General features: G+C 55.1%; 4 protein-coding genes, 3 long non-coding RNA genes and 2 pseudogenes across 7 annotated transcripts; 7 read left to right on the top strand and 2 right to left on the bottom strand.

Annotated features, from left to right (window-relative positions):
* The first annotated feature begins 6,665 nt into the window (after nucleotides 1–6,665).
* On the top strand, nucleotides 6,666–8,299 carry LOC132340586 (uncharacterized). The gene has a single exon (XM_059871660.1). The coding sequence runs from the start codon at nucleotides 6,700–6,702 to the stop codon at nucleotides 7,423–7,425; it is 726 nt and encodes a 241-aa protein (XP_059727643.1). The 5' UTR covers nucleotides 6,666–6,699; the 3' UTR covers nucleotides 7,426–8,299.
* A 161-nt stretch (nucleotides 8,300–8,460) lies between these two features.
* Nucleotides 8,461–9,273, top strand: LOC132340653 (uncharacterized). The gene is made up of 2 exons (XR_009489970.1): nucleotides 8,461–8,880; nucleotides 9,041–9,273. It is a non-coding gene; the product is annotated as an uncharacterized LOC132340653 (long non-coding RNA).
* Nucleotides 9,274–12,509: 3,236 nt separating this feature from the next.
* On the top strand, nucleotides 12,510–16,960 carry LOC132340475 (uncharacterized). Its single transcript, XM_059871501.1, has 6 exons — nucleotides 12,510–12,645; nucleotides 12,890–13,867; nucleotides 14,318–15,325; nucleotides 15,972–16,148; nucleotides 16,191–16,541; nucleotides 16,778–16,960. Exons 1-6 carry the CDS (start codon nucleotides 12,631–12,633, stop codon nucleotides 16,958–16,960), a joined length of 2,712 nt encoding a protein of 903 aa, XP_059727484.1. The 5' UTR covers nucleotides 12,510–12,630.
* Nucleotides 16,961–19,760: 2,800 nt separating this feature from the next.
* On the bottom strand, nucleotides 19,761–26,114 carry LOC132340476 (serine/threonine-protein kinase PAK 3-like). The gene is made up of 9 exons (XM_059871502.1): nucleotides 26,066–26,114; nucleotides 25,513–25,576; nucleotides 24,633–24,681; nucleotides 23,506–23,615; nucleotides 22,633–22,750; nucleotides 22,141–22,240; nucleotides 21,527–21,723; nucleotides 20,479–20,616; nucleotides 19,761–20,028 (listed from the first exon to the last, which is right to left on the bottom strand). Exons 1-9 carry the CDS (start codon nucleotides 26,112–26,114, stop codon nucleotides 19,939–19,941), a joined length of 915 nt encoding a protein of 304 aa, XP_059727485.1. The 3' UTR covers nucleotides 19,761–19,938.
* A 5,726-nt stretch (nucleotides 26,115–31,840) lies between these two features.
* Nucleotides 31,841–32,764, top strand: LOC132340652 (uncharacterized). The gene is made up of 2 exons (XR_009489969.1): nucleotides 31,841–32,381; nucleotides 32,542–32,764. It is a non-coding gene; the product is annotated as an uncharacterized LOC132340652 (long non-coding RNA).
* A 3,149-nt stretch (nucleotides 32,765–35,913) lies between these two features.
* On the top strand, nucleotides 35,914–37,864 carry LOC132340571 (uncharacterized). The gene is made up of 3 exons (XM_059871642.1): nucleotides 35,914–36,051; nucleotides 36,297–37,274; nucleotides 37,727–37,864. Exons 1-2 carry the CDS (start codon nucleotides 36,037–36,039, stop codon nucleotides 37,200–37,202), a joined length of 921 nt encoding a protein of 306 aa, XP_059727625.1. The 5' UTR covers nucleotides 35,914–36,036; the 3' UTR covers nucleotides 37,203–37,274; nucleotides 37,727–37,864.
* Nucleotides 37,865–43,463: 5,599 nt separating this feature from the next.
* On the bottom strand, nucleotides 43,464–52,685 carry LOC132340478 (serine/threonine-protein kinase PAK 3-like; annotated as a pseudogene).
* Nucleotides 52,686–53,267: 582 nt separating this feature from the next.
* On the top strand, nucleotides 53,268–55,340 carry LOC132340479 (class II histocompatibility antigen, B-L beta chain-like; annotated as a pseudogene).
* A 100-nt stretch (nucleotides 55,341–55,440) lies between these two features.
* LOC132340645 (uncharacterized) lies at nucleotides 55,441–56,322 on the top strand. The gene is made up of 2 exons (XR_009489962.1): nucleotides 55,441–55,937; nucleotides 56,098–56,322. It is a non-coding gene; the product is annotated as an uncharacterized LOC132340645 (long non-coding RNA).
* The last annotated feature ends 12,185 nt before the right edge of the window (nucleotides 56,323–68,507 follow it).

The following is a 68,507-nucleotide window of genomic DNA, read 5'->3' on the forward strand; positions in this document are numbered from 1 at the left end:
GGACACAAGATCCCTGCTGACTTCTAGAGATGGAATTGGGCAGGAGGAGCCTCTACCCCAAGGTGCTCCCACCTTGGTTTCCCCCAAACCAGGATCTGTCATTGCTAAGCTGTGGCCTGATGGAGGAGGAGGAAAAGCCCCAGAGATCCCTCATGAGGAGGGGCTGCAAACCCAGCCCAGGGAGCTGCAGGAAGGAAAGAGCCCCCCTGAGCCAGGAAGATATCTGGAGATCCAGCCGGAGCTCAGTGGAGAAGCCTCATGGCAGGGAGAAGCCCCACAAGTGCTTGGAATGTGGGAAGGGTTTCAGCTACAACTCCAGCCTGATGGAACACCAGAACATCCACACTGGGGAGAGGCCCTGTGAGTGTGGGGAACGTGGGAAGAGCTTCAGTGGAACCTCCGACCTCACCAAGGACCACAAGATCCACACTGGGGAACGGCTCCATGAGTGCTTGGAATGTCAGAAGAGCTTCAGGTGGAATTCAGGGATCGTCACTCACCAGCACTTCCACACCAGGGAGAGGCCCTGCGAGTGTCCCGAGTGTGGGAAGAGCTTCATGCGCTGCTCCAGCTCAATCCCCCATGGGAGGATCCGCGCTGGATGATCCCCAGTGATCCCCGTTGGGCAGAGCCCTGGTGACCCCCGATCCGGGTGATCCCTGTTGGGTGGGGGAAGGTGTTGGAGAAATTTCTTTGCCCTCTCCTTGTGTTGCTGTGATTTGGTTGGTAATAAATTCCCTCCGTGTTCCCAGGCCGGGTCTGTTGTGCCCGTACCGGATTTGCCGAGGGATCTCTCCCGGTCCTTGTCCCCACGGAGGAACCCTCGGTTCCATTTTCTGTCGCTGTGCGGCTGCGGGGGGCAGGGACAGAGCGGCTCTGCATCGGGCCAGCGTCACCACTTGCCACGGGCACCCTTGAGATCCCGCGCACCTGGGCACGCATTTCTGGGCTCACCTGAGCTCCCACCTGCCCAGCGCCCCAAGGTTCCCCCTCCCCAAAAAATCCCCCAGCCCGGGGCTGCAGCCTCCCGGAATAGCCTCAGCCAATCCCAGCGCAGGCAGAAGGCGGCGCAGCCAATGAAAGCGCGGGGCGTTGGATTGCCTCATCGGTTGCTGGGCAGAGCCCGTGGCCAATCGCTCCCCAGCAGTGGCGGGAGCCAATGAGAGCGCGCGGCGCTGCCGAGCCCGCCCCGCTCCGGACTGGTGCTCCCAGCGCAGCGCGGCTGCTTCGGGGCTGCGGCCCCTGCCCGGCGCTGGCCGTGGGGCGAGGGGCGGCAGCCGGGGCCGGACTGGTGGCACTGGTGGTGCTGGGAGCCCCCCCGGCTGCGGGCGCGGGGCTCTCGGGTGAGCGGGGGGTGGCGGGAGGCGGTGGGACGGTGGGGGGGAGAAGGGGGAAAAGGGGGCGAAGGGGGGAGCCCGGAATGGACAGGAGGAGGAGGGGACCCCCCCAAAAGGGAGAGCGGGAGGGGCAGAGGGGTGGGCGAATGTCGGAGAAGGGAGACGCGGACACCAGGTGGTCATCAGCAAGTCTCAATTTATTATCATTATTCTCATGATTAAATATACTAGTTAATCAGCTCATACATATTGCAAAATCATAGCTCCTTATTGGTTAGGCTGCATTTTTCGTCATTGCGAGTTATCACTAACAACTTCTACATTCCTGTAGTTAAGTAACAATTTCTGTTCCGCGTTCGCATCTCTTTTTGCACATTCTTATAAAGCTTCTTTGTTCTCAAGGGAAACTTTGCCCTTGGAGCTACCCTTGGCCTAAATATCTCTCAGCACTATCAAGTCAGCCTGACCATGGCCCTTCTCTTCAAGCCAGCCCTGCACAAAACTCTCCACACTTCCCCCGTTTTCTTTTTGGGCAAGAAGGGTTGCATGTTTTTCAAAAAGGCTGTCTGCGAGTGTTCTTATTCGTGCTGATATGCATTGCAATATACAAGGCCCAAAAAGCAAAACACATATTATAATAAGCAAAGGTCCTGCAAACATCATAACTAAACTCTTAAGCCAGCCAACAATTCCTAAAGAGCTCAGCCAAGCGTCAAAAGGATTTGAATTAACAGTAAGTTTCTTCATGTTATCACGCAACAGTTGCAACTTCTTATGAATTGACTCTGAATGGCTGGATAAGTTAAGGCAACACATACCCTCGAAGTCCTCACACCCATGTCCATGGGCCAAAAGCAAAAAATCTATTGCGGCACGATTTTGTAGTAGCTGATGTCTCACATTGTCGACATCAGTCACCAGTTCACCCAATATTTCAGAAGTAATATTAATTTGTTTTCCTGTCCAACAGGCCAATTTTTTCAATTGTGTGATTGCATGTGCTGCAGTTACCCCTGGTGTCAATAATGAGGCAATGATAGTTGTTGGTCTGTTCCACAGTTCTACCCTGTCATCACATTCCGGCCCCAGTTGGTGTACAGCACGCCTAGCTCGTCTGCCCCCCTGTGTCTTATTCTGAACTATTGTGATACTGGGAGCAAAAAGTGTTAGTTTGCCAAGGTAACAGGGACCTCCTGTTTTATTGGCAAATAAATGGTAGCAGGTTCTACTCCAGTAACTTCCACTATTCTAGTGCACCCCTTCTTAAGCAATGTTGCTATTTGCTCAATTTTTGTACTAATCGTCCTTTTGGCTTGTAGGGGCGGGGACAACCACTCCAATACCCTTAGCTCCCCCGTTTTCTTTTGAAGTTGAGTAAGTGCCCCAAGTAAATGATCAGGTGTGGTCCATATCGTAAGATCAATGTTCAAGGTGGGCTCACGACGAGACACAAAACCACTCTCAACACATCGCAAGATATCCCGTAAGGCGGCACCCTGCAACGGAGTAACAGTCACTGGGGTAGCTGGATCAGTACCCTTTAGTAATGGCCGCAAAGAGTCCAACAATGAATTAGGGATTCCAACAATAGGTTTTAACCATTGAAGGTCCCCTAAAAGGCGTTGAGCCTCATTAAGGGTTGAAAGTTTCGTTGCTAGCTGCAGCTTTTGTGGACGTACTGCTTGATTCGTAATAGACCAGCCCAGGTATTTCCAAGGGGATGACTGTTGCATTTTCTCTTGAGCAATTACGAGAGATGATTCCGCCAAAGTGGTTTGAATCTGGTGTAGCTGCTGTGTGGTAAAAGGTGTTGCTTGCGCGAACAAAATATCATCCATATAGTGGTAAATAATGGTATCAGGCCATCTCGCCCGCAAGGGCTGGAGTGCTGCATCAACATATAATTGGCACAGCGTAGGTGAGTTCCGCATTCCCTGGGGCAAAACTCGCCATTCAAACCGCTGGTCTGGCCCACCCCTATTAATGGCTGGCAGGGTAAATGCAAATCTCTTAGTATCTTGGGGGTGCAATTCGATGGTAAAAAAGCAATCCTTTAAGTCAATAATTAATAATGGCCAATCTTGCGGAAGCATGGCGGGATTGGGAAGTCCAGGTTGTAGCGCCCCCATGGCCTCCATCTGTTCATTAACCGCTCGAAGGTCATGTAGTAGGCGATATTTCCCTGACTTCTTTTTAATCACAAAAATAGGAGTGTTCCATGGACTAGTGGATAGTTGTAAATGTCCTTGTTGAAATTGCTCCTCCACTAGTTTATGTGCTTGTAGTAAACTTTCCCTTTTTAAAGGCCATTGCTTAACCATTACAGGGGTATTTGTAGTCCATGTAAGTGGAATTGGGAAAGTCCAAGCAATGGCAATTACCCCAAAGGGTGCTCATTTGATAATACAACCCCAAATTGTGCTAACACGTCTCTCCCTATTAAACAGTGTACTGTGGGTGGCAAGGTGACTATTGACAAAACTGTGACCAATTGTTGGTCCTCTATCGTCACCGTCAATGGAGGTGTTTTTCGGGCTAGTGTAAATCCTCCTATTCCTGTAACTGTATCCGTTGTATCCTTAGTGGGCCAATCCTTAGGCCATTTATCGGGAGAGATAATGCTGGTGTCCGCTCCTGTATCTAACAGACCCCAAAGTTCAATTGTATTTCCTGCATAAGTTATTTTCACCTTCTTTTTGGGTCTGCTGTGCAAGTCCATTGTGAGCATTGCTAAACCAGAGGATCCAAAACCTTGGTTACCGCGAGGGGTCTGTTGCAATGGTTGCACTCCCCTATTAAGCTGTGGAAGTGGTATAAATTGTGCAATGCGTTGTCCTGCCTCAATCGTTAGCGGTGGAAAAGGAGTGTAAGCCATAATTTGTATTTGTCCTTGATAATCCGCATCAATCACACCGGGTAACACAAACAGTCCCATTATAGAAACCGAAGATCGTCCCAGCAACAGTCCTCCATAAGGTTGTCCTTCAATTTTTATAGGGCCATATATTCCAGTGGGGATTTTAGTGGGCCGTGTCGTCATCAGGGTGACTTTTACTGCTGCTGCCAAGTCGAGTCCCAAGCTCCCTGTTGTTGCTGGTTGAAGACAGGAGGTGGCGCTGATGTCACGGCAGCGACTTGTGTCTGGGCGCGGCTGCCATTCGGATGTTGCTGGAGCCACGGTGGAAGCACGGAGAGGAGCAAGAGCTGCAAGCACTTGTGATTGTGTGGATTCTGCCTGTTTCTGCAACCCTAGTCCTAGTTCCTTAATAGCACTAACTAAAAATACCTGCGAGCCCGTCGGTTGCAAAGCCATCCTCTCTAAAGCTTCCTCTATGGTCCAGTTGGCACCCAAGGTCGCTAACACCTTTTTAGTGGACTCATTGCTATTTTGCAAAGCACACTGTTTAAGTAATGCCCCGCGCATATACTCTGGCACCCCTGCTCTCTCAATAGCTGCAGCAGCTTTGTCTATAAAACTTCCAAATGATTCCTCGCGTCCCTGCTTAATTCCCATATACATAGGTATTCCTGAGCTATCTTTCACTTGTTCCATAGCGAGCCGCACCAACCTCATCGCTTCTCTAACCTTATCTGGACCCATTATCATTTGGGCTTTGGTCCTTCGATAGTGCCCAACCCCCATTAATTCTTCCAGCGTAACTCCCTGTAACGGGTCTCCTGGTCCCCTCTGTACCGCTAAGGCTTCATTAACACGTCCGTGCCAGTGTGCATTAAATAACAGCTGCTGATGTTGTGTAAATATCAATTTCACAATGCTCCGCAAGTCATTGGGAAGCAGCAACTGTGTATCAAACAAATAGTCGAGCATTTGCTTAGCGGGCTCACTCTTAAATCCAAACTGACTAACTGTCTGCCGCAACTGAGCCAACAATTTCCAATCCAAGGGTGAGTACGTTCCCAATTGCACCGGCTGTCCCTGTTGGTCCACCCCCTGAGTGTACACCACGGGAAATGCCCAGTCTCTTGCTGCATCTACCTCCGCCTCCTCTCCCGTTTCCAGCCCGTGCTTAGCCAGGGTATTCCATGCCTCCCTCCGCTGCCGAGCCATCTCCCCCCACAGGTCGCTGAGCGCCCCAGGGACAGGTTCTGGCTCCGAGGGGGTTGCTTTTGGAATGTCGCGCCCTGAGGTATTTATGGGCTGTAACAAAGTATCCGGAATCTCACTCGCGGGAGGCGCAGAGGGCTGCAAGCCGCTCAAATCCGGACATTTCTCGGGCCCCCCAGGGAGGGGTATCACGACTTGCGAAATGCCAGGTGCTCGAGGTTCACTGTCTGACCCATACTGAGCATTCCGTTTATGTGCCTCAACTGCCTCCCTAGCCGCCCTCTTTTCTGATTCTTGCTTCAACAGCGTATTATGCACTACTCTCCAGACCTTCCCTAGCTTTTTTGCCGTCTTATCGTCCTCCAAAACTGCGTCCCACAATACATCTCCTAACTTACGCCATTCTGTAAGCTCATGCACCGTGTGCGGATTTAAAAAACAACCTTTCGCATATCCCCAAGCTAACAGCCCCGGGAGTTCCTTTTTTAAATCTATTTCTTTTACCCCCCTCCTATCTAAGTGGTGAATAAATAAATCATATGCTGCTTGCCTGTCCATTGTATCGTCAGCGCTGTTGCAACTCTCCGGCTTCGGCAGCACGTATGGCCCAGGACCACCGCTGTAGCTCCTGAGGGTGTCTTCCCTACGTCGTTTGACACCGACCCGGTTGCGTCGGGTCCCAACGCTACTTCACCGACCGTGGCACGTTCTCCCCTGTTTTCTTTTTAAAAGCGACAGAGGCACGTCGGGGTCAACCATTTGTCGGAGAAGGGAGACTCGGACACCAGGTGGTCATCAGCAAGTCTCAATTTATTATCATTATTCTCATGATTAAATATACTAGTTAATCAGCTCATACATATTGCAAAATCATAGCTCCTTATTGGTTAGGCTGCATTTTTCGTCATTGCGAGTTATCACTAACAACTTCTACATTCCTGTAGTTAAGTAACAATTTCTGTTCCGCGTTCGCATCTCTTTTTGCACATTCTTATAAAGCTTCTTTGTTCTCAAGGGAAACTTTGCCCTTGGAGCTACCCTTGGCCTAAATATCTCTCAGCACTATCAAGTCAGCCTGACCATGGCCCTTCTCTTCAAGCCAGCCCTGCACAAAACTCTCCACAGGCGAAGGTGAAGGAGAGTTGGGAGAGGGTGGGGAAAAGGGGAGGGGGACCCCGAAACTGAGCCCGAGAGTGGCTGGAGATTGGGGGATTTGTAGGAAAATGGGGAAACGGGACCCTTAAAGTAATTTTGGGAGCGGCCAGAGATGGGAGGGGAAAAGATGTGGAAGGGGAAATGGGGGAAGGATGGCACAGAGGAAGCGGCAGCGCGGGCAGGAGGGTCCCATGGCGGCCGTGGGGCACAGGGAGTGCGCAGTGGGGATCCGGGTTGGCCCCCGGTGCTCTGGGGGTGCTGGGGGGGCACCCCGGAGCTGTGTCCTGCACTCACAGGGGTGTTCCAGGGGATGAGATTGAAGAGTGTCACTTGTTGAACGGCACGGAGAAGGTGAGGTTCGTGGAGAGGTTCATCTACAACCGGGAGCAGTTCCTGATATTGGACAGCGACGTCGGGGTGTACGTGGGGTTCATCGCCTATGGGGAGATGAATGCCAAGCGCTCTAACAGGCACCCGGTTCACATGGAGTACTACCGGGCTTTGGTGGACACGCAGTGCTGGCGAAACTACGAGCTTTATGCCCCGTTCACAACGGTGGAGCGCCGAGGGGAGCGCGGGGCAGAGCGCGTCCCCTCGGACCCTGCCCTGCCAATGACCCTGGAACTCCTGAAATTCCCAGTATCCCTCGAGTCTGGGAATCGCCTCAGAGGCGGCAGCCCTCCTTGTGTCCATCACTGGGACACCCTCTCCCACCCAGTGAACCCCCCGTGGCTCCTCCAGCCCATCTCAGTCCATCCCGGTCACTCCCAGTGCTCCGCGGCGCGTGCATCTCGGTCGAGCGTGGAGATAACGCCTCTCAGCCAATCACAGCTCGTCCCTCCGATGACCCATCTGTTGCTAGGATGATCCGCAGATCCGAGTGCCCCGAGCTGGACTCGGCCTCGCAGCGCCGCGCACGTCATTGCCAGTTCCATCCCAGTCCATTCCCAGATGCCTCCCAGTGCCACCGCAGTCCCTCCAACTCCCTCCCAGACCCTTCCAGTCTATTCCCAGTCCACTCTCCGACTTTCACGCTCTCTCATAGTGCCGAGTGCCCCTCCCACCTTTCTCAGTGCCACTCCAGTCCCTCCCAGTTCATTCCCAGACCATCCCAGTTCCAACCAGCCCCTCCAAGTCAATTACCAGTCTATTCCCAGTCCATTCCCAGTTCACGACAAGACTTCCACCGTCTCTCCCAGTACCCCCCATCCTCTCCCACCTCTCTCGGTGCCACTCAACTCCCTCCCAGTCCATTCCCTGTCCCTCTCCACCCCACTAAAGCCCTCCCCTCTCCCAGTGCTCCCCAGCTGATTCCAGTGTGTCCCCACTCTCTCCCTCTCACAGTGCCCCCAGTGTGTCCATCTTGCTGGTACCCTCGAGTTCCCAGCCTGGCCCCAGCCGCCTGCTCTGCTCCGTCATGGATTTCTACCCTGCCCACATCCAGGCGAGGTGGTTCCAGGGCCAGCAGGAGTTCTCAGACCACATGGTGGCCACCGACATGGTCCCCAACAGGGACTGGACTACCAGCTCCTGGAGCTGCTGGAAACCCCCACCCCCAGGGCAGGCTCACCTACACCAGCCAGGTGGAGCACGTCAGCCTGGAGCACCCCCTGAGCTGCACTGGGATACGGGGGAGCCCCCGGGGGCACTGGGAGAGCCACTGGGCTGTGCTGGGAGCCACTGGGAAGGAGCTGAAGGGAGCTGTCTTGGAACTGGAAGAGGGGCTGGGGGCTTGGCAATGGCTGGGAAGGGGTTTGGGGGATGCTGGGGAGGGTGAGATGGGGTTGGGGGGGTCCTGGTGGGCACTGGGAGGGGTTTGGGGGTGCTGGGTGTGACTGGGAGGGAGTTTGGGAGCACTGCCATCCTCTCGCCGCCCTGTGTCCTCCTTCACCCCATGTCTTTGCACATCCCCCGTTCCCTACCTGGAATGGTGATTGCTGTGTAAGAGACGGTTGGAAGTTTCCCTCATTTGCGTCATGACCATCGCAAGGACAGACCCTGAGGGCCCTGGCTGGAGTTCTGGCCTGGTTGAAGTGGATGCTCACCAAGTGATTGTGTGCAGGTGTGCTTGCTGTGCCTCCACGGTCTCACACCTGCTTCACCATCCCACAACAGCCCATGAATTTCCCCATCTCTTGGCCAAATGAACTTTCTGAGCTAACTCTGGTGATCCCCCCACGGAAGATCCCTCATCTGCCTCATGATCACCATCAAGGACGGAGACTGAAGCCCCCTCCCAAGGAATGAGACAGAGACCCTTATAATTCTAACACAGGATGCTGGCCTGACGGAAGTGGGATGTCTGCCAAGTGGTGCCTGCAGGTGTGTTCGCTGGACCAAGACTGGTTTCCCACAGAACCAATCCTGAAACAATGGGTCCCGCTCACTGCTGAGATTGCTTTGTCCTGTTTTGGAACATGGACTGTCCATACCTGTTTTCAATACACTTATTCTCTGTTGTCTTAACCCATTCTCCCCTCAGCAGAGGACTATAAGAGACCCCTGAGTTAACCCAAGAATTTGAGATTCTCCTCGATGTGACAAGACGGATCTACTGGCCGGACCACAGGGATTTCATCTCTCCATTGGCAGCTATTCCCCCCAGCCCTTCTTTTTTCCTCTCTCTCTCTCTCTCCTTTATCTCCTTTCTAATCCTTCTATCGCATTTGCTGTGGGCACTCAGTAAAGGTGCATTTGTTTTGATGAATACTGAAATCCCCTCTGTGTTGTTTTGCACTCTGAGATCAGTTAATGAACCATCACGACCCCACTTGTACAAGTGGATCATGGCAGGCCGCGCCGTCCTGGGCCCTCCTTCTGAAAACGGCACTGACCACGCTGTTTAAGATTCCCCTTTTTCCCACCAATTCCTTCTCCTCTGGTCCCAAACCTCCCCTTCCCCCCTACCTACCTACCTCTCCCCCTTCCTGCTGTGCCTCTGCAGCTGGCCCTGCCCCGGGCCCGCGTGGCGCGGCTGCGAGCCCCGTGCAGGAGTCAGCCGGCCTCACCACCACCCTGTGAAAAACCAATCACTCGTTTTAAAAATTTAAATGTTTAATAGTAATAAAATAGTTACAAAAACAGGAATAAAAAATAGGGCAGTAAGAACTTGGACAATCAGAGTTAGGACAATAAAGGACAATAAAAAAGCAAAGAATTATGAACATTTGGATGCTTTCCTCATAAAAGCATGTCAGCTAACAAAGGGTTAACCCTTAAAAGCAATAGCCTGCTGCATATTCATAAATCTCATACATGATGCAAACATTCCTTTCAAAGTAGAGATTTTTCTGGTTATTGTCACCTTACCCCCCCATATCTCGTAAATCCTGGTTTGGCTCCGTGGAGTCTGAAAGAAGGAGGTGAAAGGAGTCTGGTTCTTCATGATAAGGAGGCAATAATTCTTCTCTTTGGGATTTTAGTGTCGTCTTGCTGTTATCTCTGTGAAAAGAATTTCTTGAACATCTCATCCCTTTCTTGAGCTAGTTAGAAAAGTATCTTACATCGCATAGTTTCTATTTTAATATTATGCCATAGCCTAAAACTCTATTTACCACACTACTTAAGAGGATTAACACAGCATTAATTAAGTAAAACAGATTAACTTTCTAACATAACACACATAATATTCCTTTTATTATTTGCAAAAAGCCAACCATATAATACTCATTTTTCACAATAACAACACCCACAATACCAGCGCCAAGGCTGAGACCAAACACTAAAGTCTGTGCCCCTCATGAAGAGGGGATCAAAGAACTGCACCCCTCCTGGTGAGGAGATCAAAAGCCTGAGGAGATTGAGCTGTTAACTCATGAAGTAAAAATGTATTCATTTAATCAAGTATCATCATTTCTGTTACTTTATCCTTTGTGATTAAGACTCAAATGCTTTTCTATTCCTTGTTAATCATAACTAAAAATTATTAATTATTAATATTAATTTGCGGAATAATATTCATTTTGGTTTTTTAAACTATTCAGTCATATTCCCGAGAATCCCCTTATTTTAAGTTATTCAGCATGCATTGATCAATTTAAAAACGGGGAGTTGTGGAGTGCCCCTGTTCCTAAGAGACAGGAATTTGATCTCACCCTCCTTGTGCTGCTAAGAACTCCTCTCTTGCCTCCAATGCCAACTCCCTCCTGGGATCCCCTGTAAAAACCCCCGGCCCTGCCTTTGCCTGGTCCTTCGTCCCCATCCCGCCCCTCCTGCCCAGGGGTAAGGAATAGATTCTGGAGCTTTCTGGAACCAGGACCCATCTCGTTTGTTCCCCTGTCCAGCGCCGGCAGCTGCGCCCTCCGTGGGCACGATGAACCCAGCTGCAATACACAGCAACAGCAGGGAGCCCAGAATTACCCCAAATTCCCCAAAACTCCGGTCAGGGACCATGAAATTACCCCAAAATTACCCCAAAACACCCCGAAATTACCCCAAATCCCCCAAACTCTGCTCAGGGACCAGGAAATTGCCCCAAATTCCCCAAAACTCTGATCAGGGACCACAAAATTACCTCAAAATACCCCAAAAACCCCTAAACTCCGGTCAGGGACCATGAAATTACCCCAAAAACACCCCAAAAAATGTCCCAAAATTCCAGTCAGGGACCACAAAATTACTCCAAAATACTCCAAAAATACCCCACAAAAAACTTAAATTTCGGTCAGAGACTCCAAAATTACCCCAAAATACTCCAAAAAAACCCAAACTCCAGTCAGAGAGCACTAAATTACCCCAAAATGTCCCAAAAAAACCCCAAACTCTGGTCAGAGACCATGAAATTATCCCAAAATATCCCAAAAATACCCCCAAAAGCCCAAAATCTGGTCAGGGACCCCAAAATGACACCAAATCCCTCCAAAATTGCAAAACATCCCTTCAGAGACCCTCAAATCCCCACAGAACCCGCAAACTCCCCCCACATTACCTCGGGATGCACAAAACCCAGTTGGGACCCCCCCCCAAATCCCCTCAGAACCCTTCAAGATCCCCCCTAAATTCCTGCAAGACCTCCCAAATCCCCTCAGGACCCCCCAGAATTCCCCTCAAATGCTGTCACAACCCAAATCCTCTCTCACGACACCCCAAAATCCCCCCCAACCCCTTCAGGACCCTCAATTCTCCTTCAGAACCCCCTAAAATCCACCCTAAACCCCTTCACGACCCCCCAGTTCTCCCTTTAGGACCCCCCAAAGTCCCTCACATCATCTCAGCCCCTTCACATCCCCTTAAAACCACCCAAAACCCCCTCAGGACCCTCAGTTCTCCCTCAGAACCTCCCAAAATCCACCCCAAAACCCCTCAGGATCCCCGATTCTCCCTCAGATCCCCCAAATCCCTTCACATCCCCTCAGCTCCCCCACATTCCCTCACAACCCACCCAAACCCCCTCAGGACCCTCCACATCCCCTGAGGACCCCCCAAACCCCCTCAGGACCCCCAATGCTCCCTCACGGCCCCCCAAACCCCTTCAGGAACCTCCACATCCCCTCAGGACCCCTAATTCCCCTCAAGACCCCCAGCCCTCCCTCAGATTCTCCCAAACCCCATCAGGACCCCTCAAACCCCCTCAGGACCCCCCACATCTCCTCACGACTCCTCACACCCACTCAGAACCACCAATAGCCTTCAGGACCCCTCAAACCCCCTCAGGACCCCCAATTCTCCCTCACGACACGCCCAAATCCCCTCAGGACCCCCAGTTCTCCCTCTCACCCCCCCAAACCCACTCAGGACCCCCCAAACCCCCTCACACTCCCCAAACCCGCTCAGCTCCCCCCAATTCCCTCCTCACCCGCCCCCACCCCCCCCGCTCCCGGTGCTGACCGCGGTCGCTGTCGCCCATCCCGCGCTGCCGGGGGGGTTCCGGGGGCTCCCTCGGCGCCCCCAGATTCCCGCCCCGCCCCCGCTCTCCGTTCCCCGTGACGTCACCTCGCCCCGCCCTTCCCGGAGTTGGCCTGAGGCGGCTCCGCCGGTTCCGCGCGCCGCTACTTGGGGCCGGATCTGCGCCGGGACCGGCTCGTTCGACCCCCGGACCGTCCCCAGAGCGTCCCCGCCGGGCCCGCAGTGACTATGGAGCCCCGCGAGGTGCGACGGGGAGGGGAGAGGGGGACAGAGGGGACCGGGGGGAAGGGGGCAGTGGGGGATAGGGGGACACGGGGGGTGGCGGGGGGTGGCAGGGGCTACGAGTGTGGTGGCAGGGGGTGGCAGAGGGAACAAGAGGCTGACAAAGGGACGGAGGGGACAAAGGGAACCCCTCGGGTGCATGGGGCCACCCCAGGAGGCTGCAAGTGCCACCAGGTCCCTGACACCTCCCCTGTCCCCTCCCCAGCTGTCCCTGGCCCTGCTGCAGCCACAGCTCACCGTGGTGGCCATCCTGGGCGAGCTGCTGGCCACCCTGCCCAAGCAGGACGAGATGATGCTGCTCGTGTCCACAAGGTGCCTGTACAGGGATCTGGAGAAATTCACCAAGGAGCTCCGAGCCACCCTGTACCGCATTGATTTCACCTGGAGGCGCTGCAATGTCACCTCCGATGATGATGATGACCCTGTCACCTCCCTGAGTGAGGCCCTGGCTGCCTACAAGTACACCCCATGGACCGCCTGGGATGATGTGACAAGGGCTAGCAGCAAGTGGCAGGGGGCTGTGGATGTGCTTGTGACCAGCTGGGTCCAGCTGGCCTGGGCAGCCACCAGGCTCTGCAACATCTGCAGGAGGGCGGCCGACATGGCCACCACTGCCACTGCCCGGGCCAGGGAGCTGCAGGACGAGGCTGCCCGTGATGGGACAGCTCAGGAAAACATGGTGGAGCTGGGTCAGGCCCTGGGTGGGGAGGAGGGGGCCGAGGTGGTGGCCAGGCATGAAGCCCAGGTGAGGATTGATGCCAGGGTGACTGCCAGCGAGGCAAGAAGGGCCACCAAGGTGAAACAGTGGGTGGATGTGGCCCTGGGGCTGCTGGAGCGCTTGGTGGCCGCGTGTGACGAAGCCACCGCGTTCCCCCGGGAGCTGCAGCACAGGGTTGGGGACATTGAGGCCACCCTGAAGGGGACAAATGAGGTGTCTCCTGATGTCCCCAATGACTTGGTGAACAAGGTGGCCGTGGCCGAGGACCTGTGGGAGGCCAACGCCCGGCTGGTCATGCGTCACCTGCTGGGGCCACTTGACGACATCATGAAGTTCTATTTCACTGGTGCTCCCACCAGCCCCAGTGTCTGTGAGGTGGCCGAGCGGTGCCAAAGAGCCATTGAGGACATCCCAAGGCTCCTTCGAACCCCGGAGTGTCCCCAGACCATCCCCGCCGAGTCTCCAGTGAGCATGGAGCTCCAAGAGATGTGACGGGGAGGGGGATGGGGGGACAGAGGGGACACTGGGAGAGGAGGGGACATGGTGGGGGGAGGGGGCAATGGGGGATGGTGGGGACACGGGGTGGTAGGAGGGGACAGGGGGTCGCAAAGGTGACAGGAGGGAGTGGCAGGAAGGGGGGAGGTGACAGAGAGGGGTAGGGGAAATGGAGGTGAAGGGAGCAGTGGGGGATTTGGATGACTTGGGGATTGGGAGGGGACATGGTGGCTGCAGGTGGTGGTAGAGAGGACAGCAGGGGTGACAGGGGCTATGAGGGGAGGGTCAGGGGGTGGCAGAGAGAACAAGATGCTGACAAAGGGATGGAGGGAACAAAGGGGACCCCTCGGGGGCAGAGGGACACCCCAGGAGGCCATAAGGGCCACCAGGTCCCTGACCCCTTCCCTGCCTCCTCCCCAGCTGTCCCCAGCACTGCTGCACCCCCAGGCCACTGTGGTGGCCATCCTGGGTGAGCTGCTGGTCACCCTGCCCAGTCGGGACGAGATGATGCTGCTCGTGTCCGCAAGGTGCCTGTACAGGGGCCTGAAAGACTTCACCTGGGAGCTCTGGGACACCCTGTACTGCACTGGTGACACCTGGTGGCACTGCAGTGTCACCTCCTATGATGATGACTCTACCACCTCTGATGATGATGATGACCCTGTCACCTCCCTGAGTGAGGCCCTGGCTGCCTATGAGTACACCCCATGGACCACCTGGGATGATGTGACAAGGGTGGCCAGCAAGTGGCAGGGGGCTGTGGATGTGCTTGTGGATAGGTGGGCTGAGCTGGCCAAGAAAGCCACCGAGCACCACAACACCTGCAGGGAGATGGTCACCGCTGCCCGGGCCAGGGAGCTGCAGGCCGAGGCTGCCCGTTTTGAGACAGCTCTGGAAAACACAGTGGAACTGGGTCAGGCCCTGGGTGGGGAGGAGGGGGCTGAGGTGGTGGCTGAATACAAAGCCCAGGTGAGGAGAGATGCCAGCTTGGCTGCCAGCAAGGCAACCAGGGCCACCATGGTGAAACAGTGGGTGGATGTGGCCCTGGGGCTGCTGGAGCGCTTGGTGGCCGCGTGTGACGAAGCCACCGCCTTCCCCCGGGAGCTGCAGCGCAGGGTTGGGGACATTGAGGCCACCCTGAAGGGGGCAAATGAGGCATCCCCTGATGTCCCTGAGGACCTGGAGGCCAAGGTGGCCGTGGCTGAGCGGTTGTGGGAGGCCAACACCTCCCTGGCCAAGGATCACCTGCTTGGGACAGTTGACGACATCATGAAGTTCTATTTCGATGGTGCTCCCGCCAGCCCCAGTGCCTGTGAGGTGGCCGAGCGGTGCCAAAGAGCCATCGAGGACATCCCAAGGCTCCTTCGAACCCCGGAGTGTCCCCAGAGCATCCCTGCTGGGTCCCCAGTGAGCATGGAGCTCCAAGAGGTGTGATGGGGGGGGGGGGGGCGTGGGGGGTGAGAGGGGGACATGGGGCACTGAGGTTGGTGGGAGGGGACGGGGTCACAAAGGGGACAGCAGAGGGTGGCAGGGGCTACTAGTGTGGTGATACGGGGTGGCAGAGGGGACAGCAGGTAGGGTAGCAAGGGGTGGCAGAGGGGACAAGGGGTGACAAAGTGACAGAGGGGACAGCAGAGCCCTCTAAGGAGGGGACTATTCCCGGAGTGTCCCCAGAGCATCCCTGCTGGGTCCCCAGTGAGCATGGAGCTCCAAGAGGTGTGATGGGGGGGGGTGGGGGAGTGGGGGGTGAGAGGGGGACATGGGGCACTGAGGGGGAGGGGAAGGGGCAGTGGCAGATTGGGGGGACACGGGAGGTTGGTGGGAGGGGACAGGGGGTCACAAAGGGGACAGCAAAGGGAGGCAGGGGCTACTAGTGTGGTGATACGGGGTGGCAGAGGGGACAGCAGGTAGGGTGGCAAGGGGTGGCAGAGGGGACAAGGGGTGACAAAGTGACAGAGGGGACAGCAGAACCCTCTAAGGAGGGGACAAATGGTACCCCAGGAGGGCACAGGGGCCACACCAGGAGGCCACAGGTGCCACCAGGTCCCTGACACCTCCCCTGTCCCCTCCCTAGCGATCCTTTTCCCCACTGCTGGAGGCTCTGGTGTCCGTGGTGGTCACCCTGGGCAAGGTGGCGGCCACCGTGACCGGGCCACACCGGGGCGTGCGGCGCTGTGTGCCCCCGAAGTCCCTGCACGCAGCCCTGAGGAACTTCACCTGGAGCCTCCGTAAGACCCTGGACCACCCTGGTGTCACCTCCCTGGGCGACCCTGCTGTCACCTCCCTGGGCCAGGCCCTGGCCACCCTCAGGGCCACCCCTGGGGCCACCTGGGCCGATGTGAGAGCCGCGGCCAGCGCCTGGCGGGAGTTGGTGGCCGCGCATGAGCAGAGATGGGACCAGCTGAAAGAGGAGGCCACCAAGCTCCGTGATGCCTGCGAGGATGTGGCCCCTGCCCGGGCAGGGGACCTGCAGGACGAGGCCACCCACAGAGGGACAGCTGGGGACAGCCTGGTGGCCACAGCCCAGCAGCTGATGGTGGCCCTGGACAGGGATGAGGAGGCCTCGGCGGGGCCCACACGCAATGCCCAGGTGTCAGTGGCCACCAACGAGGCCGTGGGAGAAGCTGTGGTGGCCACCAAGCGGGCAAGGGTGGCCATCAGGAGGAGACACTGGGCAGAGGTGGCCCTGGGGCCACTGCAGCGCTTGGTGGCCGCGTGTGACAGAGCCACTGAGTTTATCAGTTACACAGAGTGCCAGCTCAGGGACATCGAGGCTGCCCGGAGGGGACAAAGGAAGCGTCCCCCAATGTCCCCGAGGCCTTGGTGGCCAAAGTGGCTGAGGCTGAGCAGCTGTGGGAGGCCAGCGCCCGCCTGTTCAAGCATTACCTGCTGGGGACACTTGGGGACATCCACAGCCTTCTCTTGAGTCCCTATGGTGGCCGTGGGGGCCCCGATGGCCCCGGCAGCCGCACGGTGGCCAAGCAATGCCAAAGAGCCATCAAGGACATCCCGAGGCTGCTTCAGGACAGTGACGTCACTGCTGTGACGTCATCGCGGCAGTGACATCATCGGGGACATCGCTGCAGTCACCTGTCCCCTCCCTGTGCGGTATTTGAGACAAGTCTGGGGAATTTTTGGGGAATTTTCATTGAAATTGCCCCAAATTCTGATGGAAATTCCTGGGGTGATGTCACTGGGGACACTCTGGGGGCACTCAGGGACATGCAGGGATACTCAGGGACACTCAGGGACAGGGGACAGGGGTGAATGAGTCCCCTGAGCAGCTTCCAGCTTTCCACTGTGCCTGCAGCAGAGCCAGGTCATAAATTGCAATTTTACAATTGGCTTTTGCAATTCTGCATTGCCTTTTGCACTTTTGTATTGCCTTTTGCACTTTTGTATTGCCTTTTGTACTTTTGTATTGCCTTGGACACTTTGTTATTGATCACCCACAATCTGATATGGTGTTTGATACGGATATTGATTATCAGTGACTCCTTGTGGCTGCTGGTTGGTGCAATATAATCTGTCTGTTCATGTGTGCACCGTACAGCCAATAAATAAAAAACTTAATATTTATTTTATTAATATCCTCTATATAAATCAGACCGGTCTGATCTGAGCCCTGTGTCAGACACATCCCTTGAGCCCACTGAGGGACGAGTGGTCAATAAAGCCATCCCAACGTTCCTTGAGGGGAGCACAGCCAGGGAGCTGCTTCAAGGCGCTGTCACTGAGAGATTTCCCCTTGGAAACCCGGGGTGGGATGGAAATACACCCGAGCAGATGGCAAAATTAAACTGATATCAAAGCCTCGTGGAATGTGGGTTGAAACATGGGGTCTCTAAAGCTGTAAATTGGTCAGAGCTTCAGCAAGTGAGGCAAAATGATGATGAATCACCCCCTGGTTTTTTAAACAGGAAACAAGAGAAACTGCCATCAAATATACTGATGTAGATCCTGAATCAGCTGAGGGTAAAGCACATCTGGTTTTGTTTTGTGTGGGTCAGACTTCAAATGATAAAAGAAGAAAAGATAAAGGGAGTTGAAGACAGAGATAAACTGCTGGAGGGTGCCTGGAAGGTGTTTTGAGACAGGGGCCCAAGGGAAAGAGTTCATCCCAACCCAGCAAGAAGGCAGCTCAGGAAAAGTCACCCAAGAAAGCTTCCCCTGCGGAGAAGGAGCAGAGTGCATCCTGTAAGAAATGGGGGCACTGGAACAAGGACTGTCCAGTGCTGAAAGAAAAATCATCAGTCCCCAGCTGCCAGCAGAACAAACCTCAAGCAGCTCAGGCTCTGAGTGATGGGGGCCGAGGGCTGTCGTGGCATTAATTAGCATTGACTCCATGACTGCAGGAGGCTGATCAATCACCTTATCCTACCATACTGTATTGTTCTGTACTAATTAATAAACTCACCCCCTCACAGACAGTCCAATACAGACAGATCCAATTGGTCAACCAATCCAAACTCCATCACCAATTAAGATAATGGCCAATTAAGAAAACAGCCTTTGGTAAACCAATCTGCATAACACATTGTGCACGTGCACAACAACAGGTGCAGCAAGGAAGCAGATAAGTGAGAGTTAAGGCCCCTGGGCCTCCACACCAGTGCATCTTCCTTTTCTTCACAGCCTCCTTCTCTTCCACACAGACAAAGTTTAGGATTGACAGATCCTGGCTTGGGAGAACAACAAGGGGTGAGCCACTGGGGTTGTGTGAGAAAAGAGCCTCACTCTTTAGAATTTTTAAAAGTTTAATAAGGGATAATTAGAGACAAATCAGTAACAGCACTGGGTGCTTGGCAATGGCCAGAGGCACAATGGTTAACCACAGCAACTCTTCTTGTCTAGTTTTTCCATTGTATTGTTCAAAATATACACATTCAAACATTTCTTTGAACTCCTTTACATGTTCCAGGAATTCTTTAGGTTGGTTTGACCCCCAAATCACCTTTTTAGAGTACGTGCAGGAATCGTGGGTTGTTGTTTTGAGGGTTGTGTGTCACTCCCTCACAAGGGCCCCCTGTTCTGTGGTTGCAGCAGGTGACAGTTACTGACAGTGGAAGGGTCAGTGGCAGGGACCCTCATCACATCCCTTCCTTAAGTGTTATCTGACCATGCAGACGGTTTTAGCTACTTCCACAAGTCCTTTAAACCAGCATTAACTATTTCACAAATATCTCTGAGTCATTCTCATTATTGTCAGTTAGATACAAAAATAAAAGCATTAGTTATTATTTCACAACTACAGCCACTTCTGCAAAAGTTAACATTACAATGCACAACACATGGCATCCACTTTAATAGTTTATGAAAGCCAAAACTATAATGTGTGTTTTTCACACTGTCCACAAACTAAAATATCATCCATAAATGATGTTCTGAGGATACGAGCTACACGGGGGCCAGGGCATTGGCCACAAGAACCTGACAAATTATACTATAGCAAAAGCAGTGAAAGGTGATTACAAACTGTACCATATCAAACTCGTTGTGATTAAGAATAATTTGCACAAGTCCATACATAATAGCAAAAGCCAACACTGCCTAGTTATTTACACCAAAGCCAGGGCAGGTTTTTCCCTTGCACGGAGCACTTGGGCCTTCCTCGGGCCCCTTCTGCCCTCCTGCAGAGCCGCTGGCATTTTCCAGCACACACAGTTTGTAACCCAGAGCCGGGTGCAGCCCCGAAGGCTCCAAGCGCCTCCTTCCAGGCTGACTCTGCAGGTGCCGAGGCTGCTCTGGGCTCTGCCAGGGCTCTACTGGGGCTCAGCTCTGGGCCGGGCTGGGCCCGCTCTCCCCTCACATGGCTCCGGGCAGCTGAGGCACAGCGGGAGAAGGAAGGGACACGTCAAGGGAGTCGAGGTTTGAGAGAGTTTTTATTCCAAAAACTGCCATAACCAACAAGAACCATAACAAACAGATTGTGCAAACTACCATAACCAACTAACAGTACTAACTACCATAACTATCAGAGCTAACTACCAAAACTAACTAGTTGTCCTAACTACTGTAACTAAAGGCTGTCCTCAAGTGCTTCATCTCCTCCGCTGCTCCCTCAGTTGCTTCGCTGCAGTGATCAGAGGGGTCAGGCTGGAGAGAGGCTTGGCTGATGACAAAAATGGGTGCTGCCCAAAGGATAAAAAAGAAAGAAATGAACTGTTACTTCCCAGAGTCAAGTTCCTCACAGGCTCTGTTGCAACAGGACAAAGGGAAATGGTTTGAAACTCAAGAGAGGGGAGCAGGCTCAGATTAGATCTAAGGGAGAATTTTTTAACCAGGAGAGTGGGGGAACACTGACAGAAGGTGCCCAGAGGTGTGGGAGGTGCCCCCTCCCTGGAAACCTCCAAGCTCAGGTCGGGCAGGGCTCGGAGCCCCCTGACCTGTTGAAGATGTCCCTGCTCGCTGTGGGGCACCAGGCCCAGCTGGCCTCGAAAGGAGCCTGCCAGGCCAAAGCAGGCGAGGATTCTGCTCGCTCTGCGTGTGGAAAGCAGCGAGGCTGGAGACTGTCGGGAGGGGGCCCCACAAGAAAACCCCTCCCTCGCGCTGCTGCTTGCCCTGCAGCCCTTGGCATTCACCTGCAGCAGCTCCTGGGCAGCCCAGCGCCGCTCCTCGTCCGGCTCCAGGCTGCACTCGAGGAAGTCCCGCAGCAGAGCCGACAGGCGCCGGGGCTCCTGCAGCTGCGGGGTCCCGTTCTGCCGGATCAGAGCGCGAGCCTGCAGGGAAAGCAAACTCAGTGCTCTGCCAGCTTCCTTCACACCCACACGGGCTCACATCCACCCCGGGTTCTCAGCCCCAGCTCCAGGGGCACTTTCCTCCCTGACAGAGATGCTGCTCACAGCTCATTTTTCTGTGCCAACCAAAAAACCCAAACCCTGGGGCTGCCACAGCCACTGCAACATCCAAATGATCTCTCCCCGAGAGCCAGTTTCATTGGCTGACTCTGTTAGTAGGAACCTCCATCAGAAATAGCACATTTTGCTTCTCCAAATGTGGACACCAGCTGTACAGGCCATTTTCCAGAGTCAGTGTGGTCTGCCTGGGTTATTTCACAGGATTCTTACATCAAGTGCATCTCTGCAGTGCCACTGACACTCAAGTGAATGCATTCCTGATGCCCCATCCCAGAAACTGCCAGGCGAGAAACAGGAGGTTTGTGATGCTGAAAGCTCAGCTTTGGTGACACAGAGAAAGTAGCTTGGACTAGGAAAGAAATATGTTAGACTATGGGGATGTTAAACAATCATCCTCAGGTTTTCAACAACTTTCACAGTGAGAGGAATCAGGGGGGAAATCATCTTGCAAAACCTCCTTTAGATACTCCTGCAGAAATCTTGTTGGGTTTGGGGATGGGATGTGGGGTTGGTTTGGGCTTTTCTTGCAGGGTAACATTAGAGCTGATGCACTTGCTTCACATTTCCATGTCATCCTCAGAGCCAGAAGAGCTGCAACAACGTAAATCCCAAAGCAAATTGTTGCTGGAGACTGCAGAATATTCGACTGTCTTGAGGCTGGAGTCCTCTGGGAATTCCCTTTCCATGTGCAGAAACCTCCAGCTGCTGCTCCCAGGGCAGGGTCCCCCTGTGCTCACAGGCCTCTGCAACCACTGGAGAATTTGCCTCTTACCATGGCCCCCGTTTCCCTGAAGTAAGGAGGTTCTCCTTCCACCATCTCGATGGTCACAATGCCAAAGGCCCAGATGTCCACCTTGGGGCCATAAGGAGATCTGGTCACAACTTCTGGGGCCATCCAGTGAGCAGTGCCCACCATGGAGCTGCGCCGGTCCTGCTCAGGGCTGAGCTGAGCACAGAGGCCAAAATCAGCTGAGGACAGAAACAAACCCTGTCAAAGGCAGCTGGAATGAGGAAACCAAGCACAAAGATTCCCCACTCTCCATCTGAGAATGCAGTAGTGAAGTCAGCGGGAAAAGTCCTCAGGGCTGTAGCCAAGTAAAGATGGAACTGGATCCTTACAGAAACCCTCAGCTTTCATGCAGTGGCTTTTACTGATTCCCTTGGAGCTTTAGATTCCCACTGCTGCCCCTCTGGAAGGGCCATAGCCAGAGCAAAGGCACTGCTGGCACCCTGCTCCTCTCCTGAGCTCTCTGCAGGGGCAGCCGCTCTCAGCTGGCAGCAGGGCCCGGGCAGTGCCCCCAGCAGCCCTTGTGGGGCTCTGGCCTCACTGGGAAGCAGCCCCACAGCCGCAGCCCGGGAGCTCCGTGCCTGGCCGGGAACACCCACCCAGCCTGACAGAGCCGTCCATTCCCAGGAGGATGTTGGAGCTCTTCAGATCCCTGTGCATCACCCGGTTGGAATGGAGGAAATCCAGGCCCTGCAGACACTGAGAGAGAACAAGAAACACCAGGGTAAAAACCAATGGCCGGAATATATCACACCAGAAAGGACAGTTCAGAATTCTGCCAGCAGCAGCTTTGCTGGGACAGGCCAGGAGTGCAGTGCACACAAGCTCCAGGCAAACGGTTCAAGGCAAAGCTGAGAACAGCAAATCAAATCAAAAAAGGACAGAGAGTACCACAACAGCAGGAGAGAGAGCAAGAACAGAGCAGAAGTGCAGTGATGCTGGCAGGCTGTTCACTGCAGAGGCTCTTTCTTCTCCAGCTCATGAAAACAGCACAGAAACAAAGCCCTGAGCATGGAGCCACTCCTGTTCTCATGCCTGTTTGGAAGGACCATCGTGCCCCAGCCATGGGAGTGACAAGCAGGATCCCTCACCTCCCGACTGACAGCTGCCATCTCTCCTTCAGCCATGCGTGTCTGTCTGACAACGTCCTGCAAAGTTCCTCCATCCATGTATTCCATCACCAGCCACAGCTCTCCATCAACAAGGAAGCTGGAAGAGGAAAAGAATGGCATGGAGATGAATGGGCAGTGCTCAATTCCCCCATGGAAAAGCCTGGATGGAGTTTTGTTTCCAGGTCACTTGTCAGTGAGGACAGAATCAGATGGAGAGACATTCCTGCCCGGCTGCCCAGCCCTTGGAATCTGCACAGTCTAAAGGAGAAGGAGACACCTGTGAGAAAGGACAGGCCTTAGATGGCAAGCAGGTGAAAAATGCAGGTTAGCAACAGCCCAGATCAATGTGGAACCACAACACTTGCCCCCAGCTGGTTCAGCTTCTGAACTCCTAAGTTCCACCATTCCCTCCAGAACAAGGCAACACAACTGCCAGGGTTAGCCAGGGGAGGAGGCCGTGCAGCACTTGGGACAAAAGCAGTCAGAAAACCTTTCAGAAAGTCCCTTCAGAAACAGGCAGGGCCAGTGGAAAATGGGCAAATGAGGCATTGCTGGAAACAAGAACCTGGTCTGCCTGGCATCTGTAGCAATGGAAAAGGGCTGGGAAGAAGAAGCCAAGGGAAATAATTTTTGCTGTGGTTCATCAGCACTTGTTGGGAGACACAGCAAACGGGGTCAACTTGAAGGAAAAACCAAAGCAAAGCAACAAAAGCACACGCAGGGAGTGAACTGCCAGGCTGTTGTTTGGGGAAGATGTGGCTGGGTCAGGCATTTTCAAAACAGGCTACAGACTAGGGATGCAGGAAAGGTTAACGCAGGGCCGGGGCACGGGATAAGAGCTGAAGCATTCACCTGTCCAAAGAGTTGACAATGTTGGGGTTCTTCTTGTCCTTCAAAAGCAGGATCTCATTCACAGCTCGTTCCCTGTTCTGCCCTCGGAGACTCATTTTCTTTATAGCCACCTGAAGGGACATGGCAGCCCTTGAACTGCAGGAGTCTGTGGCAGGAGGCCACAGCAAACACGGAGCGAGTCTGTTTGGAGCGACGGAGCCGGGCTGTGCCAAACTGCCTTGGGATGGGACACCAGAGCTCAGCAAGTGCCATTCCCACAGCCCATTGCTCTGCCAGCTGGGGGCTGCTCACAGGACACATGGCCAGAGACATTTGGCCTTGCAAGCTCTGCAGAAATGGTCCCTCAGCTGTCAGCCTCCAAGCTCTACCAACATCCTCTGCACCTACAGTCTGCTCAAATGGCCTCAACACTCTCATTATTATTATTCAAACCCATTTTGAAAGCAGGAGCTAATTTTAGTTCTGTGAAAACAGAGCAAAACAGCCAGGAACCCTTTAGCAGTTCTATGGGATTTAGTCATGATTTCAGATGCAACTGCTCTGTTTGGGATTGCACAACAAAGCAAACACGCACATCCATTGCTCAGGTGATCCCTGTCACAGGCTGTCACTGACACCAGACCCAAACACACCTGCAGGGTTTGGGAGAGAGCTTTGCTCTGGACATCCATCTTCTCATTTCTCTCCCTTGCCCTCTGTGAACAGCTGAAGTAGGACTAAAACCCCAAATTGAGCCCAAGCAGGATCTCTCCCTAATTAGGCCTTGAGGCTCCATTTGAAGATGAAAGGCAGGATGGAAATACTGCTAAATAGTGTTCCTGTCAGAGGCTGGGGTGAAGATAAATTGGGCCTCAGTCTCCAGCAGCTGATGCATTCACACTTTTAGATATGCAGACCAAGCCAGTGTGTCCTGCTCTGACAGACACCGCTGCCCTCCTTGCATTCCTTTGGCACTTCAGAAGGACCAGGTCTGTCCCAGCTGTGCTCTGCAGGCTGACACTGCTCTGCCTTCAGAGGAGCAGCCTGGGCAGGAAAGCTCTGCTGGCCCCCAAAGCTGCAGCCACAGCTCCCAGCAGAGGGGAAAGCCCTGGAGAGCTGCCAGGCGTGCTGGGCGTGTTGACACTGACCTCTCCTCCAGTGGCCCTGTCCAGTCCTTTGTAAACGGTTCCGAAAGCCCTGGAGACAAAACAGCAGAGAAGAAAGAAGCAGCGCTTTAGGCCCTGGCAGTGAAAGTCAGCCCAGACAGGAGATCTCTGCTGCCTGCAGCCTTCTCAAACACCTGGGTGCATCGACCCTTCCAACAACAGCACAGCAGCCACCAGCCCTCTGCCATGCAAGGTGGGCAAGAGAAAACTGAGACCTAGCACGAAGGAATTGGGCTGGAGCAAATCCCAAATGTCCACCCTGAACTGCTTTAGTTCAAAACCTAGGAGGGGAAATGGGTGTCTAAAGAACTGGAAAAGAATGCATTTCATCCTTTTCCATGTCCTGCCTAAGACTTGCAGGTTCCACAAGGGCCCTGCCATCAGGCAGGTGATGCATTTTCCCCCAGAGTGCATCAGCTCTGTGTCTGTTACTGAATGGATGGGGTCTGCTGCCTGTGCTAGAATAGAGCCCTTATTAGCTCATCTCTGGTTTCTGTTCTTAAACCATTAGGTTAATAATCATGACCCGTGGATATTTTTCAAAGGAAAATATTTGAAAGAAATCTTCTTGAGAATTGCTTTCTGACAGTCATCAGATGGTGAGTTGCTCTTTTAGGCAATCGAATTCCAGGGACAGAAGATCTTCCAGGTCCTGCTCCGTGCTGCAGGCAGGACACTGCCAGCCTCAGGGGGCTCTGACGATGCCCCCTGACCACAGTTATCAATTCTGATCAGGACTGCGAGACAGCAGGATGGTAGCCCAGTGTCTGAAGGTGTTTGGAGATCTCCTGACTTCTCACTGGATCCTGCACCAGCACAACCCCTGGCCCTGCTTGTGCAGAAGTCGCTGCCGTGCCCTTACCCTTGGCCAATCTGCTCCAGCTCCAGGTATTTCTCGGCAGGCTCCGCCTCGCTCACGGTGTTCCCTGAAAGAAACCACGTGGAAGAAGCTCCCTCCCAGAGTGAGACCCCGCCCTGCAGCAGAGCCAGAACGCAGCCCCACTCCCTGGGGCCGTGAGCCCCTTGGTCTCAGCTGGGGAAGGACAAGAAATGGCTCGGTGACATTCAGCTGCAGAGCAACCCTGGGTGCAGCTGATGCCGACACACACACACAGCGCCCTGCTCGGGCACCCAGGGACAGAGCAGACGTACTCAGCTGCATCAGGCACCACTCCCCTCTCCCCTCTGGCTGCAGGGCTGTGCTGCTGTCAGAATGCTCAGCCCAGGATCCCACAGAGGAGGGAGGTTCGGTGTCCTCTTCCCAAAATTCTTCAGCTTCTCCATCCTCTTCCCAAAACGCTGCCGGTTCGCCATCATCTTTCCAAGCCAGGGGATGTTTGCTGTCCACTTCCCATGCTGGGAGATGTTCACTCTCCTCTTCCCAAGACACAGGATGTCCTCCATCCTCATCCCACACCGGGAGTTGTCTGCTGTCCTCATCCCATGCCTTGGGAGCTTGGCCATCCTCGTCCCACTCCGGGAGATGTCCACTGTCCTTGTCCCAATCCGCAGGAGCCTCGCTGTTGCATTCCCACACCACGGGATGTTTGACCTCGTCTCCCAGAACAGTGGGAAGCTCACTGCTGTCTTCCTCCTCTTTGGCCTCCTCTTTGGAAGCAGAGGGAGCCACAGGAGGTGCTGGTGCTGCTTTTGTGCCCTGTGGACAGACAGCAGCGTGAGGGACGGGAAGTTCTACCTCAGTTCTCACCTTATTTATCCTCAGCTGCACATCCAGCTGCACTAAGCAGAAATTGGGTTTGGAGCTGTTCCAACTAACAATGGGCTAAAGTTGACATTGCCACTTATTGCTGGGAATTCAACATTCCACCATGGCTAAAGCCAGCCAGCAATCCTCTGCCTGCAAAGCCAGACCTGCAGCTCTTCAAAAGCTCTTCAGCAGAAAAGGAGAAAACTGCTGGGGATCGCTTTGCGCTGCTGCTGCAGAGACACTGACAGGAATTTTCCTTCAGCCTCCCAGGCTGGCCCTCACCTGCCACATGCCAAACTCACCACTTGCTGCACAATTCCAAACACCAAAGGTTCCTTTCCCACTCACCGAAGGAGGAGCTGCTCGGGATCCACAGAAGAAGTGCCCTGAAATGGGAGAGGGAACATGAACCAGATGCTGTTAGGAGAAAAACTGCCTGTGGTGGGAAATGCCATGGAGCAAGGCAACCCCAAGAGAGCATTTTGCTCTCACAGCATCCCTGCAGGAGCCACAGTCCCTTCCCACAGCAAGCAAGAGAACAGCACAAAATACTGGGCTGGGTCAGTTCTTGGCCGGAGCAGCAAACGGAGGGAGTTCCAGGCTCTGCTGGCACAGACTGCCTGCCTGAGGGAACAGAACCCCCCAGGGCTCTTTGCAAATGCCATGCAAGCCCCCCTGGCTGCAGACACCCCCTTTTTCAGCTGCAGCTGCTGGCAGCAGCTCTCCCAAAGCAATGGTGTCTTCATGGCAATTTGGTTCCAAAATCAGCTCAGCTCCAGAGGAAGAACACAAAGCACACAGCAAGTCCAAAGCCACAGATGCTGCACCGAGGGAAAGCCTCGACTTACGTGCCAAGTGGGTTAAAAAATACCCTGAATAAGCCACAGAGTACAGAGTGCAAACTGCAGCAGCCACGTGCTGGATCATTTTGGCTGCGCTGCACACGTCTGCAGTCTGTAGCCCTGCAAGCACAGAAGGACACCCGTCAGGGCTGGGCTGGCTGCTGAGAATGCCTCGGGCAGGAGGATCCTCTGGCAGCAAGCCCAGAGCCACTCTGGGCACTGAGGCCTCCGTGTCCCACGGCAACGGGAGCACCACGGGGACGTGGCACTGCTCCTGTGACACCACAGCAGCAGCTCACGCAGAAACCGCCTGGAAGGTTCTCCTGTGTCACAAAGGAGCACAAAGATCCCTCCCAGGGCACAGCCTATTGCCCAAAGGATGCCAGAGGAACTCGGAAAATGCAGCACACAAGGACACCCCATAGCCCAGCCTGAACACTGAGGGGGAACAAGGACGGCACCAAACCAAAGGAAACGTGACCTTTAGTCACTGATACTTCTGACTAAAAGCAGCAAGCCTTGTTCCATCAGGGATCTTTGTTCTAGTTCTAAAAACAAGCAAGGGTCTCCACTCTAAATACACAAATTGCAGGAACTGGGGAGGAGGTGGGATTGGGAAGGAGGAAGAGGAGGGAGAGAGGAAAAGGAGGAGTAGGAAGAGGTGGAGCAGGAGCAGGAACAGGAGGTTCCAGTGCCCCCTGTGGCCGCAGCCGCGGGACCATCGCCCCCACCTCGTCCTGCAGGTGAGAGGGGAGGAGGGGCTTGTCCCAAATCTATCAGGGGTGTCGCTGAGAGGGTTTTTTATTGGGGTGTGTTTGGAGACTGCAGATTGTGGATTTGAGCCCCAAATATCATCTGGCGTCTCTTGGAGGTTTTTTTCTCTGTGTTTATAATTTTGGGTCATGCAGGACCCCAAGGCTGAGCCCCTTGGGGGGATCTTTGGGGGTTCACGTGGCCATTGCCCAGTATGGGCAGGGGAGGACATTGGTGCTGGGGACCCCTGGGAGAGCAGAGGAGGGGAACCCCTGGGACCCCCAGAGTGGGGAGAGCAGAGAGGGGCGATCCCAGAGCTGGGGGACCCCGGCTGCCTTGAAAGGGGGGGAGCCTGGAGAAGAGGGACCCCTGGGACTCCTCGGATCTCAATGTAGAGCATCAGGGGAGAAGGGACCCCATGGACCCCCCCTGGATCATCCCTAAGCAGGATACTGGAGAAAGGACAAGCCTTGGAGCCGTTGGACCCCCATCATCCCAAGGAAAGGAAAACTCTGGAACCCCAAAAGTGGAGAGATCAGTGATAGGGAATTCCTGGGAGAGATTTTTTTGGGCTGAATCTTGACATTGTGGAGATTTTCATGGACACAAGACCCCTGCTGACTTCTAGAAATGGAATTGGGCAGGAGGAGCCTCTACTCCAAGGCGCTCCCACCTTGGTTTCCCCCAAACCAGGATCTGTCATTGCCAAGCTGTGGCCTGATGGAGGAGGAGGAAAAGCCCCAGAGATCCCTCACGAGGAGTGGCTGCAAACCCAGCCCAGGGAGCTGCAGGAAGGAAAGAGTCCCCCTGAGCCAGGAAGGTGTCTGGAGATCCAGCCGGAGCTCAGTGGAGAAGCCTCATGGCGGGGAGAAGCCCCACAAGTGCTTGGAATGTGGGAAGGGTTTCAGCTACAGCTCTAGCCTGATGGAACACCAGAACATCCACGCTGGGGAGAGGCCCTGTGAGTGTGGGGAACGTGGGAAGAGCTTCAGTGGAACCTCCGACCTCACCAAGGACCACAAGATCCACACTGGGGAACGGCTCCATGAGTGCTTGGAATGTCAGAAGAGCTTCAGGTGGAATTCAGGGATCGTCACTCACCAGCACTTCCACACCAGGGAGAGGCCCTGCGAGTGTCCCGAGTGTGGGAAGAGCTTCATGCGCTGCTCCAGCTCAATCCCCCATGGGAGGATCCGCGCTGGATGATCCCCAGTGATCCCCGTTGGGCAGAGCCCTGGTGACCCCCGATCCGGGTGATCCCTGTTGGGTGGGGGAAGGTGTTGGAGAAATTTCTTTGCCCTGTCCTTGTGCTGCTGTGATTTGGTTGGTAATAAATTCCCTCCGTGTGCCCAGGCCGGGTCTGTTGTGCCCGTACCGGATTTGCCGAGGGATCTCTCCCGGTCCTTGTCCCCACGGAGGAACCCTCGGTTCCATTTTCTGTCCCTGTGCGGCTGCGGGGGGCAGGGACAGAGCGGCTCTGCATCGGGCCAGCGTCACCACTTGCCACGGGCACCCTTGAGATCCCGCGAACCTGGGCACACATTTCTGAGCATACCTGAGCTTCCACCTGCCCAGCGCCCCAAGGTTCCCCCTCCCCAAAAAATCCCCCAGCCCGGGGTTGCAGCGTCCCGGGAACCCCTCAGCCAATCCCAGCGCAGGCAGAAGGCGGCGCAGCCAATGAGAGCGCGGGGCGTTGGATTGCCTCATCGGTTGCCGGGCAGAGCCCGTGGCCAATCGCTCCCCAGCAGTGGCGGGAGCCAATGAGAGCGCGCGGCGCTGCCGAGCCCGCCCCGCTCCGGACTGGTGCTCCCAGCGCAGCGCGGCTGCTTCGGGGCTGCGGCCCCTGCCCGGCGCTGGCCGTGGGGCGAGGGGCGGCAGCTGGGGCCGGACTGGTGGCACTGGTGGTGCTGGGAGCCCCCCCGGCTGCGGGCGCGGAGCTCTCGGGTGAGCGGGGGGGCGGGAGGCGGTGGGACAGGGGGGGAGAAGGGGGAAAAGGGGGCGAAGGGGGGAGCCCGGAATGGACGGGAGGAGGAGGGGCCTCCCCCCAAAGGGAGAGCGGGAGGGGCTGAGGGGTGGGCGGAGGTGAAGGAGAGTTGGGAGAGGGTGGGGAAAAGGGGAGGGGGGACCCCGAAACTGAGCCCGAGGGTGGCTGGAGATTGGGGGATTTTTAGGAAAATGGGGAAACGGGACCCTTAAAGTGATTTTGGGAGCGGCCAGAGATGGGAGGGGAAAAGTTGTGGAAGGGGAAATGGGGGAAGGATGGCACAGAGGAAGTGGCAGCGCGGGCAGGAGGGTCCCATGGCGGCCGTGGGGCACAGGGAGTGCGCCGTGGGGATCCGGGCTGGCCCCGGTGCTCTGGGGGTGCTGGGGGGGCACCCCGGAGCTGTGTCCTACACTCACAGGGGTGTTCCAGGGGATGAGATTGAAGAGTGTCCCTTGTTGAACGGCACGGAGAAGGTGAGGTTCGTGGAGAGGTTCATCTACAACCGGGAGCAGTTCCTGATATTCGACAGCGACGTCGGGGTGTACGTGGGGTTCATCGCCTATGGGGAGATGAATGCCAAGCGCTCTAACAGGCACCCGGTTCACATGGAGTACTACCGGGCTTTGGTGGACACGCAGTGCTGGCGAAACTACGAGCTTTATGCCCCCTTCACAACGGTGGAGCGCCGAGGTGAGCGCGGGGCAGAGCGCGTCCCCTCGGGCCCTGCCCTGCCAATGACCCTGGAGCTCCTGAAATTCCCAGTATCCCTCGAGTCTGGGAATCGCCCCAGAGGCCGCAGCCCTCCTTGTGCCCATCACTGGGACATCCTCTCCTACCCAGTGACCTCCCCCGTGGCTCCTCCAGCCCATCCCAGTCCATCCCGGTCACTCCCAGTGCTCCGCGGCGCGTCCATCTCGGTCGAGCGTGGAGATAACGCCTTTCAGCCAATCACAGCTCGTCCCTCCGATGACCCATCTGTTGCTAGGATGATCCGCAGATCGAGTGCCCCGAGCTGGACTCGGCCTCGCAGCGCCGCGCACGTCATTGCCAGTTCCATCCCAGTCCATTCCCAGATCACTCCCAGTGCCACCGCAGTCCCTCCAACTCCCTCCCAGTCTATTCGCAGTCTATTCCTAGTCCACTCTCCGACTTCCACGCTCTCTCCCAGTGCCGAGTGCCCCTCCCACCTTTCTCAGTGCCACTCCAGTCCCTCCCAGTTCATTCCCAGACCATCCCAGTTCCAACCAGCCCCTCCAAGTCAATTACCAGTCTATTCCCAGTCCATTCCCAGTTCACCACAAGACTTCCACCGTCTCTCCCAGTACCCCCCATCCTCTCCCACCTCTCTCGGTGCCACTCAACTCCCTCCCAGTCCATTCCCTGTCCCTCTCCACCCCACTAAAGCCCTCCCCTCTCCCAGTGCTCCCCAGCTGATTCCAGTGTGTCCCCACTCTCTCTCTCTCACAGTGCCCCCAGTGTGTCCATCTTGCTGGTGCCCTCGAGCTCCCAGCCTGGCCCCAGCCGCCTGCTCTGCTCCGTCATGGATTTCTACCCTGCCCACATCCAGGCGAGGTGGTTCCAGGGCCAGCAGGAGCTCTCAGACCACATGGTGGCCACAGACATGGTCCCCAACAGGGACTGGACTACCAGCTCCTGGAGCTGCTGGAAACCCCCACCCCCAGGGCAGGCTCACCTACACCAGCCAGGTGGAGCACGTCAGCCTGGAGCACCCCCTGAGCTGCACTGGGATACGGGGGAGCCCCCGGGGGCACTGGGAGAGCCACTGGGCTGTGCTGGGAGCCACTGGGAAGGAGCTGAAGGGAGCTGTCTTGGAACTGGAAGAGGGGCTGGGGGCTTGGCAATGGCTGGGAAGGGGTCTGGGGGATGCTGGGGAGGGTGAGATGGGGTTGGGGGGGTCCTGGTGGGCACTGGGAGGGAGTTTGGGGGTGCTGGGTGTGACTGGGAGGGAGTTTGGGAGCACTGCCATCCTCTCGCCACCCTGTGTCCTCCTTCACCCCCTGTCTTTGCACATCCCCCGTTCCCTCCCAGAATGGTGATTGCTGTGTAAGAGATGGTCGAAGTTTCCCTCATTTGCCTCATGACCGTCACAAGGACAGACCCTGAGGGCCCTGGCTGGAGTTCTGGCCTGGTTGAAGTGGATGCTCACCAAGTGATTGTGTGCAGGTGTGCTTGCTGTGCCTCCACGGTCTCACACCTGCTTCACCATCCCACAACAGCCCATGAATTTCCCCATCTCTTGGCCAAATGAACTTTCTGACTAACTCTGGTGATCCCCCCCACGGAAGATCCCTCATCTGCCTCATGACCACCATCAAGGACGGAGACTGAAGCCCCCTCCCAAGGAATGAGACAGAGACCCTTATAATTCTAACACAGGATGCTGGCCTGACGGAAGTGGGATGTCTGCCAAGTGGTGCCTGCAGGTGTGTTCGCTGGACCAAGACTGGTTTCGCACAGAACCAATCCTGAAACAATGGGTCCCGCTCACTGCTGAGATTGCTTTGTCCTGTTTTGGAACATGGACTGTCCATACCTGTTTTCAATACACTTATTCTCTGTTGTCTTAACCCATTCTCCCCTCAGCAGAGGACTATAAGAGACCCCTGAGTTAACCCAAGAATTTGAGATTCTCCTCGATGTGACAAGACGGATCTACTGGCCGGACCACAGGGATTTCATCTCTCCATTGGCAGCTATTCCCCCCAGCCCTTCTTTTCCTCTCTCTCTCTCTATCCTTTATCTCCTTTCTAATCCTTCTATCGCATTTGCTGTGGGCACTCAGTAAAGGTGCATTTGTTTTGATGAATACTGAAATCCCCTCTGTGTTGTTTTGCACTCTGAGATCAGTTAATGAACCATCACAACCCCACTTGTACAAGTGGATCATGGCAGGCCGCGCCGTCCTGGGCCCTCCTTCTGAAAACGGCGCTGACCACGCTGTTTAAGATTCCCCTTTTTCCCACCAATTCCTTCTCCTCTGGTCCCAAACCTCCCCTTCCCCCCTACCTACCTACCTCTCCCCCTTCCTGCTGTGCCGCTGCAGCTGGCCCTGCCCCGGGCCCGCGTGGCGCGGCTGCGAGCCCCGTGCAGGAGTCAGCCGGCCTCACCACCACCCTGTGAAAAACCAATCACTTGTTTTAAAAATTTAAATGTTCAATAGTAATAAAATAGTTACAAAAACAGGAATAAAAAAATAGAACAGTAAGAACTTGGACAATCAGAGTTAGGAGAATAAAAAAGCAAAGAATTACGGATGTTTGGATGCTTTCCTCAGAACAGCATGTCAGCTAACAAAGGGTTAACCCTTAAAAGCAATAGCCTGCTGCATATTCATAAATCTCATACATGATGCAAACATTCCAAGTAGAGATTTTTCTGGTTATTGTCACCTTACCCCCCTATATCTCGTAAATCATGGTTTGGCTCCGTGGAGTCAGAAAGAAGGAGGTGAAAGGAGTCTGGTTCTTCATGATAAGGAGGCAATAATTCTTCTCTTTGGGATTTTAGTGTCTTGTTGCTGTTATCTCTGTGAAAGAATTTCTTGAACATCTCATCCCTTTCTTGAGCTAGTTAGAAAAGTATCTTACATCGCATAGTTTCTATTTTAATATTATGCTATAGCCTAAAACTCTATTTACCACACTACTTAAGAGGATTAACACAGCATTAATTAAGTAAAACTGATTAACTTTCTAACATAACACACATAATATTCCTTTTATTATTTGCAAAAAGCCAACCATATAATACTCATTTTTCACAATAACAACACCCACAATACCAGCGCCAACGCTGAGACCAAACACTAAAGTCTGTGCCCCTCGTGAAGAGGGGATCAAAGAACTGCACCCCTCCTGGTGAGGAGATCAAAAGCCTGAGGAGATTGAGCTGTTAACTCATGAAGTAAAAATGTATTCATTTAATCAAGTATCATCATTTCTGTTACTTTATCCTTTGTGATTAAGACTCAAATGCTTTTCTATTCCTTGTTAATCATAATTAATAATTAATAATTATTAATATTCATTTGCTGAACAATATTCATTTTGGTTTTGTAAACTATTCAGTCATATTCCCGAGAATCCCCTTATTTTAAGTTATTCAGCATGCATTGATCAATTTAAAAACAGGGAGTTGTGGAGTGCCCCTGTTCCTAAGAGACAGGAATTTGATCTCACCCTCCTTGTGCTGCTAAGAACTCCTCTCTTGCCTCCAACGCCAACTCTCCCCTGGGATCCCCTGTAAAAACCCCCGGCCCTGCCTTTGCCTGGTCCTTCGTCCCCATCCCGCCCCTCCTGCCCGGGGGTAAGGAATAGATTCTGGAGCTTTCTGGAACCAGGACCCATCTCGTTTGTTCCCCTGTCCAGCGCCGGCAGCTGCGCCCTCCGTGGGCACGATGAACCCAGCTGCAACACACAGCAACAGCAGGGAGCCCAGAATTACCCCAAATTCCCCAAAACTCCGGTCAGGGACCATGAAATTACCCCAAAATTACCCCAAAACACCCCGAAATTACCCCAAATCCCCCAAACTCTGCTCAGGGACCAGGAAATTGCCCCAAATTCCCCAAAACTCTGATTAGGGACCACAAAATTACCCCAAAATACCCCAAAAACTCCTAAACTCCGGTCAGGGACCATGAAATTACCCCAAAAACACCCCAAAAAAATGCCCCAAAATTCCAGTCAAGGACCACAAAATTACTCCAAAATACTCCAAAAATACCCCACAAAAAACTTAAACTTCGGTCAGAGACTCCAAAATTACCCCAAAATACTCCAAAAAAACCCAAACTCCAGTCAGAGAGCACTAAATTACCCCAAAATGTCCCAAAAAAACCCCAAACTCTGGTCAGAGACCATGAAATTATCCCAAAATATCCCAAAAATACCCCCAAAAGCCCAAAATCTGGTCAGGGACCCCAAAATGACACCAAATCCCTCCAAAATTGCAAAACATCCCTTCAGAGACCCTCAAATCCCCACAGAACCCGCAAACTCCCCCCACATTACCTCGGGATGCACAAAACCCAGTTGGGACCCCCCCCAAATCCCCTCAGAACCCTTCAAGATCCCCCCTAAATTCCTGCAAGACCTCCCAAATCCCCTCAGGACCCCCCAGAATTCCCCTCAAATGCTGTCACAACCCAAATCCTCTCTCACAACACCCCAAAATCCCCCCCAACCCCTTCAGGACCCTCAATTCTCCTTCAGAACCCCCTAAAATCCACCCTAAACCCCTTCACGACCCCCCAGTTCTCCCTTTAGGACCCCCCAAAGTCCCTCACATCATCTCAGCCCCTTCACATCCCCTTAAAACCACCCAAAACCCCCTCAGGACCCTCAGTTCTCCCTCAGAACCTCCCAAAATCCACCCCAAAACCCCTCAGGATCCCCGATTCTCCCTCAGATCCCCCAAATCCCTTCACATCCTCTCAGCTCCGCCACATTCCCTCACAACCCACCCAAACCCCCTCAGGACCCTCCACATCCCCTGAGGACCCCCCAAACCCCCTCAGGACCCCCAATGCTCCCTCACGGCCCCCCAAACCCCTTCAGGAACCTCCACATCCCCTCAGGACCCCTAATTCCCCTCAAGACCCCCAGCCCTCCCTCAGATTCTCCCAAACCCCCTCAGGACCCCTCAAACCCCCTCAGGACCCCCAATTCTCCCTCACGACACGCCCAAATCCCCTCAGGACCCCCAGTTCTCCCTCTCACCCCCCCAAACCCACTCAGGACCCCCCAAACCCCCTCACACTCCCCAAACCCGCTCAGCTCCCCCCAATTCCCTCCTCACCCGCCCCCCCCCCCCCTCCGCTCCCGGTGCTGACCGCGGTCGCTGTCGCCCATCCCGCGCTGCCGGGGGGGTTCCGGGGGCTCCCTCGGCGCCCCCAGATTCCCGCCCCGCCCCCGCTCTCCGTTCCCCGTGACGTCACCTCGCCCCGCCCTCCCGGAGTTGTCCTGAGGCGGCTCCGCCGGTTCCGCGCGCCGCTACTTGGGGCCGGATCTGCGCCGGGACCGGCTCGTTCGACCCCCGGACCGTCCCCAGAGCGTCCCCGCCGGGCCCGCAGTGACTATGGAGCCCCGCGAGGTGCGACGGGGGAGGGGAGAGGGGGACAGAGGGGACCGGGGGGAAGGGGGCAGTGGGGGATAGGGGGACACGGGGGGTGGCGGGGGGTGGCAGGGGCTACGAGTGTGGTGGCAGGGGGTGGCAGAGGGAACAAGAGGCTGACAAAGGGACGGAGGGGACAAAGGGAACCCCTCGGGTGCATGGGGCCACCCCAGGAGGCTGCAAGTGCCACCAGGTCCCTGACACCTCCCCTGTCCCCTCCCCAGCTGTCCCTGGCCCTGCTGCAGCCACAGCTCACCGTGGTGGCCATCCTGGGCGAGCTGCTGGCCACCCTGCCCAAGCAGGACGAGATGATGCTGCTCGTGTCCACAAGGTGCCTGTACAGGGATCTGGAGAAATTCACCAAGGAGCTCCGAGCCACCCTGTACCGCATTGATTTCACCTGGAGGCGCTGCAATGTCACCTCCGATGATGATGATGACCCTGTCACCTCCCTGAGTGAGGCCCTGGCTGCCTACAAGTACACCCCATGGACCGCCTGGGATGATGTGACAAGGGCTAGCAGCAAGTGGCAGGGGGCTGTGGATGTGCTTGTGACCAGCTGGGTCCAGCTGGCCTGGGCAGCCACCAGGCTCTGCAACATCTGCAGGAGGGCGGCCGACATGGCCACCACTGCCACTGCCCGGGCCAGGGAGCTGCAGGACGAGGCTGCCCGTGATGGGACAGCTCTGGAAAACATGGTGGAGCTGGGTCAGGCCCTGGGTGGGGAGGAGGGGGCCGAGGTGGTGGCCAGGCATGAAGCCCAGGTGAGGATTGATGCCAGGGTGACTGCCAGCGAGGCAAGAAGGGCCACCATGGTGAAACAGTGGGTGGATGTGGCCCTGGGGCTGCTGGAGCGCTTGGTGGCCGCGTGTGACGAAGCCACCACCTTCCCCCGGGAGCTGCAGCACAGGGTTGGGGACATTGAGGCCACCCTGAAGGGGACAAATGAGGTGTCTCCTGATGTCCCCAACGACTTGGTGAACAAGGTGGCCGTGGCCGAGGACCTGTGGGAGGCCAACGCCCGGCTGGTCATGCGTCACCTGCTGGGGCCACTTGACGACATCATGAAGTTCTATTTCACTGGTGCTCCCGCCAGCCCCAGTGCCTGTGAGGTGGCCGAGCGGTGCTAAAGAGCCATTGAGGACATCCCAAGACTCCTTCTATTTCCAGAGTGTCCCCAGACCATCCCCGCCGAGTCTCCAGTGAGCATGGAGCTCCAAGAGATGTGACGGGGAGGGGGATGGGGGGACAGAGGGGACACTGGGAGAGGAGGGGACATGGTGGGGGGAGGGGGCAATGGGGGATGGTGGGGACACAGGGGGTGGAAGGAGGGGACAGGGGGTCGCAAAGGTGACAGGAGGGAGTGTCAGGAAGGGGGGAGGTGACAGAGAGGGGTAGGGGAAATGGAGGTGAAGGGAGCAGTGGGGGATTTGGATGACTTGGGGATTGGGAGGGGACATGGTGGCTGCGGGTGGTGGTAGAGAGGACAGCAGGTGTGACAGGGGCTATGAGGGGAGGGGCAGGGGGTGGCAGAGACAACAAGATGCTGACACAGGGATGGAGGGAACAAAGGGGACCCCTCGGGGGCAGAGGGACACCCCAGGAGGCCATAAGGGCCACCAGGTCCCTGACCCCTTCCCTGCCTCCTCCCCAGCTGTCCCCAGCACTGCTGCACCCCCAGGCCACTGTGGTGGCCATCCTGGGTGAGCTGCTGGCCACCCTGCCCAGTCGGGACAAGATGATGCTGCTCATGTCCGCAAGGTGCCTGTACAGGGGCCTGAAAGACTTCACCTGAGAGCTCTGGGACACCCTGTACTGCACTGGTGACACCTGGTGGCACTGCAGTGTCACCTCCTATGATGATGACTCTACCACCTCTGATGATGATGATGACCCTGTCACCTCCCTGAGTGAGGCCCTGGCTGCCTATGAGTACACCCCATGGACCACCTGGGATGATGTGACAAGGGTGGCCAGCAAGTGGCAGGGGGCTGTGGATGTGCTTGTGGATAGGTGGGCTGAGCTGGCCAAGAAAGCCACCGAGCACCACAACACCTGCAGGGAGATGGTCACCGCTGCCCGGGCCAGGGAGCTGCAGGCCGAGGCTGCCCGTTTTGAGACAGCTCTGGAAAACACAGTGGAACTGGGTCAGGCCCTGGGTGGGGAGGAGGGGGCTGAGGTGGTGGCTGGATACAAAGCCCAGGTGAGGAGAGATGCCAGCTTGGCTGCCAGCGAGGCAACCAGGGCCACCATGGTGAAACAGTGGGTGGATGTGGCCCTGGGGCTGCTGGAGCGCTTGGTGGCCGCGTGTGACGAAGCCACCGCCTTCCCCCGGGAGCTGCAGCACAGGATTGGGGACATTGAGGCCACCCTGAAGGGGGCAGATGAGGCATCCCCTGATGTCCCTGAGGACCTGGAGGCCAAGGTGGCCGTGGCTGAGCGGTTGTGGGAGGCCAACACCTCCCTGGCCAAGGATCACCTGCTTGGGACAGTTGACGACATCATGAAGTTCTATTTCGATGGTGCTCCCGCCAGCCCCAGTGCCTGTGAGGTGGCCGAGCGGTGCCAAAGAGCCATCGAGGACATCCCAAGGCTCCTTCGAACCCCGGAGTGTCCCCAGAGCATCCCTGCTGTGTCCCCAGTGAGCATGGAGCTCCAAGAGGTGTGATGGGGAGGGGGATGGGGGGACATGGGGGGGTGAGAGGGGGACAGGGGGCACTGAGGTTGGTGGGAGGGGACGGGGTCACAAAGGGGACAGCAGAGGGTGGCAGGGGCTACTAGTGTGGTGATACGGGGTGGCAGAGGGGACAGCAGGTAGGGTAGCAAGGGGTGGCAGAGGGGACAAGGGGTGACAAAGTGACAGAGGGGACAGCAGAGCCCTCTAAGGAGGGGACTATTCCCGGAGTGTCCCCAGAGCATCCCTGCTGGGTCCCCAGTGAGCATGGAGCTCCAAGAGGTGTGATGGGGGGGGGTGGGGGCGTGGGGGGTGAGAGGGGGACATGGGGCACTGAGGGGGAGGGGAAGGGGCAGTGGCAGATTGGGGGGACACGGGAGGTTGGTGGGAGGGGACAGGGGGTCACAAAGGGGACAGCAAAGGGAGGCAGGGGCTACTAGTGTGGTGATACGGGGTGGCAGAGGGGACAGCAGGTAGGGTGGCAAGGGGTGGCAGAGGGGACAAGGGGTGACAAAGTGACAGAGGGGATAGCAGAACCCTCTAAGGAGGGGACAAATGGTACCCCAGGAGGGCACAGGGGCCACACCAGGAGGCCACAGGTGCCACCAGGTACCTGACACCTCCCCTGTCCCCTCCCTAGCGATCCTTTTCCCCACTGCTGGAGGCTCTGGTGTCCGTGGTGGTCACCCTGGGCAAGGTGGCGGCCACCGTGACCGGGCCACACCGGGGCGTGCGGCGCTGTGTGCCCCCGAAGTCCCTGCACGCGGCCCTGAGGAACTTCACCTGGAGCCTCTGTAAGACCCTGGACCACCCTGGTGTCACCTCCCTGGGCGACCCTGCTGTCACCTCCCTGGGCCAGGCCCTGGCCACCCTCAGGGCCACCCCTGGGGCCACCTTGGCCGATGTGAGAGCCACAGCCAGCGCCTGGCGGGAGTTGGTGGCCGCGCATGAGCAGAGATGGGACCATCTGAAAGAGGAGGCCACCAAGCTCCGTGATGCCTGCGAGGATGTGGCCCCTGCCCGGGCCGGGGACCTGCAGGACGAGGCCACCCACAGAGGGACAGCTGGGGACAGCCTGGTGGCCACAGCCCAGCAGCTGATGGTGGCCCTGGACAGGGATGAGGAGGCCTCGGCGGGGCCCACACGCAATGCCCAGGTGTCAGTGGCCACCAACGAGGCCGTGGGAGAAGCTGTGGTGGCCACCAAGCGGGCAAGGGTGGCCATCAGGAGGAGACACTGGGCAGAGGTGGCCCTGGGGCCACTGCAGCGCTTGGTGGCCGCGTGTGACAGAGCCACTGAGTTTATCAGTTACATGGAGTGCCAGCTCAGGGACATCGAGGCTGCCCGGAGGGGACAAAGGAAGCGTCCCCTGATGTCCCCGAGGCCTTGGTGGCCAAAGTGGCTGAGGCTGAGAAGCTGTGGGAGGCCAGCGCCCGCCTGTTCAAGCATCACCTGCTGGGGACACTTGGGGACATCCACAGCCTCCTCTTGAGTCCCTATGGTGGCCGTGGGGGCCCTGATGGCCCCGGCAGCCGCACGGTGGCCGAGCGGTGCCAAAGAGCCATCGAGGACATCCCGAGGCTGCTTCAGGACAGTGACGTCACTGCTGTGACGTCATCGCGGCAGTGACATCATCGGGGACATCGCTGCAGTCACCTGTCCCCTCCCTGTGCGGTATTTGAGACAAGTCTGGGGAATTTTTGGGGAATTTTCATTGAAATTGCCCCAAATTCTGATGGGAATTCCTGGGGTGATGTCACTGGGGACACTCTGGGGGCACTCAGGGACATGCAGGGATACTCAGGGACACTCAGGGACAGGGGACAGGGGTGAATGAGTCCCCTCAGCAGCTTCCAGCTTTCCACTGTGCCTGCAGCAGAGCCAGGTCATAAATTGCAATTTTACAATTGGCTTTTGCAATTCTGCATTGCCTTTTGCACTTTTGTATTGCCCTTTGCACTTTTGTATTGCCCTTTGCACTTTTGTATTGCCTTGGACACTTTGTTATTGATCACCCACAATCTGATATGGTGTTTGATACGGATATTGATTATCAGTGACTCCTTGTGGCTCCTGGTTGGTGCAATATAATCTGTCCGTTCATGTGTGCACCGTACAGCCAATAAATAAAAAACTTAATATTTATTTTATTAATATCCTCTATATAAATCAGACTGGGCTGATCTGAGCCCTGTGTCAGACACATCCCTTGAGCCCACTGAGGGACGAGTGGTCAATAAAGCCATCCCAACGTTCCTTGAGGGGAGCACAGCCAGGGAGCTGCTTCAAGGCGCTGTCACTGAGAGATTTCCCCTTGGAAACCCGGGGTGGGATGGAAATACACCCGAGCAGATGGCAAAATTAAACTGATATCAAAGCCTCGTGGAATGGGGGTTAAAACATGGGGTCTCTAAAGCTGTAAATTGGTCAGAGCTTCAGCAAGTGAGGCAAAATGATGATGAATCACCCCCTGGTTTTTTAAACAGGAAACAAGAGAAACTGCCATCAAATATACTGATGTAGATCCTGAATCAGCTGAGGGTAAAGCACATCTGGTTTTGTTTTGTGTGGGTCAGACTTCAAATGATAAAAGAAGAAAAGATAAAAGGAGTTTAAGACATGGATAAACTGCTGGATGTGCCTGGAAGGTGTTTTGAGACAGGGGCCCAAGGGAAAGAGTTCATCCCAACCCAGCAAGAAGGCAGCTCAGGAAAAGTCACCCAAGAAAGCTTCCCCTGCGGAGAAGGAGCAGAGTGCATCCTGTAAGAAATGGGGGCACTGGAACAAGGACTGTCCAGTGCTGAAAGAAAAATCATCAGTCCCCAGCTGCCAGCAGAACAAACCTCAAGCAGCTCAGGCTCTGAGTGATGGGGGCCGAGGGCTGTCGTGGTAATGATTAGCACTGACTCCATGACTGCAGGAGGCTGATCAATCACCTTATCCTACCATACTGTATTGTTCTGTACTAATTAATAAACTCACCCCCTCACAGACAGTCCAATACAGACAGATCCAATTGGTCAACCAATCCAAACTCCATCGCCAATTAAGATAATGGCCAATTAAGAAAACACCCTTTGGTAAACCAATCTGCATAACACATTGCACATGTGCACAACAACAGGTGCAGCAAGGAAGCAGATAAGTGAGAGTTAAGCCCCTGGGCCTCCACACCAGTGCATCTTCCTTCTCTTCACAGCCTCCTTCTCTTCCACACAGACAAAGTTTAGGATTGACAAATCCTGGCTTGGAGGAAGAACAAGGGGTGAGAAACTGGGGTTTTCTGAGAAAGGAGCCTCACTCTTTAGAATTTTTTAAAGTTTAATAAGGGATAATTAGAGACAAATCAGTAACAGCACTGGGTGCTTGGCAATGGCCAGAGGCACAATGGTTAACCACAGCAACTCTTCTTGTCTAGTTTTTCCATTGTATTGTTCAAAATATACACATTCAAACATTTCTTTGAACTCCTTTACATGTTCCAGGAATTGTTTAGGTTGGTCTGACCCCCAAGCTGCCTTTTTAGAGTACGTGCAGGAATCGTGGGTTGTTGTTTTGAGGGTTGTGTGTCACTCCCTCACAAGGGCCCCCTGTTCTGTGGTTGCAGCAGGTGACAGTTACTGACAGTGGAAGGGTCAGGGGCAGGGGTCCTCATCACACCCCTTCCTCAAGTGTTATCTGACCATGCAGACGGTTTTAGCTATTTCCACAAGTCCTTTAAACCAGCATTAACTATTTCACAAATATCTCTGAGTCATTCTCACTATTGTCAGTTAGTTAAAAAAATAAAAGCATTAGTTATTATTTCACAACTACAGCTACTTCTGCAAAAGTTAACATTACAATGCACAACACATGGCATCCACTTTAATATTTTAAAAAAGCCAAAACTATAATGTATGTTTTTCACACTGTCCGTAAACTAAAATATCATCCATAAATGATGTTCTGAGGATACGAGCTGCACAGGGGCCAGGGCATTGGCCACAAGAACCTGACAAATTATACTATAGCAAAAGCAGTGAAAGGTGATTACAAACTGTACCATATCAAACTCATTGTGATTAAGAATAATTTGCACAAGTCCATACATAATAGCAAAAGCCAACACTGCCTAGTTATTTACACCAAAGCCAGGGCAGGTTTTTCCCTTGCACGGAGCACTTGGGCCTTCCCCGGGCCCCTTCTGCCCTCCTGCAGAGCCGCTGGCATTTTCCAGCACACACAGTTTGTAACCCAGAGCCGGGTGCAGCCCCGAAGGCTCCAAGCGCCTCCTTCCAGGCTGACTCTGCAGGTGCCGAGGCTGCTCTGGGCTCTGCCAGGGCTCTGCTGGGGCTCAGCTCTGGGCCGGGCTGGGCCCGCTCTCCCCTCACATGGCTCCAGGCAGCTGAGGCACAGCGGGAGAAGGAAGGGACACGTCGAGGGAGTCGAGGTTTGAGAGAGTTTTTATTCCAAAAACTGCCGTAACAAACAGGCTGTCCTAACTACCATAACCAACTAGCAATGCTAACTACCATAAATAACTACCAGTGCTAACTACCATAACTAACTAGTTGTCCTAACTATTGTAACTAAAGGCTGTCCTCAAGTGCTTCATCTCCTCTGCTGCTCCTTCAGTTGCTTCGCTGCAGTGATCAGAGGGGTCAGGCTGGAGAGAGGCTTGGCTGATGACAAAAATGGGTGCTGCCCAAAGGATAAAAAAGAAAGAAATGAACTGTTACTTCCCAGAGTCAAGTTCCTCACAGGCTCTGTTGCAACAGGACAAAGGGAAATGGTTTGAAACTCAAGAGAGGGGAGCAGGCTCAGATTAGATCTAAGGAAGAATTTTTTACCCAGGAGAGTGGGGGAACACTGACAGAAGGTGCCCAGAGGTGTGGGAGGTGCCTCCTCCCTGGAAACCTCCAAGCTCAGGTCGGGCAGGGCTCGGAGCCCCCTGACCTGTTGAAGATGTCCCTGCTCGCTGTGGGGCACCAGGCCCAGCTGGCCTCGAAAGGAGCCTGCCAGGCCAAAGCAGGCGAGGATTCTGCTCGCTCTGCGTGTGGAAAGCAGCGAGGCTGGAGACTGTTGGAGGGGGCTCCACAAGAAAACCCCTCCCTCGCACTGCTGCTTGCCCTGCAGCCCTTGGCATTCACCTGCAGCAGCTCCTGGGCAGCCCAGCGCCGCTCCTCGTCCGGCTCCAGGCTGCACTCGAGGAAGTCCCGCAGCAGAGCCGACAGGCGCCGGGGCTCCTGCAGCTGCGGGGTCCCGTTCTGCCGGATCAGAGCGCGAGCCTGCAGGGAAAGCAAACTCAGCGCTCTGCCAGCTTCCTTCACACCCACACGGGCTCACATCCACCCCGGGTCCTCAGCCCCAGCTCCAGGGGCACTTTCCTCCCTGACAGAGACGCTGCTCACAGCTCATTTTTCTGTGCCAGCCAAAAAACCCAAACCCTGGGGCTGCCACAGCCACTGCAACATCCAAATGATCTCTCCCTGAGAGCCAGTTTCATTGGCTGACTCTGTTAGTAGGAACCTCCATCAGAAATAGCACATTTTGCTTCTCCAAATGTGGACACCAGCTGTACAGGCCATTTTCCAGAGTCAGTGTGGTCTGCCTGGGTTATTTCACAGGATTCTTACATCAAGTGCATCTCTGCAGTGCCACTGACACTCAAGTGAATGCATTCCTGATGCCCCATCCCAGAAACTGCCAGGCCAGAAACAGGAGGTTTGTGATGCTGAAAGCTCAGCTTTGGTGACACAGAGAAAGTAGCTTGGACTAGGAAAGAAATATGTTACACTATGGGGTTGTTGAATCATCATCTTCAGGTTTTCAACAAGTTTCCCAGTGAGAGGAATCAGGGGGGAAATCATCTTGCAAAATGTCTTCTAGAAGCTCCTGCAGAAATCTTGTTGGGTTTGGGGATTGGATGTGGGGCTGGTTTGGGCTTTTCTTGCAGGGTAACATTAGAGCTGATGCACTTGCTTCACATTTCTATGTCATCCTCACAGCCAGAAGAGCTGCAACAACGTAAATCCCAAAGCAAATTGTTGCTGGAGACTGCAGGATATTCATCTGTGTTCAGGCTGGAGTCCTCTGGGAATTCCCTTCCCATGTGCAGAAACCTCCAGCTGCTGCTCCCAGGGCAGGGTCCCCCTGCACTCACAGGCCTCTGCAACCACTGGAGAATTTGCCTCTTACCATGGCCCCCGTTTCCCTGAAGTAAGGAGGTTCTCCTTCCACCATCTCGATGGTCACAATGCCAAAGGCCCAGATGTCCACCTTGGGGCCATAAGGAGATCTGGTCACAACTTCTGGGGCCATCCAGTGAGCAGTGCCCACCATGGAGCTGCGCCGGTCCTGCTCAGGGCTGAGCTGAGCGCAGAGGCCAAAATCAGCTGAGGACAGAAACAAACCCTGTCAAAGGCAGCTGGAATGAGGAAACCAAGCACAAAGATTCCCCACTCTCCATCTGAGAATGCAGTAGTGAAGTCAGCTGGAAAAGTCCTCAGGGCTGTAGCCAAGGAAAGATGGAACTGGACCCTTACAGAAACCCTCAGCTTTCATGCAGTGGCTTTTACTGATTCCCTTGGAGCTTTAGATTCCCACTGCTGCCCCTCTGGAAGGTCCAGAGCCAGAGCAAAGGCACTGCTGGCACCCTGCTCCTCTCCTGAGCTCTCTGCAGGGGCAGCCGCTCTCAGCTGGCAGCAGGGCCCGGGCAGTGCCCCAAGCAGCCCTTGTGGGGCTCTGGCCTCACTGGGAAGCAGCCCCACAGCCGCAGCCCGGGAGCGCCGTGCCTGGCCAGGAACACCCACCCAGCCTGACAGAGCCGTCCATTCCCAGGAGGATGTTGGAGCTCTTCAGATCCCTGTGCATCACCCGGTTGGCATGGAGGAAATCCAGGCCCTGCAGACACTGAGAGAGAACAAGAAACACCAGGGTAAAAACCAATGGCAGGAATATATCACACCAGAAAGGACAGTTCAGAATTCTGCCAGCAGCAGCTTTGCTGGGACAGGCCAGGAGTGCAGTGCACACAAGCTCCAGGCAAACGGTGCAAGGCAAAGCTGAGAACAGCAAATCAAATCCAGAAAGGACAGAGAGTACCACAACAGCAGGAGAGAGAGCAAGAACAGAGTAGAAGTGCAGAGATGCTGGCAGGCCGTTCACTGCAGAGGCTCTTTCTTCTCCAGCCTATGAAAACAGCACAGAAACAAAGCCCTGAGCATGGAGCCACTCCTGTTCTCATGCCTGTTTGGAAGGACCATCGTGTCCCAGCCATGGGAGTGACAAGCAGGATCCCTCACCTCCCGACTGACAGCTGCCATCTCTCCTTCAGCCATGCGTGTCTGTCTGACAACGTCCTGCAAAGTTCCTCCATCCATGTATTCCATCACCAGCCACAGCTCTCCATCAACAAGGAAGCTGGAAGAGGAAAACAATGGCATGGAGATGAATGGGCAGTGCTCAATTCCCCCATGGAAAAGCCTGGATGGAGTTTTGTTTCCAGGTCACTTGTCAGTGAGGACAGAATCAGATGGAGAGACATTCCTGCCAGGCTGCCCAGCCCTTGGAATCTGCACAGTCTAAAGGAGAAGGAGACACCTGTGAGAAAGGACAGGCCTTAGATGGCAAGCAGGTGAAAAATGCAGTTTAGCAACAGCCCATATCCATGTGGAACCACAACACTTGCCCCCAGCTGGTTCAGCTTCTGAACTCCTCAGTTCCACCATTCCCTCCAGAACAAGGCAACACAACTGCCAGGGCTATCCAGGGGAGGAGGCTGTGCAGCACTTGGGACAAAAGCAGTCAGAAAACCTTTCAGAAAGTCCCTTCAGAAACAGGCAAGGCCAGTGGAAAATGGGCAAATGAGGCATTGCTGGAAACAAGAACCTGGTCTGCCTGGCATCTGTAGGAATGGAAAAGGGCTGGGAAGAAGAAGCCGAGGGAAATAATTTCTGCTGTGGTTCATCAGCACTTGTTGGAAGACACAGCAAACGGGGTCAACTTGAAGGAAAAACCAAAGTAAAGCAACAAAAGCACACGCAGGGAGTGAACTGCCAGGCTGTTGTTTGGGGAAGATGTGGCTGGGTCAGGCATTTGCAAAACAGGCTACAGACTAGGGATGCAGGAAAGGTTAACGCAGGGCCCGGGCATGGGATAAGAGCTGAAACACTCACCTGTCCAAAGAGTTGACAATGTTGGGGTTCTTCTTGTCCTTCAGGAGCAGGATCTCATTCACAGCTCGTTCCCTGTTCTGCCCTTGGAGACTCATTTTCTTTATGGCCACCTGCAGGGACATGGCAGCCCTTGAACTGCAGGAGTCTGTGGCAGGAGGCCACAGCAAACACGGAGCGAGTCTGTTTGGAGCGACGGAGCCGGGCTGTGCCAAACTGCCTTGGGATGGGACACCAGAGCTCAGCAAGTGCCATTCCCACAGCCCATTGCTCTGCCAGCTGGGGGCTGCTCACAGGACACATGGCCAGAGACATTTGGCCTTGCAAGCTCTGCAGAAATGGTCCCTCAGCTGTCAGCCTCAAAGCTCTACCAACATCCTCTGCACCTACAGTCTGCTCAAATGGCCTCAACACTCTCATTATTATTATTCAAACCCATTTGGAAAGCAGGAGGTAATTCTGGTTCTGTGAAAACAGAGCAAAACAGCCAGGAATCCTTTAGCAGTTCTATGGGATTTGGCCATGATTTCAGATGCAACTGCTCTGTTTGGGATTGCACAACAAAGCAAACACGCACATCCATGGCTCAGGTGACCCCTGTCACAGGCTGTCACTGACACCAGACCCAAACACACCTGCAGGGTTTGGGAGAGAGCTTTGCTCTGGACATCCATCTTCTCATTTTTCTCCCTCTCTCTGTGAACTGCTGAAGTAGGACTAAAACCCCAAACTGAGCCCAAGCAGGATCTCTCCCTAATCAGGCCTTGAGGCTCTCTTTGAAGATGAAAGGCAGGATGGAAATACTGCTAAATAGTGTTCCTGTCAGAGGCTGGGGTGAAGATAAATTGGGCCTCAGTCTCCAGCAGCTGATGCATTCACACTTTTAGATATGCAGACCAAGCCAGCGTGTCCTGCTCTGACAGACACCGCTGCCCTCCTTGCATTCCTTTGGCACTTCAGAAGGACCAAGTCTGTCCCAGCTGTGCTCTGCAGGCTGACACTGCTCTGCCTTCAGAGGAGCAGCCTGGGCAGGAAAGCTCTGCTGGCCCCCAAAGCTGCAGCCCAGCTCCCAGCAGAGGGGAAAGCCCTGGAGAGCTGCCAGGCGTGCTGGGCGTGTTGACACTGACCTCTCCTCCAGTGGCCCTGTCCAGTCCTTTGTAAACGGTTCCGAAAGCCCTGGAGACAAAACAGCAGAGAAGAAAGAAGCAGCGCTTAAGGCCCTGGCAGTGAAAGCCAGCCCAGACAGGAGATCTCTGCTGCCTGCAGCCTTCACAAACACCTGGGTGCATCGACCCTTCCAACAACAGCACAGCAGCCACCAGCCCTCTGCCATGCAAGGTGGGCAAGAGAAAACTGAGACCCAGCACGAGGGAATTGGGCTGGAGCAAATCCCAAATGTCCACCCTGAACTGCTTTAGTTCAAAACCTAGGAGGGGAAATGGGTGTCTAAAGAACTGGAAAAGAATGCATTTCATCCTTTTCCATGTCCTGCCTAAGACCTGCAGGCTCCACAAGGGCCCTGCCATCAGGCAGGTGATGCATTTTCCCCCAGAGTGCATCAGCTCTGTGTCTGTTACTGAATGGATGGGGTCTGCTACCTGTGCTAGAATATAGCCCTAATTAGTTCACTTCTAGTTTCTGTTTCTAAACCATTAGGTTGATAATCATGACCTGTGGATATTTTTTGAAGAAAAATATTTGAAAGAAATCTTCTTGAGAACTGTTTTCTGACAGTCACCAGATGGTGAGTTGCTCTTTTAGGCAATCCAATTCCAGGGACAGAAGATCTTCCAGGTCCTGCTCCGTGCTGCAGGCAGGACACTGCCAGCCTCAGGGGGCTCTGACGATGCCTCCTGACCTCAGTTATCAATTCTGATCAGGACTGAGAGACAGCAGGATGGTAGCCCAGTGTCTGAAGGTGTTTGGAGCTCTCCTGACTTCTCACTGGATCCTGCACCAGCACAACCCCTGGCCCTGCTTGTGCAGAAGTCACTGCCGTGCCCTTACCCTTGGCCAATCTGCTCCAGCTCCAGGTATTTCTCGGCACGCTCCGCCTCGCTCACGGTGTTCCCTGAAAGAAACCACGTGGAAGACGCTCCCTCCCAGAGTGAGAGCCCGCCCTGCAGCAGAGCCAGAACGCAGCCCCACTCCCTGGGGCCGTGAGCCCCTTGGTCTCAGCTGGGGAAGGACAAGAAATGGCTCGGTGACATTCAGCTGCAGAGCAACCCTGGGTGCAGCTGATGCCGAGACACACACACAGCGCCCTGCTCGGGCACCCAGGGACAGAGCAGACGTACTCAGCTGCATCAGGCACCACTCCCCTCTCCCCTCTGGCTGCAGGGCTGTGCTGCTGTCAGAATGCTCAGCCCAGGATCCCACAGCTGAGGGTGGTTCGGTGTCCTCTTCCCAAGCAGAGGGAGGTTCTCCATCCTCTTCACAAAATTTTGAAGGTACGCCATCCTCTTCCCAAAATGCTGCCAGTTCTCCATCATCTTTCCAAGCCAGAGGATGTTCGCTGTCCACTTCCCATGCTGGGAGATGTTCATCCTTCTCTTGCCAAGACACAGGATGTCCTCCATCCTCATCCCACATTGGGAGATGTCCGTTGTCCTCATCCCATGCCATGGGAACTTGGCCATCCTCGTCCCACACCAGGGGACATCCAACATCCTCGTCCCACGCCGGGAGATGTCCACTGTCCTTGTCCCAATCCGCAGGAGCCTCGCCGTGGCATTCCCACACCACGGGATGTTCGCCCTCATCTCCCAGAACAGCAGGAAGCTCACTGTCACCTCCTGGCTCTGAGGGAAGCTCACTGTCATCTCCTGGCTCTGAGGGAAGTTCACCATCGTCCCCCAGAACAGTGGGAAGCTCACTGCTGTCTTCCTCCTCTTTGGCCTCCTCTTTGGAAGCAGAGGGAGCCACAGGAGGTGCTGGTGCTGCTTTTGTGCCCTGTGGACAGACGGCAGCGTGAGGGACGGGAAGTTCTATCTCAGTTCTCACCTTATTTATCCTCAGCTGCACATCCAGCTGCACTAAGCAGAAATTGGGTTTGGAGCTGTTCCAACTAACAATGGGCTAAAGTCGACATTGCCACTTATTGCTGGGAATTCAACATTCCACCATGGCTAAAGCCAGCCAGCAATCCTCTGCCTGCAAAGCCAGACCTGCAGCTCTTCAAAAGCTCTTCAGCAGAAAAGGAGAAAACTGACGGGGATCTCTTTGATGCTTCTGCTGCTGAGACACTGACAGGAACTTTCCTTCAGCCTCCCCAGGCTGGCACTCAGCTGCCACATGCCGAGCTCACCACTTGCTGCACAATTCCAAACACCAAAGGTTCCTTTCCCACTCACCGAAGGAGGAGCTGCTCGGGATCCACAGAAGAAGTGCCCTGAAATGGGAGAGGGAACATGAACCAGATGCTATTAGGAGAAAAACTGCCCGTGGTGGGAAATGCCACAGAGCAAGGCAACTCCAAGAGAGCATTTTGCTTTCACTGCATCCTTCCAGGAGCCACAGTCCCTTCCCACAGCAAGCAAGAGAACAGCACAAAGTACTGGGCTGGGTCAGTTCTTGGCCGGAGCAGGAAACGGAGGGAGTTCCAGGCTCTGCTGGCACAGACTCCCTGCCTGAGGGAACAGAACCCCCCAGGGCTCTTTGCAAATGCTATGCATGCCCCCCTGGCTGCAGACACCCCCTTTTTCAGCTGCAGCTGCTGGCAGGAGCTCTCCCAAAGCAATGGTGTCTTCATGGAAGTTTGGTTCCAAAGTCAGCTCAGCTCCAGAGGAAGAACACAAAGCACACAGCAAGCCCAAAGCCACAGATGCTGCACCGAGGGAAAGCCTCGACTTACGTGCCAAGTGGGTTAAAAAATACCCCGAATAAGCCACAGAGTACAGAGTGCAAACTGCAGCAGCCACGTGCTGGATCATTTTGGCTGCGCTGCACACGTCTGCTGCCTGTAGCCCTGTGAGCACAGAAGGACACCCGTCAGGGCTGGGCTGGCTGCTGAGAATGCCTCGGGCAGGAGGATCCTCTGGCAGCGAGCCCAGAGCCACTCTGGGCACTGAGGCCTCTGTGTCCCACGGCAACGGGAACACCCCGGGGACGTGGCACTGCTCCTGTGACACCACAGCAGCAGCTCACGCAGAAACCGCCTGGAAGGTTCTCCTGTGTCACAGAGGAGCACAAAGATCCCTCCCAGGGCACAGCCTATTGCCCAAAGGATGCCAGAGGAACTCGGAAAATGCAGCACACAAGGACACCCCATAGCCCAGCCTGAACACTGAGGAGGAACAAGGACGGCACCAAACCAAAGGAAACGTGACCTTTAGTCACTGATACTTCTGACTAAAAGCAGCAAGCCTTGTTCCATCGGGGATCTTTGTTCTAGTTCTAAAAACAAGCAAGGGTCTCCACTCTAAATACACAGAAGGCAGGAACTGGGGAGGAGGTGGGATTAGGAAGGAGGAGGAGGAGGGAGAGAGGAAAAGGAGGAGTAGGAAGAGGTGGAGCAGGAGCAGGAGCAGGAGCTTCCAGTGCCCCCTGTGGCCGCAGCCGCGGGACCATCGCCCCCACCTCGTCCTGCAGGTGAGAGGGGAGGAGGGGCTTGTCCCAAATCTATCAGGGGTGTCGCTGAGAGGGTTTTTTATTGGGGTGTATTTGGAGCTTGCAGATTGTGGATTTGAGCCCCAAATATCATCTAGTGTCTCTGGGAGTTTTTTTTCTCTGTGTTTATAATTTTTGGTCATGCAGGACCCCAAGGCTGAGCCCCTTGGGGGATCTTTGGGGGTCCACGTGGCCATTGCCCAGTATGGGCAGGGGAGGACATTGGTCCTGGGGACCCCGGGAGAGCAGAGGAGGGGAACCCCTGGGACCCCCAGAGTGGGGAGAGCAGAGAGGGGCGATCCCAGAGCTGGGGGACCCCGGCTGGCTGGAAAGTGGGGGAGCATGGAGAAGAGGGACCCCTGGGACTCCTCGGATCTCAAAGTAGAGCATCAGGGGAGAAGGGACCGCATGGACCCCCAAAAGCCCCTGGATCATCCCTAAGTAGGATGCTGGAGAAAGGGGAAGCCCTGGAGCCATTGGACCCCCATTATCCCAAGGAAAGGAAAACTCTGGAACCCCAAAAGTGGAGAGGTCAGCAACAGGGAATTCCTGGGAGAGATTTTTTTGGGCTGAATCTTGACATTGTGGAGATTTTCATGGACACAAGACCCCTGCTGACTTCTAGAGATGGAATTGGGCAGGAGGAGCCTCTACTCCAAGGTGCTCCCACCTTGGTTTCCCCCAAACCAGGATTAGTCATTCCCAAGCTGTGGCCTGATGGAGGAGGAGGAAAAGCCCCAGAGATCCCTCATGAGGAGGGGCTGCAAACCCAGCCCAGGGAGCTGCAGGAAGGAAAGAGCCCCCCTGAGCCAGGAAGGTGTCTGGAGATCCAGCCGGAGCTCAGTGGAGAAGCCTCATGGCGGGGAGAAGCCCCACAAGTGCTTGGAATGTGGGAAGGGTTTCAGCTACAGCTCTAGCCTGATGGAACACCAGAACATCCACACTGGGGAGAGGCCCTGTGAGTGTGGGGAACGTGGGAAGAGCTTCAGTGGAACCTCCGACCTCACTAAGGACCACAAGATCCACACTGGGGAACGGCTCCATGAGTGCTTGGAATGTCAGAAGAGCTTCAGGTGGAATTCAGGGATCGTCACTCACCAGCACTTCCACACCAGGGAGAGGCCCTGCGAGTGTCCCGAGTGTGGGAAGAGCTTCGTGCGCTGCTCCAGCTCCATCCCCCATGGGAGGATCCGCGCTGGATGATCCCCAGTGACCCCCGTTGGGCAGAGCCCCGGTGACCCCCGATCCGGGTGATCCCTGTTGGGTGGGGGAAGGTGTTGGAGAAATTTCTTTGCCCTGTCCTTGTGCTGCTGTGATTTGGTTGGTAATAAATTCCCTCCGTGTGCCCAGGCCGGGTCTGTTGTGCCCGTGCCGGATTTGCCGAGGGATCTCTCCCGGTCCTTGTCCCCACGGAGGAACCCTCGGTTCCATTTTCTGTCGCTGTGCGGCTGCGGGGGGCAGGGACAGAGCGGCTCTGCATCGGGCCAGCGTCACCACTTGCCACGGGCACTCTTGAGATCCCGCGAACCTGGGCACACATTTCTGGGCTCACCTGAGCTCCCACCTGCCCAGCGCCCCAAGGTTCCCCCTCCCCAAAAAATCCCCCAGCCCGGGGCTGCAGCCTCCCGGAATAGCCTCAGCCAATCCCAGCGCAGGCAGAAGGCAGCTCAGCCAATGAAAGCGCGGGGCGTTGGATTGCCTCATCGGTTGCCGGGCAGAGCCCGTGGCCAATCGCTCCCCAGCAGTGGCGGGAGCCAATGAGAGCGCGCGGCGCTGCCGAGCCCGCCCCGCTCCGGACTGGTGCTCCCAGCGCAGCGCGGCTGCTTCGGGGCTGCGGCCCCTGCCCGGCGCTGGCCGTGGGGCGAGGGGCGGCAGCTGGGGCCGGACTGGTGGCACTGGTGGTGCTGGGAGCCCCCCCGGCTGCGGGCGCGGAGGTCTCGGGTGAGCGGGGGGGCGGGAGGCGGTGGGACAGGGGTGGAGAAGGGGGAATAGGGGGCGAATGGGGGAGCCCGGAATGGACAGGAGGAGGAGGGGACCCCCCCCAAAGGGAGAGCGGGAGGGGCTGAGGGGTGGGCGGAGGTGAAGGAGAGTTGGGAGAGGGTGGGGAAAAGGGGAGGGAGGACCCCGAAACTGAGCCCGAGGGTGGCTGGAGATTGGGGGATTTTTAGGAAAATGGGGAAACGGGCCCCTAAAGTGATTTTGGGAGCGGCCAGAGATGGGAGGGGAAAAGATGTGGAAGGGGAAATGGGGGAAGGATGGCACAGAGGAAGCGGCAGCGCGGGCAGGAGGGTCCCATGGCGGCCGTGGGGCACAGGGAGTGCGCAGTGGGGATCCGGGTTGGCCCCCGGTGCTCTGGGGGTGCTGGGGGGGCACCCCGGAGCTGTGTCCTGCACTCACAGGGGTGTTCCAAGGGATGAGATTGAAGAGTGTCCCTTGTTGAACGGCACAGAGAAGGTGAGGTTCGTGGAGAGGTTCATCTCCAACCGGGAGCAGTTCCTGATATTGGACAGCGACGTCGGGGTGTACGTGGGGTTCATCGCCTATGGGGAGATGAATGCCAAGCGCTCTAACAGGCACCCGGTTCACATGGAGTACTACCGGGCTTTGGTGGACACGCAGTGCTGACGAAACTACGAGCTTTATGCACCGTTCACAACGGTGGAGCGCCGAGGGGAGCGCGGGGCAGAGCGCGTCCCCTCGGGCCCTGCCCTGCCAATGACTCTGGAACTCCTGAAATTCCCAGAATCCCTCGAGTCTGGGAATCGCCTCAGAGGCCGCAGCCCTCCTTGTGCCCATCACTGGGACATCCTCTCCCACCCAGTGACCCCCCCGTGGCTCCTCCAGCCCATCCCAGTCCATCCCGGTCACTCCCAGTGCTCCGCGGCGCGTCCATCTCGGTCGAGCGTGGAGATAACGCCTCTCAGCCAATCACAGCTCGTCCCTCCGATGACCCATCTGTTGCTAGGATGATCCGCAGATCCGAGTGCCCCGAGCTGGACTCGGCCTCGCAGCGCCGCGCACGTCATTGCCAGTTCCATCCCAGTCCATTCCCAGATGCCTCCCAGTGCCACCGCAGTCCCTCCCACTCCCTCCCAGTCTATTCGCAGTCTATTCCTAGTCCACTCTCCGACTTCCACGCTCTCTCCCAGTGCCGAGTGCCCCTCCCACCTTTCTCAGTGCCACTCCAGTCCCTCCCAGTTCATTCCCAGACCATCCCAGTCCTTCCCAGTTCCAACCAGCCCCTCCAAGTCAATTACCAGTCCATTCCCAGTTCACGACAAGACTTCCACCGTCTCTCCCAGTACCCCCCATCCTCTCCCACCTCTCTCGGTGCCACTCAACTCCCTCCCAGTCCATTCCCTGTCCCTCTCCACCCCACTAAAGCCCTCCCCTCTCCCAGTGCTCCCCAGCTGATTCCAGTGTGTCCCCACTCTCTCCCTCTCACAGTGCCCCCAGTGTGTCCATCTTGCTGGTGCCCTCGAGCTCCCAGCCCAGCCCCGGCCACCTGCTCTGCTCCGTCATGGATTTCTACCCTGCCCACATCCAGGCGAGGTGGTTCCAGGGCCAGCAGGAGCTCTCAGACCACATGGTGGCCACAGACATGGTCCCCAACAGGGACTGGACTACCAGCTCCTGGAGCTGCTGGAAACCCCCACCCCCAGGGCAGGCTCACCTACACCAGCCAGGTGGAGCATGTCAGCCTGGAGCACCCCCTGAGCTGCACTGGGATATGGGGGAGCCCCCGGGGGCACTGGGAGAGCCACTGGGCTGTGCTGGGAGCCACTGGGAAGGAGCTGAAGGGAGCTGTCTTGGAACTGGAAGAGGGGCTGGGGGCTGGGCAATGGCTGGGAAGAGGTCTGGGGGATGCTGGGGAGGGTGGGATGGGGTTGGGGGGGGTCCTGGTGGGCACTGGGAGGGAGTTTGGGGGTGCTGGGTGTGACTGGGAGGGAGTTTGGGAGCACTGCCATCCTCTCGCCGCCCTGTGTCCTCCTTCACCCCCTGTCTTTCCACATCCCCCGTTCCCTACCCGGAATGGTGATTGCTGTGTAAGAGACGGTTGGAAGTTTCCCTCATTTGCCTCATGACCATCGCAAGGACAGACCCTGAGGGCCCTGGCTGGAGTTCTGGCCTGGTTGAAGTGGATGCTCACCAAGTGATTGTGTGCAGGTGTGCTTGCTGTGCCTCCACGGTCTCACACCTGCTTCACCATCCCACAACAGCCCATGAATTTCCCCATCTCTTGGCCAAATGAACTTTCTGACTAACTCTGGTGATCCCCCCCACGGAAGATCCCTCATCTGCCTCATGACCACCATCAAGGACGGAGACTGAAGCCCCCTCCCAAGGAATGAGACTGAGACCCTTATAATTCTAACACAGGATGCTGGCCTGACGGAAGTGGGATGTCTGCCAAGTGGTGCCTGCAGGTGTGTTCGCTGGACCAAGACTGGTTTCCCACAGAACCAATCCTGAAACAATGGGTCCCGCTCATTGCTGAGATTGCTTTGTCCTGTTTTGGAACATGGACTGTCCATACCTGTTTTCAATACACTTATTCTCTGTTGTCTTAACCCAGTCTCCCCTCAGCAGAGGACTATAAGAGACCCCTGAGTTAACCAAAGAATTTGAGATTCTCCTCGATGTGACAAGACGGATCTACTGGCCGGACCACAGGGATTTCATCTCTCCATTGGCAGCTATTCCCCCCAGCCCTTCTTTTTTCCTCTCTCTCTCTCTATCCTTTATCTCCTTTCTAATCCTTCTATCGCATTTGCTGTGGGCACTCAGTAAAGGTGCATTTGTTTTGATGAATACTGAAATCCCCTCTGTGTTGTTTTGCACTCTGAGATCAGTTAATGAACCATCACAACCCCACTTGTACAAGTGGATCATGGCAGGCCGCGCCATCCTGGGCCCTCCTTCTGAAAACGGCGCTGACCACGCTGTTTAAGATTCCCCTTTTTCCCACCAATTCCTTCTCCTCTGGTCCCAAACCTCCCCTTCCCCCCTACCTACCTACCTCTCCCCCTTCCTGCTGTGCCTCTGCAGCTGGCCCTGTCCCGGGCCCTCGTGGCGGGGCTGCGAGCCCCGTGCAGGAGTCAGCCGGCCTCACCACCACCCTGTGAAAAACCAATCACTCGTTTTAAAAATTTAAATATTTAATAGTAATAAAATAGTTACAAAAACAGGAATAAAAAAATAGAACCGTAAGAACTTGGACAATCAGAGTTAGGACAATAAAGGACAATAAAAAAGTAAAGAATTATGAACATTTGGATGCTTTCCTCATAAAAGCATGTCAGCTAACAAAGGGTTAACCCTTAAAAGCAATAGCCTGCTGCATATTCATAAATCTCATACATGATGCAAACATTCCTTTCAAAGTAGAGATTTTTCTGGTTATTGTCACCTTACCCCCCTATATCTCGTAAATCATGGTTTGGCTCCGTGGAGTCTGAAAGAAGGAGGTGAAAGGAGTCTGGTTCTTCATGATAAGGAGGCAATAATTCTTCTCTTTGGGATTTAAGTGTCTTGTTGCTGTTATCTCTGTGAAAAGAATTTCTTGAACATCTCATCCCTTTCTTGAGCTAGTTAGAAAAGTATCTTACATCGCATAGTTTCTATTTTAATATTATGCTATAGCCTAAAACTCTATTTACCACACTACTTAAGAGGATTAACACAGCATTAATTAAGTAAACACAGATTAACTTTCTAACATAACACACATAATATTCCTTTTAATATTTGCAAAAAGCCAACCATATAATACTCATTTTTCACAATAACAACACCCACAATACCAGCGCCAAAGCTGAGACCAAACACTAAAGTCTGTGCCCCTCATGAAGAGGGGATCAAAGAACTGCACCCCTCCTGGTGAGGAGATCAAAGCCTGAGGAGATTGAGCTGTTAACTCATGAAGTAAAAATGTATTCATTTAATCAAGTATCATCATTTCTGTTACTTTATCCTTTGTGATTAAGACTCAAATGCTTTTCTATTCCTTGTTAATCATAATTAATAATTATTAATTATTAATATTCATTTGCTGAATAATATTCATTTTGGTTTTGTAAACTTCAGTCATATTCCCGAGAATCCCCTTATTTTAAGTTATTCAGCATGCATTGATCAATTTAAAAACAGGGAGTTGTGGAGTGCCCCTGTTCCTAAGAGACAGGAATTTGATCTCACCCTCCTTGTGCTGCTAAGAACTCCTCTCTTGCCTCCAACGCCAACTCCCCCCGGGATCCCCTGTAAAAACCCCTGGCCCTGCCTTTGCCTGGTCCTTCGTCCCCATCCCGCCCCTCCTGCCCGGGGGTAAGGAATAGATTCTGGAGCTTTCTGGAACCAGGACCCATCTCGTTTGTTCCCCTGCCCAGCGCCGGCAGCTGCGCCCTCCGTGGGCACGATGAACCCAGCTGCAACACACAGCAACAGCAGGGAGCCCAGAATTACCCCAAATTCCCCAAAACTCCGGTCAGGGACCAGGAAATTACCCCAAAATTACCCCAAAACTCTGCTCAAGGATCACGAAATTACCCCAAATCCCCCAAAACTCTGCTCAGAGAACACAAAATTACCCCAAAATACCCCAAACTCCAGTCGGGGATCCCAAAATCCCCCCAAATCCAGTCAGGAAATCCAGTCCTAAAATCCCTGCAGGACCCCCAAAAATCGCCCCAAATTCCCTCAGGATGCCCAAAACCCAGTCAGGACCCCCAAAAAATCCCTTCAGGATCCCTCAAAATCCCCCTCTAAATTCCTGCAGGACCCCCCCAGACCCCCTCAAGACCCCGTAAAATCCCCCTCAAATCCACTCACAATCCCAGTTCGCCATAGAGACCCCACCAAAATCTCCCCAAAAACCTTCACGAGCCCCCAGTTCTCCCTCAGGACCCTCCAAAGCCCCTCACATCCCCTCAGCCCCGTCACAACCTCCCAAATCCCCTCAGGACCCTCAATTCTCCCTCAGAATCCCTCAAAATCACCCCTAAACCCCTTCACAACCCCCCAGTTCTCCCTCAGGACTCTCACATACCCTCAGGACCCCACAAACCCCCTCACATCCCTTCAGACCCCCCAATCTCCTCACAAACCCCCAAAATCTCCCCCTAACCCCTCAGGACCCCCCAGATCCCCCTCAGGACTCCCCAAAGCCCCTCAGAACCCTCCACATCCTCTCAGGACCCCCCAAAACCCCTCAGATCCCCCCCTAACCCTCTCAGGACCCTCCATATCCCCTCACGAACCCCAAACCCCCTCACGACCCCCCTGATCCCCTCAGAACCCCCAAGTCTCTCTCACGAATCCCCAAACCCCCTCAGCTCCCCCCAACTCCCTCCTCACCCGCCCCCTTCCCCTCGCTCCCGGTGCTGACTGCGGTCGCTGTCGCCCATCCCGTGCTGCCGGCAGGGGTCCCGGGGCTCCCTCGGCGCCCCCAAATTCCCGCCCAGCCCCGCCCCCCCCGCGGCCTCGGCCCCGGCCCCGCTCCGCCGCCGCTGGGCCCCACCGGGACCACAATGCCCACAATGCACCGAGTCTCAGCCGGAAGCAGCCGCCGACGCCGACGCGGGGGTAACTTCTGCCAGTACTTCTGCCATGCATTCTGATTGGTCCGCGCAGCGTTTGGCGCTTCTCGCCAGAGGTCTCGCGAGAGAAGCAGCGCGGCCATGTTTGTTAAGGGCAATTTTGTGGGCTCCTCAGAGCGCTCCGCGTTCTCTCATAAATCCAGCTGGGAACGGAGGAATGAATCCGCCTGGAAATGGCGGGATGGAGCCTAAATCTCCTCGGGCTGAGCCTAAACCCCCTGAGATTGAGCCAAGTCGGCCAAATCCTGGACCTTCCCATGGATTTTGGCGGTACCACTCGGGGGCTGGGGGCCACCACAAGTGCCATGAGGTCCCTGACACCTCCCCTGTCTCCCCACCAGCTGTCCCTGGCCCTGCTGCTGCCACAGGTCACCGTAGTGGCTACCCTGGGCGAACCTACTGGCCATCCTACCCAGTCTGAACGAGGAGATGAGGCCGTTCGTGTCCCCAAGGTGCCTGTACAGGGAGCTGGAGAAAGTCACCAGGGAGCTCCGGACCACCCTGCACCGCATGGATGACACCTGGAGGCACTGCAGTGTCACCTCCGATGATGGAAGACCCTGTCAACCCCCTGAGCCAGGCGCTGGCTGCCTGCAAGAGCACCCTATGGACCCCCCCGGAGCCATGTGACAATGGTGGCCCACAAGTGGCAGGGGTAGGTGGATGTGCTTGTGGATGGGTGGGCCTGGCTGTCAGGGAAAGCCACCGAGCTCCGCAATGCCTGGAGGGAGGTGGCCACCAAGGCGGCCATCAAGGTGGCCACCGCCCAGGCCAGGGAGCTGCAGGACAAGGCTGCCCATTATTGGACAGCTCAGGAAGACATTCTAGAGTTGAGTCTTGCCCTGGGCAGGGAGAAGGGGGCCAAGGTGATGGCCGAATATGAAGCCTGGGTGAGGAGACAGGCCAGGGTGGCTGCCAGCAAGGTGGAGGTGGCCCTGGGGCTGCTGGAGCGCTTGGTGGCTGCGTTTGACAAAGCCACCACATTCCCCTGGGAGCTCCAGCGCCCGCTCAGGGACATTGAGGCCACCCTGAAGGGGACAAATGAGGCGTCACCCAATGTCCCCAAGGACTTGGTGGCCAAGGTGGCCATGGCCAAGCAGCTGTGGGAGGCTAGCACCTGCCTATTCAATCATCACCTGCTGGGGACACTTGGGGACATCCACAACCTCTTCTTGAGTCCCTATGGTGGCTTGCGGGGCATGGCAGAGGGGACAGCAGAGGGGGCAGGGAGTGGCAGAGGGGCAGGCGTAGGAGGGGCTACGAGGGGAGGGGCAGGCGGTGGCAGAGGGAACAAGAGGCTGACAAAGGGATGGAGGGGACAAAGGGGACCCCTCGAGGGCATGGGGGCCAGCCTAGGAGGCCGCAAGTGCCACCAGGTCCCTGACACCTCCCCTGTCCCCTCTCCAGCTGTCTCCAACCCTGCTGCAGCCACAGGTCACTGTGGTGGCCAACCTGACAAGCTGCTGGCCACCCTGCCTATGCAGGAGAAGGAGATGAGGCTGTTCGTGTCCCCAGGTGCCTGCACAGGGACCTGGAGGATTTAACCAAGGAGCTCCATCAGCCTGTAAAGCATTGATGACACCTGGAGGCGCCGCAGTGTCACCTCCGATGATGATGACCCTGTCACCTCCCTGAGCCAGGTGCTGGCTGCCTACGAGAGCACCCCATGGACCACCAGGTTAGATGTGACAATGATGGCCAGCAAACGGCAGTGGTTGGTGGCTGTGCTTACTAACAGCTGGGCCCGGCTGGCCAGGAAAGCCACCAAGCTCCGCAACACCTGCAGGGTGATGGTCACTGAGGCGGCCACTGCCCGGGCCAGGGAGCTGCAGGACGAGGCTGCCCGTTATGGGACAGCTCAGGAAAACATGATGGAGCTGGGTCAGGCCCTGGACGGGAAGGAGGGGGCTGAGGTGGTTGCCAGATCTGAATCGCAGGTGCGGGAAGAGGCCATGGAGGCCACCAGCGAGGCAACAACAGCCACCATGGAGAGACAGCAGGTGGAGGCGGCCCTGGGGCTGCTGGAGCGCTTGGTGGCCGTGTGTAACAAAGCCACTTCGTTCCTCTGGGAGCTGCAGCGCCTGCTCAGGGACATCGAGGCCGCCCTGGAGGGGACAAGTAAGGCATCCCCCAAAGTCCCCAAGGCCTTGGTGGCCAAGGTGGCCATGGCCTAGCGGCTGTGGGAGGCCAACGCCCGCCTAGTCAAGGATCACCTGCTGGGGCTAGTTGACTACATTGGTAGCCAAGCTCGTGGAGAGATGGGACTGTCTGGCCAGAGAGGCTGCCAAGCTCCATGACAACCACAGGAAGGTGGTCACGGACCATCAGCTGATGGTGGCCCTGGACAAGGAGGAGGTGGCCTGGGAAATAGCCACCATCAATGCCCAGGTGGCGGCAGCCACCAGTGAGGCCATGGGAGAGGCTATGGTGGCCACCAGGAGGGGACATTGGGCAGAGGTGGCCCTGGGGCTGCTGCAGTGCTTGGTGGCCACGTGTGACAGAGCCACCTTGTTCAACTGGAACATTGAGTGCCCCTTCAAGGACATCGAGGCCATCCTGAAGGGAATAAATGAGGTGTCCCCTGATGTCCTCCAGGCCTTGGTGGCCAAGGTGGCCAAGTTTGAGCGGCTGTGGGATGCCAGCACCCACCTGGCCAAGGATCACCTGCCAGGTACACTTGGGGACATTGACAACCTCCTCTTGAGTCCCTGTGGTGACCATGGTGGCCCCAATGACCCTGGCAGCCATGTGGTGGCTGAGCAGTGTCAAAGAGCCATTGAGGACATCCCAAGGCTGCTGCTGGGACAGTGATGTCACCACTGTGATGTCATCAGGGCAGTGATGTCACTGGAGAGAGTTGTGGACACTTGAGTGCCACCAGCTCCTTGTGTCACCAAGAGCCCCTCAAGTACCACCAGCTCCTCGGGTGCCACCAGCTCTTTGTGTCACCAAGAGTCCCTCAATTGCCACCTGCCTGGGACAGAACTGGTGCCACTGGGCTGGTGGTAGTGCCATGTTCCTGGTGCCACCTTTGTGATGCCCCTGTGTCCCTGCAGAGGGGACATAGGGATGGCAGGAGGGGACTGGGGGTTGCAAAAGGACAGAGGGGACAGCAGAGCCCTCCAAGGCAAGTGCCACCAGGTCCCTGACACCTCCATTGTCCCCTCCCCAGGTGTCCCCTCCACAGCTGCAGGCACTGGTGGCCATGGTGGCCACCCTGGGCAAGCTGGTGGCGACTGTGACCAAGCCACACCGGGCCAAGTGCCTGCATGAGTCCCCAAACACCCTGCATGAGGACCTGGAGAACTTCACCCAGATCCTGTGTAGGACCCTGAACCACAGGAGTGTCACCTCCCTGGGCCACTCTGGTGTCCCCTCCCTGGGCCAGGCCCTGGCCACCCTCAGGGCCTCCCCTGAGACCACCTGGGCTGATGTGAGAGCTGTGACCAGCACCTGGCAGGAGTCGGTGGCCAGGCTTGTGGACAGCTGGGACCGGCTGGCCAGAGAGGCCACCGAGCTCCGTGACTCCTACAGGGAGGTGGCCACTGCTGAGGCCGCTGTTGCAGCCACCACCAAGGCCAGGGACTGGCAGGACACGGCCACCTGCTTGGGGACAGCTCAGGAAAACATGGTGGCCATGGAACAGGAGCTGCTACTGGCCCGTGGCAGGGAGGAGGGGGCTTTGACTGTGGCTGCACTCAAGGCCCAGATGGTGGCGGCCACCAACGAGATGCTGGCGGCCACCATGGCCATGGGAGGGGCTGTGGTGGCCAAGAGCCAGGCATTGATGGCCACCAGGAGGGGACAGGAGGTGGAGGCCGCCCTGGGGCTGCTGGAGCACTTGGTGGCCACCTGTGACAAAGCCACCGCCTTCCCCCGGGAGCTGCAGCGCCTGCTCAGGGACATCGTAGACACCATGGAGGGGACAGAGGAGGAGTCCCCCGATGTCCCCGAGGCCTTGCCAGCCAAGGTGGCCGTGGCTGAGCGGCTCTGGGTGGCCAACACCCGCCTGGCCAAGGATCACCTGCTGGGGGCACTTGATGACATCTACAACATCTTCAGTTGTGATTCCAACAGCTCCAGTGCCCCTGTGGTGACTGAGAAGTGCCAAAAAGCCATCGAGGACATCCCAAAGCTGCTGCAGGGATGGTGATGTCACTGCCGTGAAATTATTATGGCAGTGACATCATTGGGGACATTGCTGCTGTCACCTGTGCCCTCCCTGTGCAGTATTTGAGGCAAATTTGGCAAAATTTCTGGGAATTTTCCTTGATGATGTCCCAAATCCTGATGGGAATTCCAGGGGTGATATCACTGGGGACACTCAGGGACACTCAGGGACAGGGGACAGGGGTGAATGAGTCCCCTCAGCAGCTTCCAGCTTTCCACTGTGCCTGCAGCAGAGCTGGGTCATAAATTGCAATTTTTAATTGGCTTCTGCAATTCTGCATTGCCTTTTGCACTTTTGTATTGCCTTTTACACATTGCTATTGATCACCAGAAATTTGATATGGTATTTGATACTGCTATTATCAGTGATTCCTTGTAGCTGCTGGTTGGTGCAATATAATCTGTCCGTTCATGTGTGCACCGTACAGCCTATAAATAAATATTTAAATAAATAAATAAATAAATGATTATTCTCTATATACATCAGACTGGGCTGATCTGAGCCCTGTGTCAGACACATTCCTTGACCCCACTGAGGGACGAGTGGTCAATAAATCCATCCCAATGTTCCTTGAGGGGAGCACAGCCAGGGAGCTGCTTCAAGGCGCTGTCACTGAGAGATTTCCCCTTGGAAACCCGGGGTGGGATGGAAATACACCCGAGCAGATGGCAAAATTAAACTGATATCAAAGCCTCGTGGAATGGGGGTTAAAACATGGGGTCTCTAAAGCTGTAAATTGGTCAAAGCTTCACCAAGTGAGGCAAAATGATGATGAATCAGCCACTGATTTTTTTAAACAGGTGAAGAGAAACTGCCATCAAATATACTGATGTAGATCCTGAATCAGCTGAGGGTAAAGCACATCTGCTTTTGTTTTGTGTGGGTCAGGCTTCAAATGATAAAAGAAGAAAAGATAAAGGGAGTTGAAGACAGAGATAAACTGCTGGAGGGTGCCTGGAAGGTGTTTTGAGACAGGGGCCCAAGGGAAAGAGTTCATCCCAACCCAGCAAGAAGGCAGCTCAGGAAAAGTCACTCAAGGAAGCTTCCCCTGCGGAGAAGGAGCAGAGGGCATCCTGTAAGAAATGGGGGCACTGGAACAAGGACTGTCCAGTGCTGAAAGAAAAACCATCAGTCCCCAGCTGCCAGCAGAACAAACCTCAAGCAGCTCAGGCTCTGAGTGATGGGGGCCGAGGGCTGTCGTGGCATTAATTAGCATTGACTCCATGATTGCAGGAGGCTGATCAATCACCTTATCCTACCATACTGTATTGTTCTGTACTAATTAATAAACTCACCCCCTCACAGACAGTCCAATACAGACAGATCCAATTGGTCAACCAATCCAAACTCCATCACCAATTAAGATAATGGCCAATTAAGAAAACACCCTTTGGTAAACCAATCTGCATAACACATTGCACATGTGCACAACAACAGGTGCAGCAAGGAAGCAGATAAGTGAGAGTTAAGCCCCAGGGCCTCCACACCAGTGCACCTTCCTTCTCTTCACAGCCTCCTTCTCTTCCACACAGACAAAGTTTAGGATTGACAAATCCTGGCTTGGGAGAACAACAAGGGGTGAGCACCTTGGGTTTTGTGAGAAAGGAGCCTCACTCTTTGGAATTTTTAAAAGTTTAATAAGGGATAATTAGAGACAAATCAGTAACAGCACTGGGTGCTTGGCCATGGCCAGAGGCACAATGGTTAACCACATCAACTCTTCTTGTCTAGTTTTTCCACTGTATTGTTCAAATTATACACATTCAAACATTTCTTTGAACTCGTTTACATGTTCCAGGAATTCTTTAGGTTGGTTTGACCCCCAAATCACCTTTTTAGAGTACGTGCAGGAATCGTGGGTTGTTGTTTTGAGGGTTGTGTGTCACTCCCTCACAAGGGCCCCCTGTTCTGTGGTTGCAGCAGGTGACAGTTACTGACAGTGGAAGAGTCAGTGGCAGGGACCCTCATCACATCCCTTCCTTAAATGTTATCTGACCAGCAGACAGTTTTAGCTATTTCCACAAGTCCTATAAACCAACATAAGCTATTTCACAAATATCTCTGAGTCATTCTCATTATTGTCAGTTAGATATAAAAATAAAAGCATTAGCTATTATTTCACAACTACAGCTACTTCTGTAAAAGTTAACATTACAAATGCACAACACATGGCATCCACTTTAATAGTTTGCAAAAGCCAAAACTATAATGTGTGTTTTTCACACTCTCCACAAACTAAAATATCATCCATAAATGATGTTCTGAGGATACGAGCTGCACAGGGGCCAGGGCATTGGCAACAAAAAGCTGAACAAATTATACTATAGCAAAAGCAGTGAAAGGTGATTACAAACTGTACCATATCAAACTCGTTGTGATTAAGAATAATTTGCAAAAGTCAATACATGAAGCAAAAGCCAACACTGCCTAGTTATTTACACCAAAGCCAGGGCAGGTTTTTCCCTTGCATGGAGCACTTGGGCCTTCCCCGGGCCCCTTCTGCCCTCCTGCAGAGCCACTGGCATTTTCCAGCACACACAGTTTGTAACCCAGAGCCGGGTGCAGCCCCGAAGGCTCCAAGCGCCTCCTTCCAGGCTGACTCTGCAGGTGCCGAGGCTGCTCTGGGCTCTGCCAGGGCTCTGCTGGGGCTCAGCTCTGGGCCAGGCTGGGCCCGCTCTCCCCTCACATGGCTCCGGGCAGCTGAGGCACAGCAGGAGAAGGAAGGGACACGTCAAGGGAGTCGAGGTTTGAGAGAGTTTTTATTCCAAAAACTGCCATAACAAACAGGCTGTCCTAACTACCATAACTAACTAGCAGTGCTAACTACCATAAACAACTAGCAGTGCTAACTACCATAATCAACTATCAGTGCTAACTGTCATAACTAACCACCAGAGCTAACTAACATAACTAACTACCAGAGCTAACTACCATAACTAAATAGCTGTGCTAACTACCATAAACAACTAGCAGTGCTAACTACCATAACTAACTAGCTGTGTTAACTGTCATAACTAACTACCAGAGCTAACTACCATAACTAACTACCAGAGCTAACTACCATAACTAACTAGCAATGCTAACTACCAAAACTAACTAGTTGTCCTAACTACTGTAACAAGGAGCTCTCCTCAAGTGCTTCATCTCCTCCGCTGCTCCCTCAGTTGCTTCGCTGCAGTGATCAGAGGGGTCAGGCTGGAGAGAGGCTTGGCTGATGACAAAAACGGGTGCTGTCCAAAGGATAAAAAAGAAAGAAATGAACTGTTACTTCCCAGAGTCAAGTTCCTCGCAGGCCCTGTTGCAGAAAGACAAAGGGAAATGGTTTAAAACTCAAGAGAGGGAAGCAGGCTCAGATTAGATCTAAGGAAGAATTTTTTACCCAGGAGAGTGGGGGAACACTGACAGAAGGTGCCCAGAGGTGTGGGAGGTGCCTCCTCCCTGGAAACCTCCAAGCTCAGGTCGGGCAGGGCTCGGAGCCCCCTGACCTGTTGAAGATGTCCCTGCTCGCTGTGGGGCACCAGGCCCAGCTGGCCTCGAAAGGAGCCTGCCAGGCCAAAGCAGGCGAGGATTCTGCTCGCTCTGCGTGTGGAAAGCAGCGACGCTGGAGACTGTCGGAGGGGGCCCCACAAGAAAACCCCTCCCTCGCGCTGCTGCTTGCCCTGCAGCCCTTGGCATTCACCTGCAGCAGCTCCTGGGCAGCCCAGCGCCGCTCCTCGTCCGGCTCCAGGCTGCACTCGAGGAAGTCCCGCAGCAGAGCCGACAGGCGCCGGGGCTCCTGCAGCTGCGGGGTCCCGTTCTGCCGGATCAGAGCGCGAGCCTGCAGGGAAAGCAAACTCAGCGCTCTGCCAGCTTCCTTCACACCCACACGGGCTCACATCCACCCCGGGTCCTCAGCCCCAGCTCCAGGGGCACTTTCCTCCCTGACAGAGATGCTGCTCACAGCTCATTTTTCTGTGCCAACCAAAAAACCCAAACCCTGGGGCTGCCACAGCCACTGCAACATCCAAATGATCTCTCCCTGAGAGCCAGTTTCATTGGCTGACTCTGTTAGTAGGAGCCTCCATCAGAAATAGAATATTTTGCTTCTCCAAATGTGGACACCAGCTGTACAGGCCATTTTCCAGAGTCAGTGTGGTCTGCCTGGGTTATTTCACAGGATTCTTACATCAAGTGCATCTCTGCAGTGCCACTGACACTCAAGTGAATGCATTCCTGATGCCCCATCCCAGAAACTGCCAGGTCAAAAACAGGAGGTTTGTGATGCTGAAAGCTCAGGCTTGGTGACACAGAGAAAGTAGCTTGGACTAGGAAAGAAATATGTTAGACTTTGGGGATGTTGAACCATCATCTTCAGGTTTTCAACAAGTTTCCCAGTGAGAGGAATCAGGGGGGAGATCATCTTGCAAAACCTCCTTTAGAAACTCCTGCAGAAATCTTGTTGGTTTTGCGGATGGGATGTGGGGTTGGTTTGGGCTTTTCTTGCAGGGTAACATTAGGGCTGATGCACTTGCTTCACATTTCCATGTCATCCTCAGAGCCAGAAGAGCTGCAACAACGTAAATCCCAAAGCAAATTGTTGCTGGAGACTGCAGAATATTCGTCTGTGTTGAGGCTGGAGTCCTCTGGGAATTCCCTGCCCATGTGCAGAAACCTCCAGCTGCTGCTCTCAGGGCAGGGCCCCCCTGTGCTCACAGGCCTCTGCAACCACTGGAGAATTTCCCTCTTACCATGGCCCCCGTTTCCCTGAAGTAAGGAGGTTCTCCTTCCACCATCTCGATGGTCACAATGCCAAAGGCCCAGATGTCCACCTTGGGGCCATAAGGAGATCTGGTCACAACTTCTGGGGCCATCCAGTGAGCAGTGCCCACCATGGAGCTGCGCCGGTCCTGCTCAGGGCTGAGCTGAGCGCAGAGGCCAAAATCAGCTGTGGACAGAAACAAACCCTGTCAAAGGCAGCTGGAATGAGGAAACCAAGCACAAAGATTCCCCACTCTCCGTCTGAGAATGCAGTAGTGAAGTCAGCGGGAAAAGTCCTCAGGGTTGTAGCCAAGGAAAGATGGAACTGGACCCTTACAGAAACCCTCAGCTTTCATGCAGTGGCTTTTACTGATTCCCTTGGAGCTTTAGATTCCCACTGCTGCCCCTCTGGAAGGGCCAGAGCCAGAGCAAAGGCACGGCTGTCACCCTGCTCCTCTCCTGAGCTCTCTGCAGGGGCAGCCGCTCTCAGCTGG

The sequence above is a fragment of the Haemorhous mexicanus genome, chromosome 32 (assembly GCF_027477595.1).
Source record: "Haemorhous mexicanus isolate bHaeMex1 chromosome 32, bHaeMex1.pri, whole genome shotgun sequence".
Lineage (NCBI taxonomy): Eukaryota > Metazoa > Chordata > Aves > Passeriformes > Fringillidae > Haemorhous > Haemorhous mexicanus.

Bases quoted from the DNA above. Each gene is read 5' to 3' on its own strand.
- LOC132340476 (XM_059871502.1), bottom strand. From the start codon at position 26,114: ATGGCCAAGCTCCCAAGGCATGGGATGAGGACAGCAGACAACTCCCGG. The intron at 25,577-26,065 runs GTGGGATGAGGA...GGTTTCTTTCAG, and splicing joins GACAGCAGACAACTCCCGGT to GGAACACCGTGAGCGAGGCG. The intron at 21,724-22,140 runs GTGGGTGTTCCC...TTCTGTCCTCAG, and splicing joins GGACGGCTCTGTCAGGCTGG to CTGATTTTGGCCTCTGTGCT.
- LOC132340475 (XM_059871501.1), top strand. The intron at 13,868-14,317 runs GTGAGCATGGAG...CCTCCTCCCCAG, and splicing joins CCATCCCCGCCGAGTCTCCA to CTGTCCCCAGCACTGCTGCA. The intron at 16,542-16,777 runs GCAAGGGTGGCC...CGCCTGTTCAAG, and splicing joins CTGTGGTGGCCACCAAGCGG to CATTACCTGCTGGGGACACT.
- LOC132340586 (XM_059871660.1), top strand. From the start codon at position 6,700: ATGGGGGAAGGATGGCACAGAGGAAGCGGCAGCGCGGGCAGGAGGGTC.